The sequence below is a fragment of the Rhineura floridana genome, chromosome 1 (assembly GCF_030035675.1).
Source record: "Rhineura floridana isolate rRhiFlo1 chromosome 1, rRhiFlo1.hap2, whole genome shotgun sequence".
NCBI lineage: Eukaryota > Metazoa > Chordata > Lepidosauria > Squamata > Rhineuridae > Rhineura > Rhineura floridana.
Window position 1 is genome coordinate 37,406,440 of NC_084480.1, and position 72,089 is coordinate 37,478,528.

General features: G+C 43.1%; 1 protein-coding gene across 1 annotated transcript; it reads right to left on the reverse strand.

Annotated features, from left to right (window-relative positions):
• Nucleotides 1–26,313: 26,313 nt before the first annotated feature.
• Nucleotides 26,314–54,943, reverse strand: LOC133376439 (uncharacterized). The gene is made up of 4 exons (XM_061608573.1): nucleotides 54,856–54,943; nucleotides 46,905–47,198; nucleotides 32,163–32,330; nucleotides 26,314–31,061 (listed from the first exon to the last, which is right to left on the reverse strand). The coding sequence occupies exons 1-4, from the start codon at nucleotides 54,941–54,943 to the stop codon at nucleotides 30,817–30,819; spliced, it is 795 nt and encodes a 264-aa protein (XP_061464557.1). The 3' UTR covers nucleotides 26,314–30,816.
• Between the last annotated feature and the right edge of the window lie 17,146 nt (nucleotides 54,944–72,089).

The following is a 72,089-nucleotide window of genomic DNA, read 5'->3' on the forward strand; positions in this document are numbered from 1 at the left end:
GGTCTCAACTCAGAATCACTCAATTTTCCTCACTGAACAACCAGGGCATGGATGAGAGTAATGGGGCTTGTAGCGTTGCGAATGCTGCTGACATACCTCCAACGGAGCTGCTGAGCCTGGGTCTGGACTATACTGCTGAGCCTGATGACCTGGCTGATCTGTACGGCTCGATTTCAAGAGCTGACCTGGGCATTTCTTCCAACCAGAACTCCTGGTTTGGATACCTCCCCATTGTCGGCATGTGACGTTGGTGTGCCACAAATGCCCACACACACCCACAATTTGAGGGAGTCACCCCCTCCCACTGAAGATGAGATCTCGTCATTCCAGCTAGCACAAACCCCTGGGGACTTACAAACCACACCAGCTGTTGATTCAAATTCTTTACCCACGGGTTCTGATTGCCCCGTCTTGTTTAACACGCAACTCCACTCATCGCCCACTCACTCTACAGGTGCCATGGTTAGTTTGGAAATGGTAGAAATTGGCCAAAAGCTCTTGTTAACAGGACAACAGTGCTTGCAGTTGCAAATGGCGATTGTTGCCAAAGAGACTGAGTCTGTCAAAAACTTTATTACAGAAGCAAATGGACTGCTTAATTACCTCATTGAAGAACTCCTCAAATTGAATACGATATCAAACGCAACATAACTATCCCTAAGTCGGCCAATGCCCAGGTGGGACCCAGTGGAAGGAAATGCAAAGTTGCACCTCAAGGGAAAAAACCTAAGAACATTAAAAAGTATAAGCCCCCCAGACGCAGGAAGATGAACTTCAGTAGACTTTACAAATTACTGGATAACACACCAGCGAATGGGGATGGCAGAATGGAAAATTTCCAATCAGGGGGCAGCGATACCTACTCCACCTGCTTTGGGGACAGCGTTATCCATCTCCCCTCTCATGGAGGCAGTGCCCCCGACACAACGTGAGACGCTGCATGTCACCCTGACCCGCTCATTAACTACAGAGACATCTACCACTCTCAACCAGAGGGCTGTAAATAGGAGGGATCTACCTGGTGAGAACAACTCTTGGCGGAAGAAGGCTCTCAGAACCTGGACTTTAAAATACAGCCAAGACAAGCTGGCCCTACTAAATCTTCCCTGCCCCAGAATCAGTGAGAGAGCTGCTGCGAGGAAACTACGGGTCTGCAATGCACTTCATTTGCTGGACTTGAAAGTCTTATGGCCAGAGGACATTGTGAACATAGAGTTTCTTTATAACTCGTCCTCAAAATCATCGGTGCTACTCTCTTTTAAATCTCCAGCTGTGACATCTCGGTTACTCGCATACAGGACCGCCTTCAACCGATATGGAATTCACGTCCAGAGACATTTTACGAACCTGGCAAAACCTCAGCCATTGTTTGTGAAGCATACTGTTGCAGCACGTCCTGCCCCCACACCTGAGAGAGTGACATGCCCTCTGGATGCTTGTAATTTTGCATCAAACGCTGAATTCCGTTACTTGAGCTCAGTCAGGCCCTCCCAAGCAATCTGACTCAAACTCGCATCTCCCCACTACCTGCAGGGCCAAATGCATCAAAGTACACCCCTGGGCTTACTCACGCCTCGCCCCAGGTCGAACTAAGCCTGGAAGCATTAAACTCCATCAGTTCAGACCTTATCACAGTGGATGTGGCAAGTTCCTCTGCCCCATTAATGCTTATTATTGCATCTCCACTCCTTTCCCCCGCTCCGGCCAACATCTGCGTGAAACAGGATGCGACCTTTGACTTCTCCTGCAAGGGTGAGGAAGAACTGTTAAATTGTTTTTCCTCATTCTCTGACCATGAACAACGTGAGGTCATTGACAAACTGCAGTCTCTTCTTCAAAACCTCCGGGCCAGAAGGACAGACTCTAGATACCTGGAGGACTATGAACTGGGCACACACCCCAGTGTTCAACTATTAACTACAAAGGAACCCTCGCTTGTATTGCCACCGGATTACTCAAATGTCTGCAGGCCCAGTTTACTGTGTGAAGCGATAATCCATCAGGAGGATCCTGTATTAATCTGACAAAAAAAACCCCAGCAATTACTGCTCCGACCACTATTACTGTAATCTCCTGGAATGTGGCGGGCTGGTACTCTAAGCTGATGGATCAAGGCTTCATAGAGTTTTGCAACCATTTTCAAATTATTTGCTTGCAGGAAACCTGGATTGTGGCTCCCGACTTCCCTTCACTGCCAGGCTATAAAGCCTACCCAGTTCCGGCGATTAAATCCCAAAAGGGGGGCAGGCCGCTAGGAGGCGTGGCCATTTTAATATTGGTCGATTGGAACCCCTCAGTCACTGAGCTCGAACTGATTCCATCTAACAACATACTAATTATCAAGATTTCCTGTCCTGAGAATGTTGAATTATTTGTGATCAATGTCTATGTACCACCACTGTGTTCTAAACGGGGGGGCACCTCGGTCTGGGCGGATTTAGATCAGGTCCTGCTCACTTTAAATCAACACTACAAGGACCCCAGAATTTTGATGATGGGAGACTTTAATGCCAGACTGGGCCCCAATAATCTGGCGGTTGCTCCCCTGCTAGGATTAGATTCCGATGACCTGGTGGCCCTTCCAGACAGAAACTCAAGGGACCCTAGAGTAAATCAGGCCGGCCGAGCTTTCTTTAAGCTGCTGTTTAAATATCAATTGTTTATATGCAACGGATCGAACCTAAGCCGTGCCGCTGATACATATACCTATACGGGACCTAAGGGCAGAAGTGTCATCGATTACATGGCCCTATCACAGCCTCTTATTCCAATCATAAAATCCTTCGAGGTAATACCGCGACCCGAGAGTGACCACATGCCTTCACACGCCAGCTTCTCCCTCCCACTACATCCCCCCTATACTAACATAATTCCTCCCGAGACACTAGTGGTCCAGGGGGGAAGAAGGCTACGGTGGAATGGGAAGCTGCATGATGAAGTTGTATCTCTTTTAAATCTGCCACTGCTTCTGTCACTGAGAGCCCACCTCCTTGCTGACCTTGACCCCATTGGTTCTTATGAATCCATTGTGAGGCTGTTAAAACCCCTGCTAACTAGCTCCCAAGTAGGCAAACCGAAAAGTAGGGGCTGGTTTGACTCTGACTGTGTAAACTCGAAACGCAAACTCGGACAGTCCATTAGGGCCCTTAGAAAGGCTGATACGCACAAAAAAAATTTCTAGATTCCTGGACCAAAGACGGGCCTACAAAAAACTGTTATCCAAAAAAAACCTCGATCATACTCAACTCCTATGGAGAGAGTTGGGTCTTGCTGTTGGGGAAAAAAATACGTCCAAATTCTGGGAGCTGGGAGCCGGCGGCCTAAGGGGAGAGTGCTCTCATACTGACAACCAAATTACATCAGACCAATGGGCCGAATATTTTTCATTGCTCTATAAAAATCCCTCGCCCCTCACACAGGCCATCCCTCTAGACCTTATTGGAACCCTACAACTCTGCCCTGTGTGGAGCCCGGTCTCAAAAGAGGAGGTAGCCTCTCTGATTCAATCGCTTCCGCATAATAAGGCACCAGGCGAAGATATGCTCCCCTCAGAGCTTTTCAAGTCCAACTCTGAATGGTGGGCTCCTGTCTTAGCCAAAGTGTTTTCTCATATAAATGCTTCTGGCCAAGTTCCGAAGGGTTCGGGAACAAGCATAGTTATTCCGCTTTACAAGAGTGGAGCCAAGTCTGATCCAAAAAACTTCAGACCCATTTCATTGCTGGACATTGTATCCAAACTATACTCGAAATATCTGCTAGCAAAATTGGATAGATGGGCCAGTGAGAATGGCATAATTGTTAAGGAGCAGGCTGGATTCATTAAAGGCAAATCCACAATAGATCAATGCTTCATACTGCTGCATTTAATCCAGAAATATGCATTCTACAAAGGGAAAGAACTTTTTATCAGATTTGTAGACTTCACATCGGCTTTTGACACGGTAGATAGAGATCGACTTTGGCAGAAACTTGGAGATACCAATATCGATAAGCGTTTACTCCTTCTCCTCCAAATTTTACACTCCAACACATCACTCAGGGTGAGATTAGGGGCCAATGGCCTTCTCTCCGAGCTGATCACCACCCACCGTGGGGTCCGCCAGGGTTGCGTTCTCGCACCCTTCCTCTTCAATTATTACATAAACAATATAGTAAGGGAACTTTCGGACCTTAAATACTTTCCTCCATCAATTCAATCAGATAAACTCACAGTTCTACTCTATGCAGATGACCTGGCCATTATTTCTACAACACAGGTAGGAATGAGGAGACTCCTACACAGCCTAGGTTCATACTGTGCAAAGGAAGGCCTTCGTATCAATTTCAACAAGACCAAAGTGGTAGTGTTTGGGAAGAAACCCACCAAACATATTTGGAGACTGAATGGCAGAACCATTCTCCAGCAACAAAATTACCAATACCTGGGCCGTAACTTTGCCTCAAATTTATCATGGAAATCCCACTTGGAATCGGTTAAATTGAAAACCCTACATTCGGTTTATCAGCTTAACCGTTTCTTCACTTGCAAAGGCGGACACCTTGTTCCCCCTGCTCTGGAAATTTTCTGAAGGAAACTAGTACCTCAACTCCTCTACAGAGCGGAAATTTGGGGCAACTGTAACACCTTAGCCCTTGAGAAAGTTCAGACTGCCTTTCTCAGGTTTATTCTGGCCACCCCGCGTGATACTCCAGCTGCTCTGTTAAGACTCGAGACAGGCTCTCAGCCACTAGAATCACTGGTACATGCTGCCATGGGCTCTTATTGGCTGCGGTTGTCCGGAATGGATGATTCCTCTCTTCCTAAGAAGTGTCTCTTGGAACAGATGCAATCACCACATCAGTTCCCTTGGCTCCACCAAACCAAACATAAACTGGCTGCATATGGGATCTCTCTCTCCATTCTACCCAAGTCTGTCTCTGCAAAAGCCATTAAACTATTTAAAGGTAGGATCTATTTCTACGTGCAAAGATGGTCCTTGTACTCAGCCTCTCAATCAACCTTTTCAATATGGTATCCCTGGTATAAAACCACGTTTATCATGGAACCATATCTCTCATTCTTAACAATACCCTCCATGAGGAAATCATTCACGGCCCTTCGATTACAAACAATGGCCACTTCCTTCCTCGAAGGACGCTACGCCAATACCCCCTGTCACGCATGAGTTTGTATATGTCAGATGGGGGAGGTCGAAGACCTGGCCCATTACCTCTTGAGATGTCCCCTTTATGCGGACTTGAGATCGAAAACTATATCACCTATAATTTCCCCCATGGTGGATAGGGCCATTCCAGAACAGATTGCCATCCTCTTCGCTGGCACGGATATTTATACAACATCCAGGGTCGCCAACTTTGCATCGGCCGTGGACAAGATATGGGCCAAATGTGCTAAACTGCACAAACCAGCATAACTCTGTTTAATCTGTCCCTACCTGTAGTCCCCCAGACAAAAATGCAACCTCCCAGTTCACTCCTCATACTCTCCATTATGACCCTTTCGTAACGGTGGTCAATAATACTTCCTTGAAGTGTCCAACAGTTTTAAAAATGTTAGTTAGTTTTAAAGGACAAGACTACGCGGCACATCCGGACACCTCGTTACTAAACAGTTAGCAGGGATTTGTCATAGGGCTAGGTTCACCCCATGCACTGGAGTAACGGGTAGTGTGAATTCTATGTATATTTTTTGCGATTTTGTTATATGTGCCTTACTTGCGAATTACCCTTGCTCATGGTTTTTTATTCCAGGATTGTGATGGCCTATGGCTGTAAACAATAAAGTATTTTACCTTACCTAGATACCATGGTCAATGGTATCAAAAGCCACTGAGAGAAAGTAAGAATAACAGGGTCATGTTCTCCCTGTCCTTCTCCCAATAAAGGTGATCAAGGCTGATCCATCGGGTGATAAAGGCTGATTCAGTCCCATAACCAGGCCGGAACCCAGACTGGAATGGGTCAAGATAATCTGTTTCATCCAAGTGTACTTGCAATTGCTGCAACACAACCTCTTGATCACCTTCCCTAACAAGGGGGTATTTGAGACCAGTTGATAATTGTCGCAGATCAATCGGTCCAGGGTGGGCTTTTTCAGGAGCAGTCCAATCACAGCCTCTTTGAGGGTGGCTGGAACCACTCCCTTCCACAATGACAGGGGCATCACTATGCAGGTGCAGAGGGTGCAGACCGCACCTAGGTGACACCGAGAGGGGGGTGACACCCTAGCTCTCCTTTTGCTGGCGGTGCCCACCACCAAGGCTGGTTTTAAAGGACAGCCAGGTTGGGCACTGGCCCAAGGGCCCCGGAGCTACAGGAGCCCCTGAAGGGCCCTCTGCTCCCCTTCCACAATCCGCACACCCCCCACACCCCCGCACGCCCCCCCTACCTGTCTACAGTAGTCTTTACCATTGCCCTTAATTAAGATGGTGGCAGCAGTTTCCCTAAGGTACTGAAGCCGCTGCCGCCATCTTAGTTGATGGCAGAGAAGTGCGTGGAGCCTGGAGCCGGCCCTGGGTGACCCCATGAGTTATCGCACCGGGTGACACCAACCCTAGTGATGCCACTGCACAATGATGTGTTGACCACACCAAGGATCCACTCAGTCAACCCCCCTCGGCAAGCTTTAATAAGCCAAGGAGGGCAAGGGTCAAGAGGACACATTGCTGGCAGCAGCATCACAAGCACCTTGTCTACGTCATCAGACCACATCAACTGAAACCTTTCCCAAGGAGTTGCCACAGACATTGCACTGGACACCTCATTGGGGACTACAGGAGGTGTGGATGGGGCATCAAGACTGCTACAGAGGCAAGCAACTTTACCCTCAAAGTGCTTTGCAAACAATTCACAGTGGGTCTCCGAAGGGTCTAAAACTCCATTTCCTGGAGTTGATGTCAACAGACCCCTGACGACATGGAAAAGCTCCACTGGATGGCTACTTGAGGATGTGATGGAGGCAGAGAAGTGGCCTTCTTCACCGCCCTCATCACTGCATGGTTATCATGTTTTGCTTGTACCCAATTAGCCTCACAGTACGTCTTTCGCCACTTGCACTCTAGCCATCGTCCAGCCTGTTTCATTGCCCTTAGTTCACTGGTGTACCAAGGTGCAGAGCGGGCTCCACAATGCCGGAGGGAGTGCTCAAGGGCAACCATGTCAAGAGCCCGATGCACCTCGCTATTCCACAGCATGACAAGAGCTTCAACAGGGTCGCATGCTCTACCTACTGGGAACTCCCCCAGGGCATTCAGGAATTCTGTGGATTCCATTAGTCTCCAGGGGTGGACCATCTTAATATGTCCACCACCCCTGCAGGGAAGGATTGGAGCCATAAGTCTAAACTTCACCAGGAAGTGATCTGACCATGACAATGGGGTGACATCCACCCCCCCATCTCCAGACCACCCCTTCCTCCATCTGGAGCAAAAACCAAGTCAAGGGTGTGACCTGCCCTATGCGTCGGGCCGGTGACAACTTGAGACAGCCCCATGGTCATCATGGAGGCCATGAAGTCCCGAGCCAGAACATTAGAGGTAGCCTCAGCATTGACATTGAAATCACCCAGGACTATTGTTCTGGGCTCCTCCAACACCACAGCAGAGATGGCATCTGCCAGCTCAGTCAGAGAAGCTGCCGGGCAGCAGGGTGGATGGTGCATCAGCAGCAACCCTACTTTACTGTCTCCTTGGCCCAACACCAGGCGCAGGCCCTCACAGCCAGCTCCAAGACAGAGTGGTTTCCTGGTGACAGAGATGGAAGTTCTGTAGGCCAAGGAAAATTTCAGTTTTCCACATTTCTTAAACATTTTAGGAATGCTAAACTGCTAAATATATAAAATGTATCCTTTTTTATTTAAGAGATTTGTAATTTGCTTTTTAAACACACTACAGACAAAGTGGCCCATGATATAAAGTAAAAATACAAATCAAAATGCAAGAGAAAATCATTTGAAATATCACTCTTGTAACGTTAACCCTACAAGACAGAACAAAATAGAAAATAAAATATTACCAACAGAAAATCAACAGGCCTCAACATGGAGCCTCAGTTTATTATTATGAGGTTACCCTCATAATCACAGCTCTTAACATCATCACCCAGACATGGAAATACAACAACAGTGTATAGCTTCATAGTATTAGGAAGGCTAGTAGTTTATAAGTTTTATAAATCTAAATTTTATATTTATTTATCATTACCTTTCTTCTAAGGAGCTCAGCGTGGCATACATGGTTCTCCCCCTCCTCCTTTTATCCTTGCAACAACCCTGAGAGGTAGGTTAGTTTGAGAAGCCATGATTGGGCCAAAGCCACCCTGTGAGTTCATGGCTGAGTGAGGATTTGAACCCTAATCTTCCTGATCCTAGTCAGACCCTTTAACCACTACACCACACTGGCTCTTTATATACTACTTCTTTGTCACAAAGGTTCCTAAATTGGCTTTTTCTTGTCTGCCAATGTGGCAGGAATAGCCACATCATTTCAAGTTGTGTTTGCTGAGGTAGCAGGAAGCAGAATCTGCAGTGTTAGCCATATTAATTATTTGGCATTGCCTCTAGACATTACATTAGTATAACAACATTTTTTGCAGAGTATTGCAATCCAGTTAGCATCGATAATGTCTGCTCGCACAGTAAATATACGTACACACTTATCTGTGAGTTCCCAGAATTAGTTCCTGAGATGACCTAATCTTAGGAAATGGGAAGGAAGCATCCCTTTCCTTTCCTTTATTATGTTCACCCCACTCCCTCCACACAAATTGCTATGTACAGACTGATACAGAGAACTTATGTTTGTGCCATAAGTTCCATAGCAGTTGGCCACATTTCAGTGAAAGAACGCACTTGAGCCCAGGTCTGGCCCCGTAACTTGCCGGGGCCCTTGGGCACAAGCCTGCCCCAGCACTCCCCTTCCACGATCCGTGGCAGGATCGCTCCCGTGGATCGCATGGCAAGAGCTTGGGAGTCCCTAACATTTCCTTGCTTAACCTTGGCTCATGGCAAGGACGCGCGCATGTAGCATGCATGCGTGCCTTCAGCCAAGATGGCAGCAGAGGCTTCAGCCCCTTAGGGAAACCTCAGTCGCCATTTTCGTCAAGGGCAGTGCTGTGCATGCAACTGCAGAACAGCTGAGAAAGGTAGGTTAAGTAAGGGAATGGTGGAAAGTTCTCGCAGTGCGATCTGCGGCAACAATCCTGCCATGAATCGCGGAAGGGGAGCGGAGGGGCCCCTGTAGCCCCAGGGCCCCTCGGCCAGGGCCCCACCTGGCAGCCCTTAGGAACCAGCCCTGCTTGGGCCACATGTTTATATTACTGTCACGGCCACATGTTTACATTGCTTTCACAGCCACATGATGCATGTGGAAATCTTTTCTCTATCACCACACCTTTTCAAACTAGCAGCTAATGGAAACCATGATTTGTCATAATAACTCCGGGCTGGCCCCCCACTGGATATTCATCTTCCTTTCTGGCCTCTGTGTGTATATCTCAGGCTATTAAACAATTAGTTCATGAACCCTGAAAATAAATGTGCATAGGAATGTTCCATCTCCATTGTGATTATAAAATGCCATTCCTTCAGGCTTCCTACAGGCATCTGGTTGGCCACAGGATGCTGAACTAGATGGGCCATTGGCCTGATCCAGCAGGTGGCTTATACTCTGTGTGTGTGTGTGTGTGTGTGTGTGTGTGTGTGTGTGTGTGTGTGTGTGTGTGTGTATATATATATATGCATATGCCTACCACCCCACCAAGACCCAGTATATTCCAAACATTACTTTGATTTAAAAAGAAAACAAGTGCTCCACTCTAAACAGTTACAGCCCCTTTAAAACTCACTATCAGTTCAGCATCATAGCATCTTGCAACTATGTTCTTGAATAGAGAGCTGTACACACTGCAGTTCAGCATGCATTCAGGGTGTTCCATGTGCTGGGTGTTTTTGTAGCACTGTATACATGATATCAACCCTGATCCAGACATATCTCATTTCTTTCTAAGAATTAATGCATTTTTCCACAAATGACAAGAGATTTTAAAACTGATTAATTCACACTTCAACCCATGTTTGTGCACATGAAAGTGCATGCAAACAGTACCTTTCTTGTGGCGGTGGTTCCCCACCATGGTGAAATCTACCCCAGTTGGAGTCTACCCCAGCAGAACACCCCACTTCCTTTCTGTCCCTTGCAACAATCACTTGGATTCCGATTGTTCACTCCCTCCACCTTAACTTTAGCTTCTGCTTGACCAGTGGGCTACTGATGGATCTGGGCACAACACACTTTCTTTAAAAAATTAACCTGCTCTTTTGTGACAGTCTATTATATTGGAAAACTTGTGTCTTAAAAAGTAATAGCTGCATGGCACAGGTAAACTGGTACCTGCGTCCATCCTCACAGAGATACTGGGCCACCATCAGAAAAATTCTAGTCCTAGTTGCCACCCATCATATCTTGGATGGCAGGAGAATACTCAGCAGTGCCTGCTCAGATGATCCCATCATGTGTATGCATGCATGCATGCACACGCACACACAAACGCACACACAAACACCAGAAAGACAGTGTGAATGAGTGAATGAAAATGCTATTTAAGATAGCTAAGACTGAGGCCATTTTTTCCATTAGTCCTTATGATAGGGTTCCATATCAGCCTCCTTGGTCTTAGCGTTGGGGGAAAAATTTTATTTACATTGAATTTGGAGTCGAATCTATCAAATCTGCATTTTCCAAAACAATATGAAAACCGAAACACAGCCATCCTTCGAGATTCACACTTATTCTAATTTTGTGATGTAGTTCTCCAACCAATGTTTACAAAAATGCATATATTAGGGGGAATGTACATGAAATTCATAAAATTAGTGAAACTAACATATAAAAATACATTATAGTAAGAGATATTGCTTGCAAAAATGTGTACTTTAGTCAAAACTGCATTCAAAACTGTTTATTATAAGAAATTCACACTAAAATACTGAAGAATTGTAATGAGGATTTTAAAAAAAATTGCTGCAGAAATGTGGAGAATTGAATTTAAGATTGGAAAAAGGAGAAAATGAGATAACTGAAATTGACAGATCTTTCCATCCTTCTACAAGACAGAGGTCATTTTTTTCATTAGTCCTTGTGATATGGTTCAGTATTAGCCTACCATATCTTTAAGATCTTCTACAGAGACCCTTTTCCATATCCCTCTTTCATCAGAGGTACAAACACCCATCTACAAGGGAGAAGGCTTTCTGAAAAATGGTGCTCCAGTTATGGAACAGCTTCCCAAAAGAAGTTCATATGGCACTAACACAGCTATCATTTTATATATAAGCATAAAAATAAAACATCTGTTATTTACCCAGGCATCTTAGTAGAGGTTTACGGATTTAATTGTGCAAACGTTTTAGTCTGTTGCTTTATCTCTTATCTTTTAATATGTTTTGAGTTTGTTGTATGCTGTACACAGCCCTGAAATCTGATATAACAAAGGGCTGTATAAAACCAGTTAACTAAAATGAAGGAATAAAATATATTTTTAAAAACAAGTTATTTATATGAGAGACATTAAAGTCCTTTTCACTGCAACAGAGAAAGCTATCATTCTCTGGCTCACAACACATCTCTCTTAGTTTTGTTAGCTACAAGATTAAGTACTTTCTACTGATATGAATTTTCATAGCAGTCTCTGGGTTCTTGAACATCTTGTATGGCATTGTCTTAAAAAAGCATAAAAGTCTTGACAAAGGTTAAAGAATGTGAGCAAATAATGCAAAAGATTGAAAATGTCACTGTAATGAAATCATATTAGTTCAACACTAGCATAAATATATTTATTTATTAATAAATTGATATCCTGCCCCTCTTTGCAATGAGAGCCCAGGGCTTCCATTGACCTGAGCAAAGAAGCAAACTGAACAATAGAATACTTGCCAGAGTGACTCAGTCAGTGGTCTGTCTGCTTTGGTATCCTGTCTATTGACAATAGGTAGACATGTTAATGGATACAAGAATCAAGCAGGACCAGATTAAGCATTATGCTAACTACATTTTAGAGCAGGGCCCATGCTAAATAATAATTACATAATCATAATGGCATCATGACCTGGATGTTTTCTGCGATTGTGCCAGTTGTGCTCCTCATAATGAGCACCCATAAGATGGCCTCCATCTCAGGACATGGTGGTTTTCTCCTTCCCCCAAGACATGGAAGCGGTGGTCATATTCCCAGTGACCAGAAAATGGACAATACAAGTATTGTGACCAATGCTTAATTACATAAGGGAAGTGTTGGCAGACAAGTCTGTGAAAGTCATGACTTCTCTCGTGAAAGTCTTTCCCATAATCCCAGAAAAGTGTAGGCTGGTTGTGATTACTGAGTGTATGATAGATACCTGTCCCATCTCATAGGCCTTTTCTGATTTGTACCTCAAGGAATTGCATACACAGCTTAAAATACAAATGGAGGGAGGCATGCAAATAGTAACCCAGCAAGTCATATCCAACTCAATAAAAGCTGAGTCACTGTAATACAGCCTCTACATTCCTTTGAATAATCAGGACACAAACCAGGAGGAGAGCACCCTAATATTCCACTCACGTGCACTGGCTTCTCCACAGTTTCTGCTGTGGCCCAGGAAGTGGGAAATGAAGGATTTACATCCCTAAACATGGCTCATGGTTGTAAATCACAACACTTGTGAAGATGCCTTATACTAGGGATTGGAAACTGGACAGCAGGCAAGATTGTTTTCTCCACCCCCGGGTCATGTTTGATGGGCCATCTGTCAATCACTTGATGTCCTAATGATGTCAGATGACCATTTTTTTGCCTCCACAGGTTGAAATCAAATCACATGAGCAAAAGCAGAGCCTACAAAGCAGCAATTATCAGCTGATTGTTGAGTCTTGCAGAGCATAAGATCATAAGAGTCTGCTGGATCAGGCCAATGGTCCATCTTGTTCTCACAGTGGCCAACCAGATGTCTATGGGATACCTGCAAGCAGGACCTGAGTGCAACAGCACTTTCCCTTCCTGCAGTTTCCAGCAGTGGGCATAGCAATTTGCAAAGGATTTCCTAAGATCCTTATTTATTTACTTATTTATGTATTTATTACATTTATACCCCACCTTTCTTTTTCATGAAACCTAAGGCAGCTTTCATATGGTTCCCAGGTGGTCTCCCATCCAGGCACTGACCAGACCTGATCCTGCTTAGCTTTAGCAGGGAGCTAGCCTTATGTTCATGGAAATCCCTGAGCACAGGGCTTTTCCCAGGTTTTTCAGGCACTGCCAATTAGCTTATTGGTGCTGCCTGAAAAAAACCCTTTCAGCTGAGCCAAGTGTTTACCTTCCCCATATATGGTGTAGGGCAAGTGGATGTGGCTTGGCCAAAATGGCCTAGTGAACAAAATGGGGAGGCCTAGCAGGCCTAATTAGGCCCATGGGATGGAGATTCCCTACCCCTGCCTTATACCAGAATATGGTCTGAAGGCACATGAGGCCCCATCTTACTGAATCTAAGCAGGTCTGGGTCTGGTCAGTGCCTGAATGGGAGACCACCTTGGAACCACATGTATACCACCTTAGGTTCTATGAGGAAAGAAAGGTGGGATATAAATGTAATAAATAAATAAATACAGCAGCCTTTCCCAACCAGTGTGTCTCCAGATGTTGTTGGACCACAATTCCCATCTTTCCTGACCATTGGCAATGCTGGCTGAGGCTGATGGGAATTGTGGTCCAACAACATCTGGAGGCATACTGGTTGGGAAAAGCTGAAATACAGAGATCAGTACGTCTAGGCAAGTACATCCAGCCATGACTCTCCAGGTTCTTTTTCCTAATGGCAAAGTATTGGTTGGGTTGACTTGCCATTAGGAAAAAGAACTTGGAGACGCTGGGTTGACTTGGATAGTACAGGCACCAAGATTGCGGTCTTCCCCACTAGGGTGAGATGTATTATAGAGGCATTATGCCTTGAGAAGGAAGACTGAGGGCAGATATGATAGCATTCTTCTACTTGAAAGGTTGTCACACAGAGGGGGGCCAAGATCTCTTCTCAATCATCCCAGAGTGCATGGCATGAAATAATGGGCTCAAGTTACAGGAAGCCAGATTTCTACTGAACATCAGGAAAAACTTCCTAACTATTAGAGCAGTATGACAGTGGAACCAATTACCTAGGGAGGTGGTGGGCTCTCCAACACTGGAGGCATTAAAGAAGCAGCTGGACAGCCACCTGTCGGGAATGCATTAACTTGGATTCCTGCATTGAGCAGGGAGTTGGACTCGATGGCCTTATAGGCCCCTTCCAACTCCACTATTCTATGATTCTATTCCTATATTTTCTTCTGTATGTATGAATTAGCATATGCAAATATTATGCTAATCTGTGCCCTCTTTTGTCCTCTTTTTTGGCAGTACCTAAGCAGTCACTTTACTTTGATATTTCCACACACGAGCAAAGACAATCTTAGCATTTTATACCATTCTTTCTAATATAAGTTTTAAAAGTGAGATACTATCTGAAACAACAGAGTATTTAATCTTTTTAGTTGGCAGCAGTTTCAATTGTCTTAAAATGTTTTTAATTACTTGTTTTTAAGCATTTTATTTATTGTTTTAATGTTTTTAATAAACTGCTTAGAGGTCTACATTCAAGAGGTATATAAATATTGTTAAAATATAAATAAATACATTGTGGCACCTTAAAGACTGACTCTTAACCTTTACAAGTTCCACAAGGCATTTTGTCATTTTTGCTACAATAGTCTAACATGGCTACCCCCTCTAGAAGTCATAAAGGACCAAGTATTTGGTAAAACAGCTATTCCATGTCTTCCCCAGACTAAGCACATTTTCTAGCAAAGGAGGAAAGCTGGCGGTGTTTGCAAACGGAGGTCTTCTCATATTTATGATAATACAGCTTTGGCTGCACCAGTGTCTCCTATTAAATCTATTAGTATTCTTTATCCTTTGGACAGGCTTAATGCATAAAGCCTGCAAATTTCTTGCTTCACTAAACTCCAGTGCTGAAAAATCAGGCAAGGTGCTACCCTTGGGTATGAATTTTTTTTAAAGTGTGTGTTGCCATAGAAACAGCAGGTCTGGTTTTTTAAGGCAAATAAAAATCTCAGTTATTGAATGCTCCAGTGTAGAGTTTTGAGCAAATCCCTGTGACAGATTTCATTGCTCCCTTATACTTTGTAGTCAACTGCCATCTGGAAAACTTCTTGAAACTGTCTAAAAATGAAGTTTAATACATCATAAAAAAACCTTCCACAATCACAGAGTGGAAGACACACATACTAATAGGCCTACTCCCACATTCCATCACCAGACCTTGGTTATGTTCACATGTGTCTCTGCCTTCCTTCTCATCTAGTTTGCAACCTCCTGTTCTCCCACTACCTGTCTGTGAGAGCTTCCTTTCCTTAAAGTGACAAACACACTTTCTAGAACATGAATTTAAAATGTGAAATAGCAAATGAATACACTTGCACCTGGGGGATGCCTTTTTCTTGCAAGATGTTGTCATTTGTGCTGGGGGTACATTTTCTCTGTCTATTCTTTCTTCTCTGTCCGCAAGTTCTGTTGGATTGTTATACTTTTTTATAACATTCATTGCAGTGACTACTTCGAAACCTGTGAGCTTGAATTCCCTTCTCCTATTAATGCTGTTTTTCAACCTTGGGCCCCCAGATGTTGTTGGACTGCAACTCCCATCAACCCCAGCCAGCTTAGCCAATGGCCAAAGATGATGGGAGTTGTAGTCATCAATATGTGGGGAGCCAAGGTTGAAGAACCGTGACCTATAATATTCTTTATATTTTTAGATTTGTCCCAGGGCATGGTCTGAGAGCATATGATGCAGCCACCTTGTTGAAATTAAGCAGGCCTACAGTCTTACCAGGGTCTGGATGGGAAACTGTCTGGAAACCCCCATGTATGCTGCCTTGAGTTCCCACATGGAAGGAAAGTGGGGTAAAAACATATTCAACAAATGAATAGTAGTGAATTTGTCTTTAATTTGTACCTTCTCCTTAGAACCATATTCATATACTGCAGGGAATGTGCACTCAAGAGCTGGACCTTCCTGCATAGGATGCTTCATTTAGAATGCTGATAATTGCTCCTGCATCCTCAAGTGATTGTATTTCAGTGTCTCCTACAGGTGCTTTGAGTTCTCTTTTCTGAAAGAAAGCAACTAAATAATAATATTAATAGGTGGTATTCAATGCTGTTCCTACTCAGAGTGGATCCATTGAAGTTAATTGACATGACTAACTTAGGTTTATTAATTTCATGGGACTACTCTGAGTAGGACTTACTTGAATACAACCCAATTATAATAAAGTTGTTTGAGGTTACTATCTGCATGTTTTGAAGTATGTTTCCATTTTTGTCTTTATTCCAGAACAGTCTCCTTCATTGATCAGTTCTGGCCTGTTTGATTTACCAAGGGCTCTGACTGATTTGTCCCCTTTTGCTACTTTTGCTTCAGTCAGCACTTTTTAGCAAAATTATTATTTTCCTTTCATAAATTGCAGCCTTTTTGTTTTGGAGGGCATGCATTTTTATGGAGATAGCTGCCACTGCAAAATAAGCTGATTCAGCTGTAGCGTTATCATGGGTTCTAGATCTTCCTCTGAATGTGCGGAGACTACATTATCATAGGCATATTGAAGTTCTACAACAGAGGTTGTAATTACCTTACTTTTTGCTTTCAGCCTACTGAGATTTAAAAGCTTTCCATCTGTTCGATATGTGATTTCCACACCAGTGAGAAGTTTCTCCTCAACAAGGTGTAGAATCATGGTGATGAAAGTAGCAAATAAGGTCGGAGCAATGACACATCCCTGTTTGATGCCTGCTCCCACTTTGAATGGATCACTTTGAGAGCCGTTGTTATCCAAAATTGTCATTGTCATGGAGGAGTCGCAAAATATTCACAAATTTATCATGGCATCCAATTTTCAGAAGGATGGTCCAGAGAGCAGTTCGATTCACAGTATCAAAGGCTTTAGTCAGATCAATAATCGCCACATATAGAGGTCGGTTTTGCTCCCTGCATTTTTCTTGAAGCTGTCGTGCAATGAAGATCATGTCCACTGTCCCCCTGGAAGGGTGGAAACCATTTTGGGATTCAGGGAGGATGTCTTCTGAGATAGGTAGGAGGCTATTTGCAAGGATCCTTGCAAGGATTTTACCTGCGGTAGCTAGAAGAGAGATGCCTTGGTAGTTCCCACAGTCTGTTCTATCACCCTTCTTTAAAAGAGTGATAATTATGATGTCCCTAAATTCTTCCAGGATCTCCTCCCTCATCCAGATTTTTTCGATGAGCTTATGAAGTTGTTGTGTAAGTTCAGGCCCACCTTCTTTAAAGACATCAGCAGAAATCCCATCAGGTCCACTAGCTTTGTTATTCTTCATTTGATTAATGGCTTTACTGACTTCATCCAAATTAAGAGATACTGCAAGCTGATCTCTAATGTTGCAGGATTTGCGAGAAGACCTCATCAGCCACAATTGAGTTACAATTAAGGAGGTCGTGGTAATGCTCTTTCCAACGCAGTTCATCAACCAACCAACATTTACAAAAATGCCTATTACATTAGGGGAAAGTGTGCAGAAAAATGAAAATATGAGTGAAAATAACATGCAAAAATGCATCATATAATGAGAAATAGCTTGCAAAAATGTGTACAAAACTGCATACAGAAATGTGTTTATTAGGAGAAATTTGTAATAAAATGCTGGAGAATTGTCATGAGGATTTTTTTTTAAAAAAAATGCAAACTGCTACAGAAATGTGGGGAACTAAATTTAAGATGGGAAAAAATAGAAATGGAGAGAATAGAAACTAACATATCTTTCCATCCCTAGTGTGTATACAATACATCTAGACTATTTTTAGATAGAATAAGATACACTTTTTGCACCAGATATATATCTATTAAGATGATTTTTGAGTTCCTAAATCCTGTGTCATACCCTGAATACAGCCTACATACTATTCTCAGTCCTCCTTTCAGCTACCAGACTTTGTTATCAGAGCCCCAGATATACAAACTCATCTACTGACTCTACTATTTCTCTTCCTTTATTATTTTCATTGTGTTTGCTGGACACCATTAAAAATTGTTCCCGTTGCCTGTTAAGAAGCTAGAAACAGGCCCTACCTGCACTATACATCTATGGCAGTATCAAACCACTTTAAGCAGTCATGGCTGTCCCCAAGAATTCTGGGAACTGTAGTTTGTTTAGTTTACTGAGGGTTGTTAGGAGACCCCTATCCTCCTCATAGAGCTACAACACTCAGAGTTCCCTGGGAAGAGGGATTGATGGTTAAACCATGCTGAGAATTGTAGCTCTCCGAAGGGAATAGGGGTCTCCTAAGAAGTCTCAGCATACTTAACAAACTACAGTTCCCAGGATTCTTTGAGGGAAGCCATAACTCTTTAAAATGGCATGGTATTGTTTTAAATGTAAGATGCAGATATGGTGGGTAACAGCCCTCCAGGCTCTCAAGTGGAGGTCTTATCAAGCCCTTGTGCCTATGATTCTTTTCTAACTGGAAATACCAGAAATTACACCTGACACTTTGGGCATACAAAGCATGTGTTCATACACTCAGCCACATTGCCTCCCTGTAAACCCTCCCACCCTGACACTTAAGAATGACCTTACAATGAAGTAACATGAAACAGTCTACTTTGGACAGCAAATCCCTGGAGCAGGGAGAGCTAATGTGGTGCCCCCCCAGATGTTGTTGGGACTTCCACTCCAACCTTCCCCAGCCAGCATGGCCAGTGGTCAGGGATTATGGGAGTTGTAGTCCAGCTACATCTGGAGGGCATCACGCTGGCCACCCCTGCCCAGAGGACCCCCTATTTTCCTGCGTCCATCAGTAGCCCTATGCAGCCACTCTAAGCATGTATGGGGGAGGAACAGAATCATGGTGTGTAGATACAGATACAGATATAGATTTGTCATTCGTATAGGCTGGTAAACACAGTTGAAGAGCCTGATTTTTGCAGTAGTCTCAGCTGTATATATACCACTCTTGTGCTTACAGTTTGTACAAACTTAGATAATGTCTGCACTCATAGGGAACACATTAGGTTGTATTCAACTCACTTCTACTTAGAGTAAACCCATTGAAATTAATAGCCATGGCTAACTTAGGTCCATTATTTTCAGTGGGTCTACTGTGAGTCAAACTGAGTTTGCTACAACCCATTGTTATGAGTAGGACATGCTGCTACACTCTGCCCCCCATGTGTTCATTCTGTGCATTTAGAGTGTCTGTGTGGAGCTTCTGAGTATCATTTTTTAAATAAAAAAAATCGATTCCAATCCAGAGCAGGGGTGTCGTGATGGTTGTTCACTTCTGTTGCAATCAGATTGATTTTTCTTATTTCTTCTCTCCAGAAGAAATATATTATGCAATTATATTTGCACATCCTAAAACCCCCATTTCTTGCCAGACAAATCATTAGAACTGGTAATATGCATGTTCATACACTCCCTACTCTACTGTTTCCCCTCTATGACCTTTCAAGATGGGCCTTTCGGATTGTAAAGCTGAGGGCACTGCATGTCTGTATTTTATATTCAGTGCCTTCACTGTAGGTGCCCTAGAAAGCAATCAGCCAACCAACTAAAGAAACAAACAAATAAATTCAAGAGACCACTTCTGATTACCCAAACTGTTACCCAAGGACCTAGCCTGAATATAGGAAGGAGAAACATCCCATGGCACGTAAATGGCCTGGAATGGAAATTACATTTCACATCTTCTCAGCATACTGGCAAGGCTTTTATCAGGAATAATTCAGCCTCCTCCATCCTTTGAATAAAAATAAACCAGACGTGGAACAGGAGAGGGACAACTTTGCTGTTGGGATTCTTGTAACACTTCTAAACGGGTTTCCATAGCAATGGGGCTATTTGAGACACATTTAAACACACATGCAAGAGAGAGAGAGAGAGAGTAGGTAAAGGAGGATGAGCAACTAATGGATAACAGAGCTGAGAGGAAAGTCCCCACTTTGCTTTAAGCTTAGCTTGAGTGTGAAAAGGGATTTTATAAAATCTCTGCTCCTTCGTACTCAAATGTTTGGCTGCACAGGAAATTCCAGAATCTTTTTTTTAAAAGATTTTTTTTTTTGCTTGAAAAACCAGTTATGTTTGCTGAATGACAGCAGCATACTTACCTCTCACATAATTTGCAAAGCCATTATGCTTAATAATGAGGGCATTGTGTGGCTCATTACTGATGGTGTCTCCTGTACAAATTCCTCCATTCCTTTCTAGATTTTTAGCATGGAACGTTTCTATAATTAGTACCTACACTGAAAGGGATACCAAGGTAGGAAAACTTGATTCCTCATAGGGCAAGATGACATGTTACAAGAAACACAGGACTAGAAATGGAAGGATCTGTCAATTTTTGTATTCTCAGTTCCTCATTTTTTCCATCTTATATTCAGTTCGCCACATTTCTGCAGCAATTGGTGAATTTCTTTTTTTAAACTCAAGAAAATTCTTCAGCATATTAGTGTGAATTTCTCCAAATAAGCACGTCTCCTGTTTTGACTAATGTACACATTTTTGCAAGCAATTCTTCCAAACATAATACATTGTTATTTTTCCATGAATGTATTCATTTTTATGCACACTTTTACCTAATATATGCATTTTTGTATACATTGTTTGGCTGTAAACATTGTTTGGTCTGTTGGAGAACTGCATCACAAAATTCAGATACGTGCAAATTTTGAAGAATTGCTGTGCTTCAGTTCTCATATTGTTCAGGAAAGTGCAAATTTAATACATTGGGCTTTAAATGTAAACTGAATTGAATTTCTCCCCCAATGCTACCCATAGGGCAAAATTGTATGCTAGAAGAAACTCAGGATTAACACCAAATATGGCAGCCCTGTGACAACCCCCCCAACACACTTTCCTTCTGTCCACTCTGTTTCTTGACACCATTATGCTGTACATTTCCTGATCCCCATGCAGCACAACCAATGATGAAGAGCCAGGGAGTGGAGGAAAAAAACCCATCAGGACAAGGAGTAGGTTATACTATACATTGCAAAGGGGGGGAGAGATTGACACTGGGCAGCCATTTTCATTGGCAGCCAGGTGATTGTCGTAACATGCAGGCTTGCCTCTGGTGCTAGCAATGGACAAAATGTTTTGTAATTTCTGCCTTTTTCTGCTATATCTTTCACCATTGATTATGTGCACTGTTTAACGTGCTGACCTCAGATATAGGAAAACCAAATCTCTTTACAGCAGAAGTTGTTAATGGGTTGCCCTTCAAATGTTGGATCCCAACTTCCATTAGCCCAAACCATCATGGCCAATAGTCAGGGATAACAGGAGATGTAGTTCAATATTCTCTGGAGGGCACCATATTGGCTACCCCGGTGTGCAGCAACGAAGCCCACTGGGATGGCCTTACACACTTGTTGTGAAGCTAAACTGTTCAGATAGAGGTCCTTGGAGCAAGGGTGCCAGACAGATAAGTAAAAAGACATCTGTTTTCAGCATTTATGTTTCCCCCCTCTTATTATCATAAACCTGCCTATTTGGCAATTCTGTGCAGAGAGATGTTTTCAAGTTCCTCCCTTAACTTTTTATTTAAAAAAAAAATGCACACATTTTGTTTGGATCTATGGTGACTTAAGGGTGTGAAGCAATTGGGAGACTGCCTAACACAAATTTCAACCCATATTTAGAATGCTGCTACAAAACTGGTGAAAGTGACTGAGCATTAGAAAGACTGTAAGACTCCCATATAGAGTGGAGCAGAATGACATCATGATGACATCACAGTTCTGGTGATGCAGACAACACCATCAACACGCACCTAGGCAGCACTCCTTTCTGCAGGGAAGATGGGGTGGTGGACAACAACATTAGCAATGTATAAAAAGGTGCTTTTCTGGCTATGTCCAATTTTGGCATGATTTTAAATGCAGAGCATGAAAGATGCCCCAAAATGTACAGAGCTATTGACTATCATGGGAAGAAATGCACATACACTGTGTGTGTGTGTAAATTAGTGTGACTCTGTTATTGTTATTGTTGTTGTTATAATAAATAAATAAATTTATATCCGGCCCTTCCTCCCAGTAGGCTCTGTTGCAGGGATGGGGAACCTGAGGTCTTCCAGAAGTTGGAATAATTTATTATCGGAATAATAATTTTATTTATTTATTTATTTATTTATTTATTAAATTTATATCCCATCCTTTCTCCCAGCAGGAGCCCATCAGCCTTCTTGGGATGGGGGAGAAATTCAGTTCTCTTCACATTTTAATGCAAATCTACCTAATTTGCACAACACACGAACCAGAACACAGCTATCCTTTGAATTTTGCACCACAACATGTGCCCAGACATTGCATATATTGGGCAGAGGTGTGCATAACAATGCTTGCAAAAAATCTGTAGATTTAGGCAAAATTGCATGCAAAAATGTGTATGTTAGGAAGAATGTGCATTACAATGGTGATCCTTTTTTGTGAGGATTTTTTAAAAAAAGAATTGTGATGTAGTAATGTACTTAAGACTGAAAAAAATGAAAAACTTGCAAGGAACCAACACGGATAGATTGGTCCATTCCAATGGAAAAGTACATATGTAGTACAGTGGTACAGGTTGCATCCATGAAGAGGTAATGAAAATAAAAAAGATATAAATCAGGAAGAAACAGGAAACATTTGATATATTTTCTGTGCTCAGCACTTCTAAGACTTGTCAGAAATGTTAATCACTGCTCTGGGGGCAGAGCTGCCACAAGTGGTGCAGTCAGTTGGCTAGCCCTTCAGCACACCACCTAAAAGCTGGAGAAACAGACCTCAGCAGTGCTTCTTCATTAATGTTGGCTGCATTGACAATGACAAATCTGTAGTGACGCCAAAGCAACACATCCTAAAAAGCAAGACGGCTGCCCTCCTCTGAAAATTTGCAACAAATTGCCCAGATGTCAGTGGGGATTCCTTTAGCTTGAAGAACTTTTATTTATCAGCCATGAGGTAGAGAGGAGTGAACATCTTGACTCTGAGAGCTCAGCCTGAGCGTGCAGAATTGCTGGCTTGCCAGGCAGCTGAGGACTATTAGAGCATTATTTCCTGGCTAAATGGAACATTTGTGAGTACCTCTCAAAAGCCTATTTAGAAAACACAATTTTAAAGAACTGAACTGCATTAGCTGGCTGCCATTCCCTTTCAGGGTTCAGCTACAGCATTACACAGTGTTATGTTTTTAAAAACATAAGGAGTGCATGCACACATGCACATACACAGTCCCAAACAAGGGGAAAATGCATGCAGTTGCATGGAAGAAAGGAGAGGAGGAAGGAACAGGAAGCGCCTCCTTGCTTGCAAGGTGCAGATCAGGCCTGCTCTCACCCAGCCCAATCTGTGATTTCAAGGGCTCTTCTCCTCTTCCCCTCTCCATACATGTACCAAAGCAACATTTTATTACAGGGCCTCCCTTGTTTTCCTTTTTTTTTTTTATGGCCACCACCACTACACTGTGTCACGCCCTGAGTCCTCTCCCACAATAGTTTTGAGCTGACAAGCTTCTTTGTTGAATACTGTAAATAGCTGACACTTAATTATCTGAAAATCCATCAGCTTTGCAATGGAATTCCCTTTGCTCTCTCCGCTGCCAAAGTGTGCTTCACAAAGATAAAGCAGACCTTCTCTGAGCAGCCTCCTAGCGGTTGCTTACAGATGGGGGAGGAATCTGCAAGACTCGTATTCCAAAGTGGACCTACCTGATTTCATCCAGGAGGCCCACAAGCCAGATCAGATCATGAGTCCGCTTTAGAATCCTCAGGCCACTGGATTCCTTTACAAGGTGTTCCAAGGTCTTCAGTGCTGCCTGTGTCCCTGATTTATTTTTGTTCCTTTTAAAAAGCTCCTGTTTCCAGACATTTTCCAGCTCTGCACAGCCTAGTAGTGGCTAGTGCATGGGGGCTTCTTCCCACCACACACTTTGAACAGAGTAGGGGTGAAAGAGCCTTGAGGAGGGAAGGGACTAGATGATGCTCCCAGGCTGTCTTCTGGAAACTGGAGCTTTTGAAAATGAAAAAGCAAAAAACAAAACAGGGACAGAGGCAGCACTGAAGCCCTTGGAACACACTGGAAGTACTTTTAGGCTATGCACACACCATACATTCAAAACACATACCGCTTATCCCTCACAGAGCTATGATTCCCATCCTGCTTAACATGGCAATTCCCAGGATTCTTTGTGTGGGGATGCGTGGGGGGAAATGTGCTTTAAATGTATCATGTGTGAGTACACAGCCATATTCTATTTTTTATATATATACACTTGTATTGCCAAGCAGATTTTAAAGGATTTTCCTACTACAACAGACTGGACTGGACCCTAGCAGTCAGTATAGTTCTGTCTCCTTTTTAAAACAGCTGTATGGATGGAAAGCGCCAACCATGGCTTGGCATGATGTCTCCACTGGCCCTTTGTCGGAGGAGCAGCAACGTACTGACATGTGTCAGAGCCCAGGGCTAAAACCTACTAACAGCATCCGATGAGGCTTCTGCTGGTCTTTGCCGAGCAATTTGTTAAGCAACTCCACCAAGCTTCCTCTGCGTCATTCTTAAAGTCTGTTTCCTGATCACCTTGGCCTCTTGGCTGTAACTTGGCTAGGTTTTCATTCGTGTATTTGCTTGGGTCTCATAACCACTTCCTCTCATCAGCCACCCTTACACTTTCACTTATCAAATGTGCTAAGGTGACCTCTGTTTTATCCCCTATAGAATGAACAACAACAAAAAATCTGGCAGTAGCCTGCAAATGGAAATGGATCAGTCTGCATTTCTTTCCTAGTAACTTGAGGAGTATAGCCTTTGCCCTACTTAATCCTTTGCTGCTCTCCATCAAAAGACACTTTTTTATCATACAGTTTATGGTAAATGAAGGAAAGCCACTTGCAAAGCAGCACCGTGCAGGATCACTGCCTCAGCTCATCAGCTGTTGAGTGGAGGGAGCAATCCTGCAGGGTGTGAGCGTTGCTTTGCAAGCAGCGTTTGCTGAAGGGAAACTCTGCAGAATTGACTCTTCCTCTCAGCTTAGGGGGGGGGGAAGGAAAACACAACATCTCGTTCCCTTGAGCCCCCAGTCATATATTTAATTAGAGGTTTTGAAACCCAAATTAAACATTAGCCCCACCCTTCAAACTTAATCGGGACTGGCTCCAATGTGGCCCAGGTGGTCCCCTGGTCAACCCAGGATGGGTTGGCCTGATCCCCCCCCAACGGAGCCATGGGATGGATGGGGGGGGGGCTGTAGAAAGCCCTATTGATCTCCCATAACTAATATTTAAATAGTGACCTTCTGCTAACTTCATCAATTTCTACTTCTGTTTCTGATGGAATTTTACCACATCCCTAGTGGTCAGTCATGTTTAGAAAAAGGGACTGAATTACATGACTTTTTGGGCCCTTCCACAATTGAGTGTGTGTGATGAGAGAGAAAGAGAGATAGAATGTGCATGTGCCTATACTTCCAATCTTCTGTGCAATTATGCAATTACAAAAGATATAGATATCAGCAAAACTCTATTACTCTTAGCAAATGGTGCAGTAAATATTGCCATAATATGGAGAAGTTCTTTCTCTTACTCTCCAGTTTGATTTCCAAGCTTGGTTTCTGATCTTGTCCAAACCCTTGAAAACCTGTAACATTCAGATGAATATTCCCATCAGATTATATATGCAAATTAATTTGTTTGTTTAGACTCATTAATTGTAATGCCTTTGCTGGTATTTCTGCTGATTTCTTGCATTTATTTAAATTATTTCTTTGGAGACTCAGTGCTTTGCCTACAGCTGTTCTGTCATGGAAGCTGCAATATCCTATCCCAGGGTATCTTTTGATCCATATGATGCTCAGTAGCAGATTTATTATTCTGTTTGCAGACATTCAATTCTCCCATCCCCACCTTCCCCAAAGAGTAGAACCGATGCCTAGAAAAAAAACATAATCTGAGCAGCATGTTTTCAGGCTATTTAGCAGCATGGTTCCCACTCCCTACCCTCATACAATGCCACACCCACCACCTTTGAGATTCTAATTGTATTAAAAAACGTATTAATTTAAAGCAGACCTTTAGTGTAGTGGCACCTACCTTTTGAAATTCCCTCTCCTTAAATAGGAGCCATCTCTGTTATCTTTCCAGCACCTACTGAAGATTTATTTATTTATTTATTTATTTAATTTCATTTATAAACCGCCCTTAGCCAATGGCTCCCTGGGCGGTGTACAACATACAATAATAACAATAATCAACAAAAATCGCAAGATATAAAATACAGATACATAATAAGACTACCTAATGTTAAGGTAATTAAAACATTAAAATACATACAAATGAATTAAAATGCCTGGGAGAATAGGAAGGTTTTGGCCTGGCGCCGAAAGGATAACAGCGTAGGCGCCAGGCGTACCTCCTCGGGGAGACTATTCCATAATTCGGGGGCCACCACCGAAAAGGCCCTAGATCTTGTCATTACCCTCTGAGCTTCTCGATGAGTCGGTACTCGGAGGAGGGCCTTAGATGTCGAACGAAGTGCACGGGTAGGTTCATAGCGGGAGAGGCGTTCCATCAGGTATTGCGGACCCACACCATGTAAGGCTTTATAGGTCAATACCAGCACCTTGAATCTGGCCCGGAAACAAATCGGCAACCAGTGCAAACGGGCCAGAACAGGTGTAATATGTGAGGACCGATTGGTCCTCGTCAACAGTCTGGCTGCTGCGTTTTGCACTAGTTGGAGTTTCCGAACCGTCTTCAAGGGCAGCCCCACGTAGAGTGCATTACAGTAATCCAATCTAGAGGTCACTAGAGCATGAACAACTGAGGCGAGGTTGTCACCGCAGAGATAGGGGCGTAGTTGGGCTACCAATCGAAGATGGTAGAACGCATTCCGAGCCACCGAGGCTACCTGAGCCTCAGTGACAAGGAAGGATCGAAAAGAACCCCCAAACTACGAACCTGTTTCTTCAGGGGGAGTGTAACCCCATCCAGAACAGGATGAACATCCTCCATCTGTGCGGAAAAGGCATTCACCAATTTAGAAGGATGGGGTTGATTCAGATTAACAACAGCACAATAGTGTTGATAAGGCATGCTTTACTGGAAATATAAAGCAAGCCTGAAGCATCTCTCAGAAGATAAACTTGGCCTGCAAGAGGTGGCGGAGATACTCATGTCACCTGCCAGACAGTAGTGAGCAAGGATATATATACAGTCACTGCTCTGTCAGTCCCTCTCTCTTCTGAAAATGGGGGCAGACAATGCTAGTCAAGCCCCACCCCTTTTTATTATAAAACCTGGTGGAAGCAGCTTGAGTGTTGTTTTTTTTTAAAAAACAGCTTCAAAGATATGTTTTCAACTGATTGGCAGATCAGCCATATTCTCCCTCCAGGTGTGGCTAATGGAAACATTTTGTTCTAGGGACTAGTGCATTTATAGCCCTAGATGGACCAATGGGTCTGACACAGTATAAGGCAGCTACCTATGTTCCTAACTGTGGAATGCTGCTGCTGAAGTCACAAGAAAATCTAAGTTCTCCTGGCTAGATATTGATTTAGTAAGGATAGAGTGATATAGGTTTCATACCTCCAGAAACATGCTTGATCATATGATGGGGCAACCAACAGCATACTTCATTCTGGCATCTGAGATGGCATGAATACAGTTTTTATTTTGTTCTTGAAATAGGATTTTGCTACTCATGAATCAAGAGTCCCCACACAAACAACACCAGGCCCTGTGGAAGGTGCATCACCGCCCTGATTGTTAGCGTTGTTGTCACAGCAACCTATGTGGGCAGAAATCTTGTGTTGCCAGTGTGGAAGCAACAATGGGAGGAAAAGCACTGGTAACAGAGTTATCTATAAAGATGTTCTAAGATACTAAACCAAAAGCACAAAGGAAAAAGTTGATTTTTAGGAAAGATTGAAAGAAAGTCATCCACAACCTCTTCCCGATTTTATTCCAGGGATGCAAAATCCTTCCTCAAACATGCATGTTTGAGAGCCATCTTTATGCCATTTACAGAGCTTTGTTTGACAGTGACATGGGGGAGAGCCTTCCCAGTTGCGGCACCACAGCTTCAGAATGCCAACCCCTCTGGGATTCAGCTGGTGCCAACACTGCAGAGCTGTCAGCGCCAGCTAAAGTTTAGCTTTTTGCTCAGGTCTTTTGCTGGAGTTTAATGCCAGATTGATCGTTATTCTGGTTGCATTTTACTTGCCTCTTCCTTTTATATTGTTGTTTATGCAGATGTATTATGTTTCAGCTGCTCTGAAATTGCGTGTAATGAAAGAGCAGGATGGAAATGTTTTCAATGCACAAAATAAATGAATGAATATGTTTAATTAAATAAATAAATAAAAACGCAGGCAATTGCTTTATACTGGGTCAAACCATTGGTCCATCTAGTTCAGTATTGTCTAAAATGAGTGGTAGCAGTTTTCCAGGGTTTCAGGCAGGGACTTTCCCAGTCTTACCTGCATATATGGGGACTGACCCAGGGAACATCTGCATGCAAAGCACATGCTCTACCACTGATTTATGGCTCTTTCCCAAGAAGCCATGCCTACAATGTATGTGGATATGTAAGGAGGGCTTCTCCTTCCTAAACCCTGTGCTAGAAGAATCACTGCGGCCACATTCGGCTCTTGCAAGATTGTGGCTGCTTTCACACTGCACTTAATTCCGTTATTCTAATGATTTCTTACCTGGTAATTTGCGCATTATATTTGATCTTACGCACGACGCACAAACTAGCTCCAGAATTCTAGTGGTATGTAGTGGAAGTTTAGCGCTAATTTCCATGATAAATGATACCAGAAATAATCTGTTAGCAAGGCTGGGAACCCGGAAGATTGCAGGAGTTTATTGCTAGCTGCAGCCGCTCATGTGGCAGGCATCCCAGCATGCAGTGCGTTCCTGCCCTTTAGTCGCGCAGGTTTGTTTTTTTTTGCCTGATGAACATTGTACCGGTATTCCAGCATCGGTGCAGATAGCAGCAGCATTTCCCACACATACCCCTGTCTTGATACAACTAAAACAATTTTAAAAGTCAGATCCTAAAGAGAGAGGTCTTTCATGGTGACGGGATGAGATCTTAGACCTCCTACACAGTGAGGAACAGTGTGCATGGGTGAAGGACAAAAACAAGCCGTGTGAAAGACTGTTGCGTGAAATGCCGGTACATTGGCTGAAAAAGCTGCTGTTCCTTAATGCAACAGGTACTGCAGTGTGAAAGGGATTTTAGAAATCGGGACAGAAGCGCTACCTTTTTAATCTGTTAAACTAACGCAATCAGCCCCATGTGTGAAAGCAGCCCTGTGTTTCTCATGGCTAAGAGTGATAGGTTGATTCAAAGGGTGGTTCAAGACAGGGTCTTAATATTGTAAACAGTTTATTCAGATATTGCAAACGAGTCACTGGCAACAACTCTTTAAAACATCAAATCTCCCCCAGGACAGGGAAATTGGGATAAATGGGGTCATTTTGATGCCAACGACATCAGATGCATGCTGTGAAAAATTCACATGCATAAGGAGCACCCATCCCACAATAAACACCTGCCTGGGACCTCCCCTTCTTGACACACACAAGGCTTCCCTTATGACTTGTGTGTACAAGGAACGTTTCTTTCTTTCTTTTTTAAATAAAAAGCCAGATCAAAGTTTGAAGGAAGAGCCAAAATACATGTAAACTATTTATTTTCTGGCAGCTACAAAAGTTTATAAAGAGGCAGTACAGCTGATTTCTGCCAGCAACATCTGCCCAGGCCTAGCACTGGGATAGCTAAGATTATTGTCAGCCTTCCTAACGGAATTCCTGTTTCTCTTCCTTTCACACACAGATACAGAACTACTTATCAGGCCATCTAGAAGAACACAGAGATCTGTGCAGTTGGTGGGAAGGGAGGGGAGGCTTTTCATTTGGCATATCCTTCAACCTAAGCAAAGAGGACATTCATTTCCACATGCTTTGTAAAAAGCATTGAAACCAAACAATGGCAACTGCACAGCTGGCTTTAGAAATCTGATGTCAACAAGGCACAAGGCGTGTGTTTTATCTCAGGATAGATTTGGCAAAACAGTGTGTGCTTGATTAAAAATGCCTGGCAAAAGACACAAGCAGCCAATAACTCAGAGAGCGAAAGGCAAGGGATGCCAAGGCTTCTTTCCAGGTCAGTCCAACCAAAGAGGTGATAAGGCAACCACTTTGATGTGACAAAATTCTAAGGACACCTGCCTAGGTATTTTGGTCATGTAGGTATTTTACAGAGACAGCCACAATCAGAACTTTTGGAGGAGGCACACAGAGATCACTCATCAGTCAGGTGATGTCTCCTGCAACTTAATGGATTTAGAGAGGTGTGCCCATTAGTCTTTTGCAGCAAAACCAATACTGTATTTTTCATTCATTCATTCATTGGCATTCACTCATGGCCGAGTAAGATTGTCTTCCAGGGTAAGGTCTTTAACAGTGGGTCCGTAAGTGACTGTGGAGGCCAATTCTGGATCCACACAGCCTCCCTCAATAAGGACATAGGTTTCCAGATGGAAGATGGTCACGATGAGGATTTGCTTGACGTGCCTTCCGCTTAGCTCGTTTGTCCCTTTCGCCCTGTACTCGTGCTTCTTCAAAGTCCATACCACCTTTGATAATGGCTGACCTCCAATTGGAACACTCATGGGCCAAGGCTTCCCAGTTCTCAATGCCCATATTACATTGTTTTAGATTAGCTTTGACAGCATCTTTAAACCTCTTTTGCTGTCCACCAATATTCCATTTTCCATCCTTAAGTCGGGAGGATTGCCCAGGCCCAGCCTCCAAGAGGTCTTCTGTATCTTTAAAAGTTGTGCAGGGGGAAGGGAGAATTCCACCTTGTGGTTTTCCCCATTACAGTGTTGCAAGAACACCTGCACTTGGCTGACTTTCTCTTCTCCTAAAGATATAGGATCAGTCTCAGGCCCTGAACCTGGCAACCCGAAACAAAAGAGATCACTTGTATGTTGAAATACATACAATTATTTTACATATATTTATAAACAACACATGTCAGTAATGGTTGTAACTCACAATAATTTTTCTAAAAAATATTTATTTCTTAAACAAACAACATAAAAATAGGGATAGGCAGGAACATAAAGTGACATGACAAACAGTCCAAAAGCAAATTATGATTCCCAGATTTCTCAAAAGGCTGATGACAGGTGCTGCTGCATACTTGTTAACTATTTGTTTGCTATTGCTTTATAGCATGGGAGGGGAACCTATGACTCTCCATATGCTGTTGGATTCCTGCTCCTATCATCCCAAACTTGCTGGCAGGGCTAATGGGAGTTAGTATCTGAAGGGCCATAGGTTTGCCATCACTGAAACAAACTCATTCTCAATGTTAGACATTACATTTATATTTAGCACCCATAGGATGTGCAGAATAACAAAGAAACAGTCTAACTGATATTGGTCACAATCCTTTGTACTTGGTGTCCTTTGAAGAATGCAGAGTCTTCTTTCCTTTGTGCTCAAGTCCTGGAAATAGTCAAAATCTTCTAGGTTTGTGCTTTTCCAAGGGATCTGGATAAAAGTTGGATCCAGTAGAATTAATCTGAGCTTTAAAAAGAGCTCAAAGAGAAAGAGGGAATTGTGCCACTCTTTCAACTTCCTCCTTCAGTCATATGCACTGAAGGGAGAAAAGGGTAACCACCTCACCACCTAATGGCCAAGAGGGCAGAGGGGACTCAAAAGGCTTTGGGGGCACTAAGAGAAGACCTAAATAGCATCATCATGTCCATGCATGCCACATTGTTAAATTATATCCAGGACTGCTAAACTCTGCAAATTTTTTCAATCTCTCTGGAGCAGCTTCTCCCTTCCTGGGCTTGGCTGGACTCTTCTCTTAATATATACAGTTCAAAACATATCACACTCTCTGTCTCTACACACACCCCCGACAACAGCTTTGCTATTAAGGCCCATATTAATTCAATCAAAACAATAACCATTCCTGAAGCGATTAACTTTCTTCCATCTCTTATAGAGAACTCTTAATTTATATTTTGATCCCAGCACATACCTCCGTATAGTCCAAAGCAAGTCTGTACATTAACACAATCTGCAGGACTTCTCAATCCCTTTGGAACAGTTTCTTTTTTTCCTGAACCAGGCTGGATCTTTGGGCTCTTTTGAAAGCGGTCAACCCACACTGAAAGGCCACCTAGTGAGCATGCTCCAACAGCTAGCTCTAGGAAGAGAAGATGAAAGGGTGATTCCACATCTTATGCTGGTAAATAAAAGCATGCTGGATTATTGCTACTAATACAAGGAATGATAACTGTAGTGAAATGTGTCTTTAAGGTGATTTAGTTAGTCAGTGCTGTGTGTGCTGGGCGAGGCCTAACAGAACAAACTCAGATGTTTTACTGTTTAAGAATTATTAAATAAAGAAGCTTTATTTTATCCTTGGTCTCATCCTGATCAATATAACATGGTGTCAGAAGTTAAGAAATCCTCACAGTGTCTCCAGAGTAGTAGAGCTCCTGAGACACCTGGAAAAAAACCCAAAGGAAAGCAATGGCAAAATTTTTCACACCAGAGGCCTTTGATTTCATCAGGCCTGCAGCATGGCCAGATTGGAAGCAGAGGTTTTCCAGATACCACATTGCTACAAAATTGAATGAAGAGAAGGAAGAAATTCAGGTATGCTCCTTGATTTATGCCATGGGTCAGCAAGCAGAGCATATATTTAAATCATTTGAGTTTGCTGCTACAGAGGACCAGGATGACTATCTCCTAGACCTGGGGAAATTTGATGAATATTTTGTGCCACAGAAAAATCTCATCAGAAACCAGGGGAATGTGCAGAGGCATACATAAGATGGCTGCATGAGAAAGCTGATGAATGTGCTTTTGGGGACACCAGGAGTGAAATGCTCAGAGACCGATTGGTAGTGGGAATTTTGGATAAAGACCTGTCCCAGAAGCTGCAGATGGAATCCGATCTCACTTTGGAGACAGCTGTGGAGATAAGAAACTCAGAGCTTATAAAAGGCCAGGTCCAAGACCAGGGTGCTTTAAAAGGGCTACAAGAAATAGCCAAGAAACCCCTGCAGAAATGGAAACCCCAAACTCCAATATACCAGAAACAAATATACAGCCAAACATCTAATACTCAAATAAAAGCCCCAGATACACAAGATGTGGGAAAGGGCATACACAAAGAGCAGTCTGTCCTGCTAAGGCTGCAGAATGCCACAAATGTAAGAAGATAGGTCATTTTGCCGCTGTGTGCCACACTAGAATGGTGAGTGAAACTGTGGAGCAGCAGAAAAGTCAAGAACAATTTTTTCTGGGTCCAGCCACATGAGTGGAAAATTCCACAGATCCTTGGGAAGTATCACTACAAATCAGTGGGCTCTCGATAAAGTTTAAAATAGACATTGGTGCAGATGTCAGCATAATTTCTGAGTCTGTTTACAAGTCTTTTTCTAACTCGCCTAGTCTCCACCAAACAACAGCAGTTTTAACTGGTCCTGGAGGACAGAATCTAAATTGCATGGGATACTTCATAGCAAGAACCTGCTATAGAGATAATGACTATGACTTTAAGGTCTATGTGATCTCTGCAAAGACCAATAACTTCCTAAGCTGAAATGTTGCAACTATGATGGGGTTGGTGCAACGTTTAGATGAGCTTTCCACAGAAATTCCCTGACACAGTTGGAACTTTGAAGACACCACCAGTACAGTCAAAGCTCAAAGAAGGGGCTGTACCTATGCTATTCACACTGCCAGAACAATATCAGTTCCACTGCTACCCAAAATAAAGGCAGAACCAGAGCTTGGAAAAGTTACTTTTTTGAACTACAGCTCCCATCAGCCTAATCCAGTGGCCATGTTGCCTAGGGCTAATGGGAGTTGTAGTTCAAAAAAGTAACTTTTCCAAGCTCTGAGCAGAACTGGATAGAATGGTTCACTGTGTAGTCATAGAACCTATCACAGCACCTACTGATTGGTGTGTGCCAATGGTTCCAGTACCAAGAAAGGACAGACAGTACACATATGTGTGGATCTAAAACCACTAAATAAAGCTGTCAAGCAGGAAAAGTACATTCTTCCTACTATGGATGATATCCTGCCACAGTTAGCTGGTGCCCATGTATTTTCATTGCTTGATACAGCAAGTGGATTCTGGCAGATCCACCTAGCTGCCAACACTGCTAAATTGGTTACATTCATCACTCTGTTTTGGAGATACTTCTTCAAGAGATTGCCATTTGGAATTTCAAGTGCACCTGAGCTGTTTCAGAGAGAAATGGCGGAACTGTTACAACACTTCAAAGGCCTTTCAGTGTTCATGGACAATGTGTTGGTTTATGGTGCCACAATGGCAGAACATAATGAAAGATTGGCCAAGGTCTTAGCCACAGTAAGGGCAGCAGGGTTAAGACTCAACAAGAGCAAATGCATCTTATGCCAGGAAGACCTTACATATCATGGACACTGCATAAATGAGCATGGTGTGAGTCTAGATCCTAAGAAAGTAGAAGCCATTTCTACAATCAAACCTCCAGACTCCATCACAGGACTGAAAAGATTTTGGGGAATGGTACATTATTTAGGATGCTTCTTGCCAAATTTGGCAGAGAAACTACACCCATTAAATATACTTTTGAAAGCAGACAGCACATGGTGCTGGGGTCCAAGCCAAGAAAAGGCCTTCTCAACAGTGAAAAATCTCTTAACAGAGGCTCCAGTACTTGCTTACTATGAAGTTAACTGGCAGACCGTAGTGAGTGCTGATGCCAGCAGTTATGGTCTGGGAGAAGTACTACTCCAAAATCATGATGGAGAGTTGAAACCAGTGGCCAATCACTCAAGAACACTAACAGAAGCTGAGACCTGATATGCTCAGATAGAAAAATAATATCTGGCTGCTGTTTGGGCTTGTGAAAAATTCTCAAAATATCTCTATGGGCTACACTCTGTACAGACCCTTGGTACCGCTGATAAATTGCAATCAATTGAGTAACAATACGATGTCAGTGATTCCTTTTATACATGATGAGGTACAATCCTCAAGCAGAATACAGACAAGGCAAGACTCTTGTTGTAGCAGACACACTGTCAAGAAATCCACTGGAAACTCCAGACCCTGAAACAACCCAGTTAGTTGAAGAAATCAAAGTCTATGTAAATCTTCTACAAGCTTCTAAGCCGATATCTACCACACTCCTTCAACACATTCAAGCAGCTACCAGCACTGACCCAGACCTTTCAACAGTGCTGAAATTTGTCAGAACTGGTTGGCCATTGTACATGTCTAAAGTGACAACTAACCTTAAACCTTTCTTTGCAGAAAAGGGAAATTTTACAGAGTTGGAGGAAACAGTCTTATTTAGTGATAGAATTGTCATTCTTGCTACAATGTGACAGGAAATGTTGGAAAAACTCCATGAAGGTCATCAAAGAATCACTAAGTGCAGAGAACGTGCAAGAATGACCGTTTGGTGGCCACGAATAGGGCAAGACCTCAAGGCAATAATAACAAACTGAGTTTTGCCAGACAAATAAACCTTCACAACTGTCGAGACCCTGGATCAGGATCTTGAATGGGATGTACCGGAGTGTGGGGAGGGGGATCCGGGATTTCAAGAGTTACAGAGCGGGGATGAGGAGGAAGGGAGTTTGAGAGAGAGGCCAGTAAGAGACCTTGAGATTCCAACGGCCGGAGACGCAACCCAGCCAATTCTCACGCCTCCTTTCACGCTGCAGAGAGAGGAGGGGGAGGGAGAAAGAGGCATTCTAACCCCACCCCAACATGGTAGTCCGGGAAAGAAGCCAGTGCCCAGCTCCCCCCCTCTCCCTCCTCCCAGCTGGCTCAAAGATGTCAGTACTTCGGGCGAAGAAGGGGGGGAGCCACTCTCTCCGCGCGCCCACCGCAAGCAGAGGAGGGCCGAGCAAAGGCGGGAGGAGGGGGGAGGATCACTCAGGAGAAGCGCTCGGCTTAGAGAACGCCTACCTCCTACTTAAGCAAGGAAGAGGCGGGAAAGCTTTGCTCTGTCAACTTTCTTACAACGCTGCAGGATAAGTAAGTTAGGGATGAGAGTGAGTTAGAGTAGTCGTGTGCATGAAGCGTCGTACTTTTAATGTGGAAATCTCCTTAATAAAGAAAGAATTGCTTTCACCCTTGAGTCTCGTTCTTGAACCCCATCCTGGGCCTGACAGATTGACAGAGCCACCTTTACCTCCCGCAAACTTCCCGCAACTTGCCCCGTACAAGATGGACGTGGGAGCAGCAGGAGGGATCACCTTAGAGTCGCTGCAGGCAGACTTTCAAGCGCTGCAGCTGAATTTTATCACCTTGCAAGCCGAGAATCAGAACCTGCGAGCCGCAACGCAGGCTCTGCAGGTAGACAACCAAGCTCTGAGGGCGGCAATCGCCTAGATCCAGGCAGCGCCTCCTGGTGCAGCTGCAGCCCCCGCCAAGACTCCAGTTGGACTGCCCGCCAGGTATGCAGGGCAGAGCGATCAATTTGCCACGTTCCTGGCCCAATGCGAGCTCTACATGCAAGTATGCAGGGCAGAATTTCCAACGGACGATGCAAAAGTGGCATTCGTAGTAAGCCTCCTTGGAGAAGCGGCGAAGTGGGCCACCCCTTACCTGATCCGTGCAGACCCGTTGTTGAGTGTTTACGCTGGGTTCAAGACGGCCATGGGGGAAATGTTCCAAGACCCCCAGAGGAAAGAGACAGTGGCAAGAAAACTCAGCGCCCTTCAACAGGGGAGGGGGACAGTGGCGAGTTACACCAACACATTCAAACTCCTAGCTCAAGAGACTGATTATAATGATCCAGCGCTCATGTATTTGTACCAAAGTGGATTGGGTTCAGAGATCCTGGATGAACTGGCCCGGATGTCAGCCCCAGGCACGTTGAGGGATCTGATCCGTGTGTGTCTGCAGGTAGACCATCGACTGGAAGGCCGCCGACTGGAGAAAAGACAGGAGACAACACGATACCCTGCTCCCACACCCCTGCCCCGAACCCGTCTCCCCCCAAGTTCGACACCTTCCACTAGCAGTGGTGAGGAACCCATGCAGTTGAGGGGCATCAGACGGACGAGGAGAAGGAGAGGCGGCGGAGGGAGAACCTCTGCCTGTACTGCGCCAAACCTGGCCACCTCGCGAGAAATTGTGGAGCTAAGGCAGGGAAGCCCGAGCTGTCGGGAAACTAGATGGCCCAGCTCTCGTAGAGGCCAGAGGGCTGAGGGCCGTTCTAAATAAAGGGCCTGCAGAGACACAACCCCAGTCGCGGGGAGTTCTAGTATTACCGGTCCGGATTACAATGACGGGGGGACAGAGCTTCGAGACAGAGGCAATGATAGACAGCGGAGCCTCCACTTCCTTCATGGATGCAAAGTTAGTGGACCGCTATGCCGTTCCCACATGGAAGTTGGAAAAGCCTCTAGCCGTGGAGACCATCAACGGACGGCCTTTGAAGTCTGGAGGTGTAACTAGAGCGACTCAAGAAATGGAGATGGAAATCTGGGGCCACTCAGAGAATATTTCCTTCTACGTCTCACAACTCTCCAGCTTCTCGGTGATCCTGGGAATGCCATGGCTAGCGAAGCATGGGCCACGGATTCACTGGGGAGAGGCGATAGTGGTGTTCACCTCCAAATACTGCCATGAGAACTGTCGACCCTCGGAGACAGGGGCCATTCTGGCCGGGACCGAGCCAGGAGCGGAGGAAGTGACACTGCCCGACAAGTATAGAGAGTTTCAGGATGTGTTCGATGAGAAGGAGGCAGAGACCCTACCCCCACATCGACCGTATGACTGCGCCATCTGGTCCCTGGAGCCAGCATCCCAGCGGGGAAAATTTACTCACTCACGGAACAGGAGCGAGAAGCGCAGAGGGAGTTCTTGGAGAAGAATTTGAAAAGGGGGTTTATTCAACCATCACAGTCTCCAGCGGCAGCTCCCTTGCTATTCGTCAAGAAAAAAGGGGGAGAGTTGCGCCTGTGCCATGACTACCGTGCGCTGAACCAGATTATTATACCGAACAGCTACCCCCTGCCCCTCATAAAGGAGCTGCTGGATCGGTTGCGTTCAGCCAAAGTTTTTTAAAAGCTGGACTTGAGGGGGGCGTACAACCTGGTACGAATGAGGGAGGGGGACGAGTGGAAAACGGCTTTTTTGATCCCTCAAAGTCAATTTGAGTACCTCGTAATGCCTTTTGGGTTGTCCATCTGTCCAGGAGTGTTCCAGAATTTCATGAACCAGGTGTTTAGAGACCTCCTAGACTCTTACGTTATTATTTATCTGGATGATATCCTGGTTTTCTCAGAGAATCCACAGGATCATGAGCAGCACGTGAAGACAGTGCTGCAGAGACTGAGGGAGAATCGGCTGTATGCGAAGTTGGAAAAGTGTGGTTTTGACCTGACTTCCCTGGATTTCTTAGGGTATAGGATCTCTCCAGAGGGAATAGAGATGGACCCGGGCAAAGTGAACTGTGTATTAGAATGCAATCAGCCCAAGAACAAGAAGGATATCCAGCGCTTCTTGCGGTTCGCTAACTACTACCGGAAATTCATTCCGTGCTTTTCCAAGCTGACGGCCCCCCTGACGGAATGCCTACGGGGAAAAGAAGCCTTCCGGTGGACCGAAGAGGCAAGGAGAGCCTTCGAGGAGCTAAAGGAGTGTTTCTCAGGGGAGCCGATCTTGAAGTTTGCTGATCCTAGTCTACCCTACATCGTGGAGACAGATGCCTCTGACCTGGCCATTGCAGGGGTTTTGTTACAACCGGGAAAAGAAGGGGAAGGACTGTACCCCTGCGCATACTTTTCGAGGAAGCTGACGGACCCCGAGCGCAATTACACTGTCTTGGAGAAGGAACTCCTTGCGATTAAAGAATCCTTCTCACACTGGCGACAGTACCTGGAAGGGACTCAGCACCAGATTGAGGTTAGGTCAGATCATAAGAATCTCGAGAGTTTAAAGACTGCCAAGAAACTGAACCAAAGGCAGATACGGTGGGCTCAGTTCTTCACTAGGTTTAACTTCCGGATAACTTACTACCCACAAGTAAAAAACCAGAGGGCAGATGCCCTGTCCCGAAAGCCGGAGTACAGAGAAGGGCTCCCACCAGCCACACTTCAACACATCATCCCCCCAGAGAGGATAGTGGCGGGTGCGTGTCAAGAGTCCTGGGAAAAAGAGCTTAAGGAAGCCCAGGCACAAGACCCTTACGCGCTGCAATGCCGGGCAGAATTAGACACCCCAGCCATGAAAGAAAGCGGGTTCCACGAAAGTAAAGGCCTGCTGTGCCGCAGGTCAGCGAGGTATGTGCCCCCGGGGGAGATGAGGACCCGAGTGTTAAAACAGTGCCATGACTCCCCGGCGGCAGGACACTTCGGCATTTTCAAGACTATCCAAACAACCTCCAGAGACTTTTGGTGGCCTCAGATGAGGAGGGAGATAGAGACCTATGTACAGACCTGTCCGGTCTGTTTAAGAGCAAAACATGCGCCGGGAAAGCCAGTGGGGCTACTCAAGACTTTACCCACACCGGAGGGCCCTTGGAAGGAACTCTCGATGGACTTTATAACAGATCTCCCTGAATCACAAGGGAAGACAGCCATCCTGGTAGTTGTCGACACCCTGACTAAGATGGCTCATTTCCTGCCGTGTGCAGGGATACTCAACGCGGAGGAGACAGCCAAACTGTTCGTGAGGGAAATATATCGCCTGCATGGACTGCCAGACAGCCTGGTCTCGGACCGAGGAACCCAATTCACCGCCAGATTCTGGAGGTCTCTGTGGAGACTACTAGGCACAGAATTAAAAATGTCATCGGCGCATCATCCCCAGACGGACGGGCAGACAGAGCGCATTAATGCAGTGGTAGGGGGCTATCTACGCTGTTACATCTCGTACCAGCAGAGTGATTGGATGTCTTACCTGCACCTAGCGGAGTTCGCCTATAATAATGCCCTGCACACCAGCACACGGCAGACTTCGGGGTATCCGGGGAGGGTTAATCGATATAATTGTAATGCCTCCTACCCAGTTTTAATATTGTTGTTGTAGATCTATTGTTTTTATTGTATTACTGTATTTTATTAATTGTATTTTAATAATTTTGTAAGTCGCCTAGAGTGGCCATTGGCCAGATAGGCGACAAAGAAATTAAATTTATTATTATTATTATTATTATTATAACTCCCTTCTTTGCAAATTATGGCTTTCATCCCAAGGCTTTTCCTAGCTCCCGAGAGGCACCCACGGTGCCAGCGGCCGAGGAATTCGCCCAAGAACTCCAGGCAATGCAACAACTTTTACGCATACAGTTAGATGAAGCCAAAGAAAATTACAAACGTGTGGCGGATCGGCACCGCCAAGAGGGAACACCAATCCGAGTGGGAGACCAAGTCTGGATTTCCACCCGGTTTCTGCCCATGCTGGGTAAGTCTAAGAAACTGCAGGACCGGAGGATGGGCCCGTTCGAGGTGGAGGCGCAACTCAATCCTGTAGCTTACCGGTTGAAACTACCACCCACGTTTAAGATGCATCCCGTATTTCGGGACTTCCGAGAAGGGTGACTTCGCTTCTGCCTGCTTTTGAGACGGGCTCCCGCCTCAAAAGAAGCTTATTCAGATATAAATCAGTCAGAACATTTTTTTTTTGACTGATGAAATTTCTCCCGGGCAGGGAGAAACGTAGAGATCAACCTCAAAAGCCTGTTTTTGTTGGGAGGACTGGATTTCATTAATTTATGAGAAAAGGTCCAGCCAGCAATGCCGGACGGACTTCCGAACAAGCTCTATCTGATTAATGCGATACGTTTATCTTTTCTTCAAAGAGAAAACGGACTAACAGGCAAGCACCCTTCTTTCTATTATTTTTTTTACTTGGTTTAAATTGTTGCAGCAAAAAGAGATTTGTCAAATGAATCAGCTTTAAAGAACTTCTGGGTGAGCTATAACTCTTCTCTGTTATTCACGAAATTAACAGCTTATCTCTGTTTCTATTGCAAAAAGCTGTCCTGGAAGTGCATTCTAAAGATATAAACAGAAGAGGGATTTCTATTCCGAGGAACATTATATTGTCTGGGACTATTCTCTTTTTGGTCTATTTTATTTTGACGAATCTGCTTCTTCACGACGCCACTAACTGTTTTGATGCTGGGAACTAAATTTGTTTTGTATTCTTGAACATAGAGAGATAAGGCAGGCTGCTCTGTTTATACTGTGATGTCATCAAGCCTGGAATATTAACCCAATTGTTGCTGAAATAAGAAGTGGTTCTTCTTTATTTTTGTTTTGTTTTGTTTTCGTGGTTTTAAAAATGGCAATCAAGAAAGTGGCTGAGAATCTGGAAGTAATTATGTTTCAGAAAATAATGGATGAGATTGAGATAACGAAACAAACCCTGCGACAGGGCAGTAAGGAGCTGAAAATTGAACTGAGCAAAATGACGCAGGAGCTTAAAGAAATAGGGGATCCTGTGAGAGAGGAGAATGAGATCAGAGATGAGAAAAGAAAAAATAAAGGGAAGATACAAGCCCTGGAGATTGGAACAAATGTGGAATTGGAAAAAGATCTGGAGTTTATGGATATTAGAAATAAAATCTACTGTTTGGAATTTAACGTTATCTCTGAAGAAATTAATGAAGATATTAGAGATAAAGTTATCAATGGCTTGGATAATCTTCTGGACTGGAATGACGTGATGGAGCTTGATATAGAGAAAATCTATGGAATTAACTGCAGCCATGTGACAATGGAAAAACTCTCAAGAGATGAGCCAGTGCATTTTGTAAAAAAGAAGAACACAGATATGACTTTACAACAATATTTCAGCAACTTATTCAGAATTGATGGCAAGAAAATATTTGGGATAGAGGAAATTCCCATCAGACTCTTATTATATGACTATGGCTATGACAGCAAGATTATTATGGAATACTGATAATGGAAGATTGGACACTGAAATTACTGGACTTAACAGGACTATTGAAGATGGAAGATGGAATTAATAGGAATAATGGCTATTGAAATTATTGGACCTAACAGATTTTGATGAGATGGATTAATCGATATGTTTATTTGGACTATGGTTATGACAATAAGATTATTATTATTATTAACGAGATGGATTAATCGACATGTTTATTTGGAGAAAAATTGATAGATATATTTCTTAAAGAATTGAAACCTCTCTTTGACTTTTTCTGGAAAGAATAAAGTAATGTTTATGAGATTTGATGATAAATTAAGATAACTACTGGAGGAAAGTGATTTTATAATATAATTTAAGAGACAAGATTGTTATATATTGTAGACCTATAACTGATTTGATCTGCGACAAATGGGAAGTCAACATTTTATTTTTTTGTTTAATCATTTTTGTTTTGTTTTGTTTTTTGTCTTTGAATGTTTTGTGATTTTGTTTTGTATGTTTTATGAAAATTTGAATAAAAATTATTGTAAAAAAAAAAAAGATGCATCCCGTATTTCACCGCTCCCTGCTCACCAAAGAACACCCCCCGAGCCCTCTCCGGCCAGAGATACCACCAGGACCCCCTATAGTGATAGATGGGCAAACGGAGTTTGAAGCCGAGAGGATTTTAGACTCCAGGAGGAGAAGGAATCAGCTGCAATATCTGATCCATTGGTTGGGCTATGGCCCAGCGGAAAGGTCGTGGGAAAATGCAGAGGATGTTCACGTGCCAGAACTGGTGAGGGACTTCCACCAGAAATTTCCTCAACGCCCTAGACCCGAGGGTTGGAGGGAGGAAGAACTTGGGGAGGGGGATACTGTCGAGACCCTGGATCAGGATCTTGAATGGGATGTACCGGAGTGTGGGGAGGGGGATCCGGGATTTGAAGAGTTACAGAGCGGGGATGAGGAGGAAGGGAGTTTGAGAGAGAGGCCAGTAAGAGACCTTGAGATTCCAACGGCTGGAGATGCAACCCAGCCAATTCTCATGCCTCCTTTCGCGCTGCAGAGAGAGGAGGGGGAGGGAGAAAGAGGCACTCTAACCCCACCCCAACATGGTAGTCCGGGAAAGAAGTCAGTGCCCAGCTCTCCCCCTCTCCCTCCTCCCAGCCGGCTCAAAGATGTCAGTACTTCGGGCAAAGAAGGGGGGAGCTGCTCTCTCTGCGCGCCCACCGCAAGCAGAGGAGGGCCGAGCAAAGGCGGGAGGAGGGGGGAGGATCGCTCAGGAGAAGCGCTCGGCTTAGAGAACGCCTACCTCCTACTTAAGCAAGGAAGAGGTGGGAAAGCTTTGCTCTGTCAACTTTCTTACAACGCTGCAGGAAAAGTAAGTTAGGGATGTGAGTTAGAGTAGTTGTGTGCATGAAGCGTCGTACTTTTAATGTGGAAATCTCCTTAATAAAGAAAGAATTGCTTTCACCCTCGAGTCTCGTTCTTGAACCCCATCCTGGGCCTGACAACAACAGAAGGAACCACTCATTGCTACTCCATTGCCAGATAGACCATGGAAGAGAGTAGGCGTAGACATCTGTGAGTTACAAGGACAAAAGTACTTAGTTGCAATAGACTATTTCTCCAGATACATAGAGATTGCATATGTGCTTGATTCAACAAGCTCTACTGTTATCAGTTGTCTGAAGAACATCTTTGCCAGATGGGGATGCCCAAATGAACTAGTAACAGATAATGGACCGCAATGTGCAGGGAAAGAGTTTACTTTGTTTGCAAAGAAATTTGACTTTTGTCACATTACAGCCAGTCCCCATTACCCACAAGCCAATGGGGAAGAAGAGAGAGCAGTACAAACAGCAAATTGAAACTTATGTCAGGAAGATCCCTTCCTAGCACTGCTAAGCTACAGAGCAACAACTATCAAAATTACAACCTGGTTCACAAGTAAGACTGAAACTGGACAACCAGAAAGGATGGTCTGAACCAGCAACAGTCCACAGCCAAAGTCAAACTCCAAGATATTATGTTGTCATTACTAACAATGGAACATTCTGAAGGAACAGGAGACATCTATAGCTGGTTCCCAAACCACAACGAATTTCACAACAAAGTGAGAATTCAGAGGCAGAAATACCAGAAGAGCAGAATTTATTGCCAGAACAATCTCAAAAGACTGAGGACAAAGAACTGACAAATTCTCGTGAGCAAGCATCACCTGCCAAAGACAGCCTATCTCTTGAGAGTCTGAAGAGAGTGACATCCAGAGGAAGAGTAATTCGAAAACCAGAACGTTATAGAGACTAAATGTTATTCTATACAATGTTTGCTGATAGAAAGAGGGGGGAAATCCACAAAATAAGTTAGAACTCAAAGAAAGGGAAATGTAGTGAAATGTGTCTTTAAGGTAGATGCACAGCAAAGAAAGAGTTAACTTTCTCTAGAGAATATTACACACTCTAGGGGGAGCAAGACTGATTTAGTTACTGGAGTTAGTCAGTCAGTGTTGTGTGTGCTGGGTCAGGCCAACACAAAACAAGCTCATAAGAAGAACATAAGAAGAGCCTGCTGGATCAGGCCAGTGGCCCATCTAGTCTAGCATCCTGTTCTCACAGTGGCCAACCAGGGGCCTGGGGGAACCCCGCAAGCAGGACCCGAGTGCAAGAACACTCTCCCCTCCTGAGGCTTCCGGCAACTGGTTTTCAGAAGCATGCTGCCTCTGACTAGGGTGGCAGAGCACAGCCATCATGGCTAGTAGCCATTGATAGCCCTGTCCTCCATGAATTTGTCTAATCTTCTTTTAAAGCCGTCCAAGCTGGTGGCCATTACTGCATCTTGTGGGAGCAAATTCCATAGTTTAACTATGCGCTGAGTAAAGAAGTACTTCCTTTTGTCTGTCCTGAATCTTCCAACATTCAGCTTCTTTGAATGTCCACAAGTTCTAGTATTATGAGAGAGGGAGAAGAACTTTTCTCTATCCACTTTCTCAATGCCATGCATAATTTTATACACTTCTATCATGTCTCCTCTGACCCACCTTTTCTCTAAACTAAAAAGCCCCAAATGCTGCAACCTTTCCTCGTAAGGGAGTCGCTCCATCCCCTTGATCATTCTGGTTGCCCTCTTCTGAACCTTTTCCAACTCTATAACATCCTTTTTCAGATGAGGCGACCAGAACTGTACACAGTATTCCAAATGTGGCCGCACCATAGATTTATACAACGGCATTATGATATCGGCTGTTTTATTTTCAATAGATTTCCTAATTATCCCTAGCATGGAATTTGCCTTTTTCACAGCTGCCGCACACTGGGTCGACATTTTCATCGTGCTGTCCACTACAACCCTGAGGTCTCTCTCCTGGTCGGTCACCGCCAGTTCAGACCCCATGAGCGTATATGTGAAATTAAGATTTTTTGCTCCAATATGCATAATTTTACACTTGTTTATATTGAATTGCATTGCATTGCAATGTTTTACTATTTAAAAATTATTAAATTATTAAATTAAATTATTAAATATTAAATAAAGAAGCTTTATTTTATCCTTCGTCTCATCCTAATCAATATAACAACAACAACCAAGAGAGTGGGTGGCTGGGGTCTCATTAGTATGGCATTGTGCAGCACACCCAGTCACCATATAAGCAAAATTTAAGGTAAGATAAGATGAGAGAGGGAGAGAGATGAGAGAGAGATTTGCGGCCTGTTACAAAAGTTCCAGGGAACCCAAACCATCTAGCAATACAATACATGTTAATACCCAACTTGCCTAGGCCAGCAAAGTGCTAGGGATTGCTCTAGTTTTCTTCCTACACTTGGCATTATTCACTAACATCAGCTCATTAACAAAACACCGCATATACACTGTTGATGGTATCAGTTTTTGTCTCCTTTCAGCTAGAATTATAAGCATAATGGATTTCCCCAAAAGCTCTTTAATCTTGTGCCCAGGGTGTGCCTTTCCATTTATAGCTTAAGCACCTCAAGACTCCATTTCTCTTAGCGATGTAAACAATATTTATTTCTTTTTTCCTCGGGAACAGTACATCTATCTGTATGTCTTTCTTAGGCCACCCTAACGTTTCCTTAAGAAATTCACTGGTGATCAAATGCTTTCAATGTGGTTCAGAGCCATGTGTGAGAAACATCAAAATAAAGGGTGGGGGGACAGGAAGAGGAAAAGCCAGGCTTGCTTTGTAGCAGTTAGCATCATCTAAGGGGATTTTTATTCTGTAGAGATGGAATCTTCCTGTTTTCTTTTGCTCCCACACTGCATTTCCTCATCTGATGTAAAATGTCCAGATGGTTGAAATCAAGAGCCGCCCATGTTGCTCATGTTCTAAATTAGAACTCACACTCCTGGAACGGAATAAGGAAGTGTTGGACGTTAAGGGTCTCCTTCATTTGTAAAAAATGATTAAGCACTCTCCATTTCTCCAAGCAGTGAGAGGTCCAGCACAAGGGAGGAATAAGTTTTGGTTTCCTTTGGATGAGAGAGAATATGGAGATCTTTATAATATCTATTTATAACTATACAAGAAGAGCATGGTGGAAGCAATCAGACTCGTATATCAGGCAAGATATCCACTGATCCTGTATCAGTTCACCAAATCAGTAGCATTGATATATGCACAAATACTCTCCCTTCAGCTGCTTCCAGTCTAGCTAAGCTTACAGCTCTAAACTCTCAGCATTCATTGCCTTTGTCTGATACCAAATCCTGTCTTTCTATAAACTGTTTTTCTGCCCCATATATATCACTAGTGTGCTTTTTTGTCATACTGGGCTCTTAGTCAGAAGCAGCCTAACCAGTGGGTCAGATCCACAACGCAAGCTTCCTGGCCGCAGGGTCAGTGCTACTTACCTAGAGAGAGGGGCAAGTTGGCAAGATGGATTCCACAATGCAGGAGCAATCTGGTGCTCTCACTGGTGGGCCCACACTGCTTTGACCTTTGTGCCACCTTGCCCCTGATCCTTTCCCTCCTAGGAAATGGCAGTGACCCTTCTGCCAGGAAACAAGCATCATGGCTCCACACAACCAGGCAAGCCACTTTCTTCTGTAGGGCACATCCAAAAGGAAGTTCAGAGTGACAAGGATCCGGTGATAGTGGTTGGTAATAATCAATGGGTCTCAGTGGCTCATTTGGCTCCTCCCTCCCTTTTGTAGAGTCATATCACAGCTGCTATCATTAAAACAAATGGTGGTACCACTGGTGGACATTTGCTGCCCTGGGCTCCTACTGGGAGGAAGGACAGGATATAAATCAAATAAATAAATGAATAATAAAGTAATCATTTCAATAAATGAAAATTAAACCAAATGGATCCCATTTCACCATTCTTTCATTTCTTCTGAAATAAATGTAAACTCACAAAATTCTGTGATTCCCCTCAATGAGAGAGACTAACAGAGTTGCAATCGGGGCAGTTATGTGGTGGAAGCAAGACCTTCTCCTGTCTCTGGGTGTGTTGCACCTTATTAATATTCATCCCATGCTTCCATCATCCCTGCTCACTGGCCATGCTGGTTTGGGCTAATGGGAGTTGGAGTCCAACAACAGCTATAGGTTACCACGTTGGCTACCTCTGACCTACAAGATGCTATTCAAATGATAAAACAATAAGCTAGGCAGGAGCAGCTGGTGCGGCGATGTGGTGCTGTGCCACCACCCTTCCAAATGTAGCATTGCTGCAATGTACTTGGATGGTACATAGGAAGGAATACTGAGTCAGACCATTGGTCCATTTAGTTCAGTATCATTTACACTGACTGGCAGTGGCTCTCCAGGGTTTCAGGCAAGGGTTTCTCCCAGCCCTACCTGGAGATACCAGGGGTTGAACCTGGGACCTTCTCCATGCAAAGCAGGTGCTCCACCCCGAGCCCCAACCCTTCACTGGTACAGGATGGTAGTGAGGTTGGGGCTCTGGTAGTGCACCTGCACAGCCCAAACCCCACTGCTACCCTCCCCTGTCCCTGCCCTTTCCAGCTAAGCAGCTGTAATGCTATTGCCGGGAGGCTGGCGATGCAGCATTGTCCCATCATGCTGGCTTCTCCTGAAGCTAGGCCATGCCCGCAGGCTCATACAGGATACAAAACAAAACAGTGCAATTGTAGGAATGGGATGACAGCAGTGAGGAATAAGGAGACAGTGCAAGCTGAGTGGAGAAAAGAGGAGGATGCATGGAAGTTGAACATTTACTTTATGTTATTTGATTAAAATACTAACTTTAAAGCTGCCTTGACATGTCTCTAATGCAGCTGTTGAAGAAAGCCCCCTTGGAAACCTTGCTGTGAGCCCTTGGTCTTTCCTAGCACTGACAGGAAACTGCACTTGTCCAACAGACAGAAGTTAAGTTGAAAGCAGCAGGGCTTTAATCCAAGGGATAAAGTGAAAGTGAGAGAAAATGAGAAGCAATTAGGTTTCAGCTGATCGCCTTCCCTCTGGGAAATTAACAAAAAGTCCTTCCACTGGGATCTTGTTGAAGTTCTATTCTCTAGTGATAAGCTTTTTTTACTTGTTCTTCAACACCACAGCACAGAACATTTCATTCTGGCTCAAGACAAAGAATTTACAAACATGCCCCTGCATGTTTAAGAGGATGCCCACAGCGTAGTAGTTCAATACCTCTAGCAGATTCATTTTTGACTTGAAATGCAATGAATTCCACACCCCAATTTGGATGTTCCAACTTTCTTTCTGTACCAAAGAATAATCTTCCACTTTCTGGTTATGGTTATGCATTTGTTGACAGTTAGCAACCTAATTTTTAAAAGAACACATAAGCATGCAAAGTGAAGAGAGATAAAATGAATGAGACCTTTACACTGTTGGTCAATGATTTTCAAGCCAATGATGGGATGAACTGCAATACCCTGTGATGTGAATCAGTAACCAAATAAGCTTTTGAAAGGTAAAAGTGGAAGCAAGTGTACAGATAGAGGACATCCAGTCAGCCTATCGTCTCATGGAACATCAACAAACAGTATTTATTCTCCAGAGAACTGCTGCATTCCTGGAACAGCGTGATGATCTTATGATCTTATCATGACGGTGCAGTTTAAGGATTACTTCATCATGACAATGCACATTCATGTCTCCTAAAATTGAAATGGTAACTACCACATGGGTAGCTACTGTTTGGCACTGACAGCTACCAAGCTAAAATGGGTCAAAGAACCAAACTTCTCCACACAATAGGCCACACCCATAATATTTCCACAAATTCTATCCACATTTGAAACCAAGCCATTGGCTTCACCTCAGTTAGACACAGGGCTTTCCAGATGACCTGTTTATTTAGAATTCAACTTGAGGTGCTTGCTCAAAATGTATTCTGTAGTTAGACTAAGTATGCCCAGTCTGTATTCAGCATTTGTTCTGATTTGTTTACAGGGTGATTATATATGACAATGAGCATTCAGCCTGACTTGTTGGTGGGGTGTTCCCATTAATCACGAATTCATCACACACTTTTCAATGCATTTCTCCATCACTTTCAAACAAAAAAAGTCCAGTGATTTGTTCTTCATATCTCTGGCATGAAGGTTGTGGCACACTTAATATGGAATCTGGAATGTGATTCCAAATTCCAAGCCCTGCCATCTAAGGCCCCCTTCCCACATACCACAACTTGCCCAGCAAAATCTACCTGTTCATCAAATAGCTTCCCCAGTGCTGTCCACAAAAATATTCCCTCTTACCTATGCAAAACATCAGCTTCCAAACTCTGAATACAAGTAATTAATTTGTTTGGGGCATGGCTGGGTTGCCACGCATTGCACCAGAGACCTCTGGAGGGTTTGATAAGATGCCTGAGCCTCATGTTGGCCCCTTTCCTCCCTTCCTACTAAATTTAAACAACAAGGAACTGCTCAGGGCTACTTCATGCATTACACTTCTAGTAGACACACATTCATAATTACCATGTGCCCTCTTGTACCCCATAATGTGCAAGATTAAGACAGATGTTTGACTGGTGAAGAAAGATGTTATTGGCCCCCATCATCCTGCCTCTTGTGTTCATAAGCATTATTATCCAATTAATCACTGGATTCAGTGTGCATTCACATTACATTTTTAATACACACCTATCAGTGGTGGCCAGCAAGGGTGTGTGGCAGAAGGAAAAGCTCTCATGCCCTACTGGCAGGATCAGGGGCGAGGGTAACTAGCGCAGTACATAAGAAGAGCCTGCTAGATCAGGCCAATGGCCCATCTGGTCCAGCATCCTGTTCTCATAGTGGCCAACTAGTTGCAGATGGGAAACCTGCAAGCAGGACCTGAATGTAAAGAGCACTCTCCACTCTTGCAATTTCCAGCAACTGGTATTTGGAAGCATACTGCCTCTACCTATGGAGACAAGAGCATAGCTATCATGGCTAGTAGCCTCTGATAGCCTTTCCCCCATGAATTTGTCTATTCCTTTTTGAAAGCCATCCAAGTAGGTGGCCATCACTGCCTCCTGTGGGAGCGAATTCCATAGTTTAACTATGCCTGTGTACTTTCTCTTGTCTGTCCTGAATCTTCCAACATTCAGCTTCATTGGCTGTCCACAAGTTCTAGTGTTATCAGAGAGGGAGGAAAGCCGTTCTCTGTCCCTTTCTCCATGCCATGCATAATTTTATACACTTCTGTCATGTCACCTCAGACTCACCTTTTCTCCAAACTAAAATGCTCCAAATGCTGCAACATTTTCTCATAGGGGAGTTGCTCCATCCCCTTGATCATTTTAGTCACATTTTCTGAAACATTTCCAGCTGTACAATATGCTTTTATTTATTATTTATTTATTACATTTATACCCCGCTTTTCTTTTCATGATAGAAACCCAAGGTGGCTTACATATGGTTCCCAGGTGGTCTCCCATCCAGGCACTGACCAGACTTGACCCTGCTTAGTTTCAGCCAGGAGCTGGCCTCATGTGCCTTCAGACCATAGCCTGGGAGGTGACCAGAACTGTACACAGTTCCAAATACTGTGCTCTTTTCTGCCGGCTCAGTACACTACAGGACAATTGAGCAAAAAACTACAGACCTCAGGATTTTTGGAGTTTCTCTGCCCTGGATTAACATGATTGGTAGGTAGTAGCTTGGCTCATTTCTTTGAATGGTATGATTTGCTGCCTATCCCTTGGACTGGAAACTGGTTTAGCAATGTTCAGCAGTTTCATATGGCTCTTTGAAACTTTTTCTGCTGTATTTTGGTGTTGAGCAAAAATGGTCTCCAAAAGTTCTCCATGCTATTTGTGGGCAACAAAATTGGAGAGCGGGAGTGGAATTCTCTGGTTGGTGGGATGAAAAAGGAAGTCACAAAGAATTTCTCAGAAAACTGTCTTCTGAAAAAATTGGCTCATTTAATGTTGATTGACATGCAATGGTTAGTTCATAATGGTGGCGGAAGGATGCAATGGGTTGAGAGAGAAAGACTTCCTTCAACAATATTAAAACGTATTGAGTTGCGTGTACTTGTAATTTCGCATTCTGTGTACAGGTGGAGAAGGTGGAAGGGTACTGATCCAGGGGATCATGAAATTCTCCTATAGCTTAGGGGGGGGTGAACACCAATAAAGGGAATTCTCAGAGAATTTCTCAGTATATTCTTTTCTGAGAAATTTTGGGTCAGTCCAACTTTACTCAGCTTTAAAGTCAGTGTTCTGAAATCATACTGTTCCATCCCATGTGAATGGGCAAGTTGCATTATGGGAAGCATAGTTTCATGTTGAAAATGAAAAAAGCCATATCCCCCAGAACTATCTTTCCTTCTGTCTTAAGAATCACAATGAATCTCAAAAATACAGAAAATGGCACCAGACACTCCTGAAGCCACCCATTTGGCAGCAATGATGTTCAACACTGGGGAAGGATTAATCTCATATTAGAATTAAAAAGGCATTCCAGAACAGGGATGAAAACATCTGCCAGTTTCGGTTCTCTCAGCTTATTTCTCCAGTCTTGAATTCATTTCTCCACATTTTGCAGCAATTTGCGATTTTTTCCTCATGAAAATTCTACAGCATTTTAGTGAGAATTTCTCCTACTAAACACATTTTCGATGCAGTTTTGACTAATGTACACATTTTTGCAAGCAGTTACATCTAATATAATGCATTTTGTATGTTAGTTTTAAAGGTAAAGGTGTCCCCGCACTTGTAGTGAGAGTCGTTTCCGACTCTTAGGATGACGTCTTGCGACACTTACTACGCAGACCGTATATATGGGGTGGGATTGCCAGTTCCTTCCCCGGCCTTTCTTTACCCCCTAGCATATGCCAGGTACTCATTTTACCGACCACGGATGGATGGAAGGCTGAGTGGACCTCGACCCCTTTTCCCGGAGATTTGACTTCCTCCTTCCATTGGAATCGAACTCCGGCCATGAGCAGAGCTTCAGCTGTGTTACCGCCGCTTACCACTCTGCGCCACGGAGGATCTTATGTTAGTTTTACTAACATATTAATGTTTATGCACACTTTCTGCTAATATATGCATTTTTGCAAACACTGCTTTAGTTGGAGAACTGCATCACAACATTCGGATATGTGTGAATTTTGAAGGATGGCTGTGTTTCAGTTCTCATGTTGTTTCGGAAAGTGCGAATTTGATAAATTCAGCTTGAAATGCGAACTGAATTGAATTTCTCCCCCATTCCTATTACAGAATATATTTCAGAGCATCTTCTACTACCTTTTACCTTGCAAAGCTTTAATCACATTTCCTCTTACAACAAGCCTTCAATCCAGAAAACGTACTTTGTTCTTTATTATCACAGTGGGACTTTCCCGCCTGCAGCATAAGCAGGCAATGGCATCTCAAGGGCTGTCTGTTTATTGATTTTCTGAGATAGCACACATTATTGCAAAATGTACTAACAAATGCCTTCAACTATCAACATGCAAGTAAAGCCCTACTATATAGATAAAAGCTTTCTCTGCATCTTCTGCCATTTTTTCAAAATAATTGGTTTCCAGATGAAAGAAATGGAATATTGATGAATTCTGACACATCTATTCAAATGCCTTAAAGGTAAAATGAGTTTAATTTTGTTTCCTGTTTAAGAGCAGACCTGATGCAGCCCCGTGAGAAAATTAGCATAGTAGTTTTTCAGGTAGTGTTAAAAATATATTCTGCATTGTTTTTCTACCATTCTCCCATCAACTAATGAGGAAAGAAATTGCATTCAAAATGAGTCCAGCAGATCAAAAATTCTCATGAAATTCTCATGGGTGGGGTGCAGGTTTTGTTGCTGAGCTTAGCTTGCTTTCAAGGTGCCCAGAGGGTGTTTGTGAGTGTCCTTTCTATCACTCTACAAAATACCTCTTTGGTGGTTTGCACTCTGCTGCTTTATGGGGTGCCTGAAGCTAATAGGCATCCAGTGAGGAACTGCTTCAGAGCTTGTGTTATATGCATTCACACAGCCATCCCCACCAATAACTTGGCTGCTGCATTCAGCACCAGCTGCAGCTTCTGGACCAATATTCAAGAGCAGCCCCATGTAAAGCTCAATGCAATAATCTGGAAATTACCAGAACCTGGAATACAGTGGTCAATCATTTCTGTCCAAAAGGCCATAGCCAACAAACTAGCTGTAGCTGGAAATAGCCCTACTAGACACAGAGGCGACCTGAGCCTCCAGTGATAATGTGGGATCCAGGAGTATCCCCAAGCTATGCACCTCCTCCTCTATGGGGATGCAACCCCATTCATAGCATGCCACCTCCACACCGCTCAAATCCAAGAACGTATAATACCTTATAATACCTTTCACTTGGTTGGCCCAAATCTAGCCCTTCGCTGTCTCAAGGCAGAAATCTCGCACCGGGACCACTTCTCCTGATTCAGATGACATAGTGAGATAGAACTGGGTGTTATCTACATATTAGTGACACCTCACTCTAAATCTCCTGATGACACCTCCCAGTGGCTTCACATACAGATGTTAAACAGAATAGACAACAAGAAGATGGATCCCTGCAGAATGTCGCAAGATAATTCCCATGGATTATTCTGCACTCTAATGCAATATTCCTGCAAACAGAGCAACATCCGAGGGTGGGGAGAGGATCCCACACAACAAATAAATAAATGTGCATTTGTTTATTTATTGTTGAGGTGGAGAACCCTTTTCCTCCCAAGGGCTGCATTGTCTCATGGGCAACCTTTCAGAGGCTTCATGCCAGTGGGGGGCAGAATCAGAGGTAAAAGTGGGCACACCTCTCTCCATCAAGAGGCATTACCAAAGTTAGGATAGAAGGATCAGTCAATTTTGATTCTCTCATTTTCTCAGTCTTAAATTCAGTTCTCCACATCTCAGCACGTTTATTTTTAAAATTCCTTATGAAAAATCTTTAGCATTTTAGTGCTATTTTCTCCTAATAAACATATTTGTATGCAGTGTTGACTAATGTGCATTTTGGTAAGTTATTCTCACTAATATATTCATTTTTATGTATTTCCTACTGTTTCAAAAACTGTGGATTTGATAGATTCAGCTTTAAATGTGAACTGAATCAAATTTCTTCTCCATTCCTAATCACAGTTTAAGGGCACATTCCAGTCAGGCAAAAGCACTCAAGGAGGATATGCAGGAGGGATGGTGAGGAATATGACCATGGGAGAGGGGGCATGACATAGGAAGGGATCATAGCATAGGGAGGAGCTGGATATAAAGCCCATGGGCCTGAGGCTCTCCACCCCTGAATTAAAGGGTCATCTGGAAAAATCTCTTTTGCATCACAGGAAGTGGCAACATGGGGCACATGAATGGCTTGTACTTCCTCTTTTCACATTTCTATGCTAATATGTAAAGGAGAACTTACATAACTCCTCTGTGACAGAAAATGTTTCGAGCTCCAGGGGTCTACAGAGAGGGAGGTGCACAATTTCCACAGCTCCCTGAGCTGCCATCTAGCAGCAGCATGAGGTCATAGCATGGGGAGAGATGGGACTGCTGGGCCCCTCCTTGGGCTAGGCTGAGAGACTAGGGATGTTCGGCTCCTCCTTTCATCTTTACCATTCCAGCTGGTTGTTTCAAGAAGAACTCTAAGAACTAGTGTCTGCATTTGTATTTCCCTCCTTCTTCACAAACCCAATTTTCTTTTGTGTCATAGCTTTTGGATTGCAGTCCTACAGGGCAGATATTTGTAAGCTATTCTTAGAGTCCCCCCCCCCCAGGGCAAAGTCTTCAAGTAAATAAATAAATAATTCTGCTGTGATGTGCAAAAATGATGTAGTGAGGAAGAAACATTGGTCCCATTAAGCTGCCCCATAGTGTAAGACTGAGCCAGGGTCCTGACATCAGAAGAGAACTCATACGACCTGTGGAACTAGGGTCAAATAATTTTACCCCCTTCCCTTGTAAAACAAAGAGACATGATTATTTGAGAAGGAGAAACTCAACACCCTCTCTTCCTACAGCCCACTGGGGCAAGTTGGAAAGGAGACCTATTGATTTTTACTTTCCATTTTCTCCCTGTCCTTTTGTCCTTATTGATTCAGCCCTATATTGATTCAGCCCTTTCATTTCATCCTTCCCCGGCTTATGACTAGGTTGTTAAAATCAGCCATTATTATTGCCACAGATGCTACATTTCAGAAATCTGGCTTCCATTTAGAGAACATTCCTGCTTCCAACTAATTATATTAGGTCTAAATATAAACCACTGGGACTCTCCTACCAGTTATCTCCTCCAGATACTTTGATTCACAAGTTACCATCAGTACTGGTATATCTACACGTAGGTGCAACATCATGTTTCCTGACACTGGCAAAGTTGTTGACATGCCCCACAATTTCACACTGACACAAAATTGCACTGTAAATCTCCTTTTCCTCATATCCTAGCAACAGGTATGGGAGTCTCAGATAGTCTCCCATCCAGGCATCAGCAAGACCCAGGCCTGTTTAGTGTCAGTTGGCTTAAGACCATTCCTTGGATTTACTTTTATTGCTACATTACTAACTATCCTATCCATGCAGCAGCTACATAGCTTACTCCAAGGGTGGAGGCCGGTGGCCCTTGAGATGTTCTTGAACTCCAGCTACCATCAGTAGTGATGGAAGAAGAAGCTGTGATTCTGACGCAGACACACCTGGCCTGATCTGCCCAGACCCATGTAGGGATCAGGGCAGGGAATTACTGCAGAATCTGTGCATTCCCAGATTCCCACTCTGTTATGGATTTGCATATGAGGTGGACCAAGGCCTGCCTGTCTTCTTTAAAAAGTAATTTCAACTACCTAAGAGCAGTGTTTGCGGTTTCTACCATTGTACGCACTGAAATCAATGTAGCAAGTCCTGCTGGGAGCAACAGGTCTTGATTGTGCCATCAATCTCAGGGGGAAATTTTTACATATCAGGAAATTTTTATAGATGCTACATACATTTGTACCTATTTTACATTCAATTCCTCTAAGACTCTAGGGTGGATTGAACATAAAGTACATAACATGGATGTAAAATATATAAAATTCCCTTTAAGAGTGATAGCATGTCATTAAGTCCTGCCACTCTCAGCAGGACTTGCTACCTTTAATTCAATGCACTACTACCCGCTCTTAGGTGGCTGGAATTATTTTTAAAAAAACAGCAAAAGCAAGGCAGGCAGCCCTTTGACTATCTTTCAAATATTCACAACTCGGACCACCTTGTGTTTTCTTTCTTAATTTCTGCATCACAAATTCCATGTGCATGTTAAAGGATATATACAGATTTGTCCTTAAAAACCTGTGTGGAAACAGAATGAAGCGGAACTTAGTCTCATCCTATGATGAACTAGTTTGATACAGATTTTGTCCTTGGACTCATCTCTCACCATAGGTTCCCCACCTCTGGCTTCCTCCATGCTTAAACCCCTAGAGAAATATTCAAAAAAGGATCCAGAGGTGATCCCGGAAATTACAGGCCAGTTAGCTTAACTTCTGTCCCTGGAAAACTGGTAGAAAGTATTATTAAAGCTAGATTAACTAAGCACATAGAAGAACAAGCTTTGCTGAAGCAGAGCCAGCATGGCTTCTGCAAGGGAAAGTCCTGTCTCAGTAACCTATTAGAATTCTTTGAGAGTGTCAACAAGCATATAGATAGCGGTGATCCAGTGGACATAGTGTACTTAGACTTTCAAAAAGTGTTTGACAAGGTACTTCACCAAAGACTTCTGAGGAAGCTTAGCAGTCATGGAATAAGAGGAGAGGTCCTCTTGTGGATAAGGAATTGGTTAAGAAGCAGAAAGCAGAGAGTAGGAATAAACGGACAGTTCTCCCAATGGACGGCTGTAGAAAGAGTCCCTCAAGGATCAGTATTGGGACCTGTACTTTTCAACTTGTTCATTAATGACCTAGAATTAGGAGTGAGCAGTGAAGTGGCCAAGTTTGCTGATGACACTGAATTGTTCAGGGTTGTTAAAACAAAGAGGGATTGCGAAGAGCTCCAAAAAGACCTCTCCAAACTGAGTGAATGGGCGGAAAAATGGCAAATGCAATTCAATATAAACAAGTGTAAAATTATGCATATTGGAGCAAAAAATCTGAATTTCACATATACGCTCATGGGGTCTGAACTGGTGGTGACCGACCAGGAGAGAGACCTCGGGGTTGTAGTGGACAGCATGATAAAAATGTCAACCCAGCGTGCAGCAGCTGTGAAAAAGGCAAATTCCATGCTAGCGATAATTAGGAAAGGTATTGAAAATAAAACAGCCAATATCATAATGCCATTGTATAAATCTATGGTGCGGCCGCATTTGGAATACTGTGTACAGTTCTGGTCACCTCATCTCAAAAAGGATATTATAGAGTTGGAAAAGGTTCAGAAGAGGGCAACCAGAATGATCAAGGGGATGGAGCGACTCCCTTACGAGGAAAGGTTGCAGCATTTGGGGCTTTTTAGTTTAGAGAAAAGGCGGGTCAGAGGAGACATGATAGAAGTGTATAAAATTATGCATGGCATTGAGAAAGTGGATAGAGAAAAGTTTTTCTTCCTCTCTCATAATACTAGAACTCGTGGACATTCAAAGAAGCTGAATGTTGGAAGATTCAGGACAGACAAAAGGAAGTACTTCTTTACTCAGCACATAGTTAAACTATGGAATTTGCTCCCACAAGATGCAGTAATGGCCACCAGCTTGGACGGCTTTAAAAGAAGATTAGACAAATTCATGGAGGACAGGGCTATCAATGGCTACTAGCCATGATGGCTGTGCTGTGCCACCCTAGTCAGAGGCAGCATGCTTCTGAAAACCAGTTGCCGGAAGCCTCAGGAGGAGAGAGTGTTCTTGCACTCGGGTCCTGCTTGCGGGCTTCCCCCAGGCCCCTGGTTGGCCACTGTGAGAACAGGATGCTGGATTAGATGGGCCACTGGGCCTGATCCAGCAGGCTTTTCTTATGTTCTTATGTTCTTATGGTGGTGGCTCCCTGGTTGTGGAAAACCCTCTTCAGACAGATTTGCCTGCCACATTCTTTGTGCTCTTCTTTGCGCCAGGTGAAGGTCTTTTTTATTTTCCTAGCCTTTTAAATTCACTAAATTGATCTTACTGTTAGGCCATGTTATTCTCTATGCAGTTTTACTCTCTGCAGCTGAATTTTTTATGCTGTTTGCTGTTTTTATTGTTCTGTGATTATTGCATTTTGCTTTCCTTTTCTTTCTGCCCACTGTGATTAGGTGGCATATAACTGTTAATAAAGAAACAAACAAATAATAGGCTCCGCAGGCAGATCTGGAAAAAATATTTAAATTGCCAAGGAAACAACACTGTATTTTTTATGTGGGCATGCTGGTGGCTGGTGATAAAGACCCAGTTGACTAGCCACCTCCAGTCACCTTTGTCTACCTATATTCACAGATGCAACATCCAAGGATGTTCCTGGATGTGTGTGTGATTCTGCTATCTAAGTTCCAGGGAGAATGTCTTGAAAAGATTGGTGGAAAAGAATCAGCTGGCTGGGGTTGTGGAGCATGGAGCAGAGTCAATAGGTAAAACCATATGGGGCCTATTTTGCAAAACAAGAGTTTTGGGGAAGGGCTGTAGCTCAGTGGAAGAGCATCAGCCTTGCATGCAGAAGTTCAATCCTGGGCATATCCAGGTAGGGCTGAGACAAACGTCTGCCTTAAACCCTGGAGAGCCACTGTCAGTTAGCTAAGACCACACTCAGGCAAATGGACCAATAATCTGAATCAGTAGTACAAGGCAGCTTTCTATGTTCTTATGTTCCTTTTTTTTTTTACAATAATTTTTATTCAAATGTTCATAAAACATAGAAAACAAAATCATAAAACATTCAAAGACAAAAAACAAAACAAAACAAAAATGATTAAACAATAAAATAAAATAAAATAAAATGTTGACTTCCCATTTGTCACATATCAAATCAGTTATAGGTCTACAATATATAACAATCCTGTCTCTTAAATCATATTATAAAATCACTTTCCTCCAGTAGTTATCTTAATTAATCATCAAATCTCATAAACATTACTTTATTCTTTCCACAAAAAGTCAAAGAGAGGTTTCAATTCTTTAAGAAATATATCTATCAATTTTTCTCCAAATACACATGTCAATTAATCCATCTCGTTAATAATTATAATAATCTTATTGTCATAACCATAGTCCAAATAAACATTTCGATTAATCCATCTCATCAGAATCTGTTAGGTCCAATAATTTCAATAGCCATTATTCCATTATCCCTATTAGTTCCATCTTCAATAGTCCTGTTAAGTCCAGTAATTTCAGTGTCCAATCTTCCATTATCAGTATTCCATAATAATCTTGCTGTTGTAGCCATAGTCATATAATAAGAGTCTGATGGGAATTTCCTCTATCCCAAATATTTTCTTGCCATCCATTCTGAATAAGTTGCTGAAATATTGTTGTAAAGTCATATCTGTGTTCTTCTTTTTTACAAAATGCACTGGCTCATCTCTTAAGAGTTTTTCCATTGTCACATGGCTGCAGTTAATTCCATAGATTTTCTCTATATCAAGCTCCATCACATCATTCCAGTCCAGAAGATTATCCAAGCCATTGATAACTTTATCTCTAATATCTTCATTAATTTCTTCAGAGATAACGTTAAATTCCAAACAGTAGATTTTATTTCTAAAATCCATAAACTCCAGATCTTTTTCCAATTCCACATTTGTTCCAATCTCCAGGGCTTGTATCTTCCCTTTATTTTTTCTTTTCTCATCTCTGATCTCATTCTCCTCTCTCACAGGGTCCCCTATTTCTTTAAGCTCCTGCGTCATTTTGCTCAGTTCAATTTTCAGCTCCTTACTACCCTGTCGCAGGGTTTGTTTCGTTATCTCAATCTCATCCATTATTTTCTGAAACATAATTACTTCCAGATTCTCAGCCACTTTCTTGATTGCCATTTTTAAAACCACGAAAACAAAGCAAAACAAAAATAAAGAAGAACCACTTCTTATTTCAGCAACAATTGGGTTAATATTCCAGGCTTGATGACATCACAGTATAAACAGAGCAACCTGCCTTATCTCTCTTGTGCAAGAATGCAAAACAAATTTAGTTCCCAGCATCAAAACAGTTAGTGGCGTCGTGAAGAAGCAGATTCGTCAAAATAAAATAGACCAAAAAAAAGAATAGTCCCAGACAATATAATATTCCTCGGAATAGAAATCAGGAATAGAAATCCCTCTTCTGTTTATTATCTTTAGAATGCACTTCCAGGACAGCTTTTTGCGACAGAAACAGAGATAAGCTGTTAATTTCGTGAATAACAGAGAAGAGCTATATCTCACCCAGAAGTTGTCCAAAGCCGATCAATCTGACAAATCTCCTTTTGCTGCAACAATTTAAACCAAGTAAAAAAAATAATAGAAAGAAGGGTGCTTGCCTGTTAGTCCGTTCTCTCTTTGAAGAAAAGATAAACGTATCGCTTAAGCAGATAGAGCTTGTTAGAAAGTCAGTCCGGCATTGTTGGCTGGACCTTATCTCATAAATTAATGAAATCCAGTCCTCCCAACAAAAACAGGCTTTGAGGTTGATCTCTACGTTTCTCCCTGCCCGGGAGAAATTTCATCAGTCAAAAAAAAAAAATGTTCTGACTGATTTATATCTGAATAAGCTTCTTTTGAGGCGGGAGCCCGTCCCAAAAGCAGGCACAAGCGAAGTCACCCTTCCCGGAAGTCTCTATGTTCTTATGTTCCTAAAGCCAAGGTGAAATTTCTCCGACCGGTTTGTAGAATTCCTCCTGAATATTCTCCAGCATTTTTGTGTGTGTGTGTGATGGTTACCATTTAAGCCCTGGAAGGACTCTGGGGCATTGTGGAGGATGCAGAATAGCAGCCACTTGCAGCAGCAGTAAAAAACAAAAAAGGAAAAAAGAGAGAATCTGTGCTATTGGTCTGCCGAATGGTGAGCCCCATCCCCTAGAAAGACTTTGAGAATTTCTCCTCCCGCTGGAATTGGCAAAATGGTTTCCCTGATTTATCTGCCCACAAATAGAATGGAAAATATTGAGAAGCTCTTTGCCCACAGCTCTGTGCAGAACTACTGAAGCAAAATGTCTGCAAATACTATGTAGCAGGAGTGGAGAACCACTAGCCCATAAGCCAATATTGGCCCACCAGGGGGTCCAAGCTGGGCTGCAGGGACATTTACCCCAAACCATGCCCACCTGTCCATCTGGGGTAATGCAAGCTGATGGGTTGGGTTCAGTCCTGCCCTGTGGGGAATGTGCAGTCAGCAGGACTGAACCCTCAGCTCATCCTGCTGCGTGTATAGTATACAGGGATGAATTCCCAGACTGTTCTACCACACCTTCATTTTTGTTTGAGGCCCAAAACACATGTGTTGCTCTGTGTCACCAGCAGTTATCTTCCAGTAACGTGGATATTCTATTCTCTAAGACAGGCATATGACTGATTTTCTACTAAAGCTCCACAGACACAAATAAGGCATGACACTGGATTCTGTGTCTTCTAGGGTATTTCTCATTGAACATATCAAAAGCACTCTTTCAAATGTGGGCAGATCCCATTAGGCCTATGACCACTGACCCAAGAGGCCTTTGATCTGTCTCCCCCCCAAAAGAAAAAAGGCAGCTCTACGTGTTGCATTGAGACAGCAGTCAGACCAACCTGAATCTCAGATACCCTCAAATCAATATATAGATTATATGAGAAGACAATATTGAATTGCCCTTTCTGTGTTCTGCAAGTGATGCAGCCAGAGAATAGATTTGCAGAGCAATGAAGTATATACTTACAATTCAAGATCAATTATGGCTTTGACTACAGGATGCAGTGAGTTTAAATGCAATTACCATTTATATTGCTTTGCACTCAGCGTAGGGTTAAATAGAGCAGAATGGCTGGTATAGACAACTTTGCTGGGTATGGAATAGTTTTATTCAGTGCATCACTATTTAAAAGAAGGTGCACACTAAGGATTTAGTACTAATATTATTAGAGCAGGCCCATTGGCCCCTATCTGAAACCCTGGAGAGCTGCTGCAAGTCAACTGCAGACAATACCAGGACAGTTTGACTAATCGTCTGATTCACTATAAGGTAGCTTCCTATGTTGGCAAAATCCCAGTAGCAAGTGATATTACTTTCTTTCTTTTAAAAAGACGTTTTTAGCAGCCAGTTCCAAGAGGAAGACTGATGGCTGCTTCTGTTTACAGTTGTTGCTTTTGGTGGCATTTAAATTGTGAAAGGGAGAGCAGTAATAGTGAAATCACACATGTATGCTCAAAAATATTATGAGCTGAGTCCACAACTTCAGTGCAGTTCAGAGCCAGCTTGTAATGGTCTCATGGGTGACCATTTAGGGGGCCTGATTCTTGAAAAGGATGTGCATGTGTAGTGCTAAATGTCTCTGGGAAGTTGGCCCTCTAAGATGGGGTGAAGAATATGTGGTCTCCAGATGTTGCTAGACTGCAACTCCCATCAGCTCCAGCCAGGATGGCCAATGGTCAGGGATTACGGTAGTTGTAGTCCAACAACACCTGAAGGGACACAGGTTCTGTATCCCTGCTGTAAGACTTTAAGGCTGCAATCCTAGACCCACTTGAGAAAGCCTCAATGAAATCAAGGGGACTTACTTCTGAGTAGACGAGTATAGGATTGTGCTATAAGATTCACCTCCAGGCTGTGCTTCACACTGGCATTCTTTCCTGAAGAGGACACCAATTTGCCTTACATATGCATATTTATACAAATATAGAAATAATTTCAATTATAATAAAGATTTCTAAATTTGCCTTTATACATATGCATATGCAAATCTAATGCAATTCTGTGGCCCTTTTAGTAAGATTAAATTGAAATGCATGTCACCATAGTAGGGAAGACGATGAACAGGTGACCTGGGTGCCTGACCAGTCTGCTGCCCAGGTACTAGCTGTTGATGGGCAACTTCAAGACCCCTGCTGCTTACTTTTTTTAAAAAAATCTTTAAACCATCCATAGACCTGATAGCCCTTTAAACAGAGGAGTCCTTCAAATACAGGACTGTCCTCTTAAAGTAGGACACAAGACCACCCTACATTGACACTTTGCTGTGTGGTAAAACCCTGTAATGTTTTAATTGGGAGGTCTTTTAGAACAATACAATATGCTGATGTTATCTTTTGGAATGCCTCCTTAAAGCGTCTTCCCATGGAAAGCTGTTATAATATAACAGATGGATAAGCACCAAGGAAGCAGGGTTATTATTAGTCAAGCAGTCATCGTGCAATTGCTAACCACATTCTTGTGAATTTCCAAAATGTGAAGGACATCACTCGCTGCATCCTCAAGCAAGACCTGTCACTTGGGCAGAGCTTATATTTCTCAAGCCCCTAGGCTGGGGATTTGTCTTCCTCTGGCTCAATAGCTGGTGCAGTCATGGGAAGAGGATGCTTTATGCTTTGTGACTGGAATCACAGGGTGGGTAGTTGTGCCCAGGAAGGCATATGCAATTGTTCATCTGCACCTGGATATGCAAGGACTCAGCAAAACCACTCACATTTTTATAACTTCAAGGATCACCTACCTTATAGGGTGGGGGCAGGGGATGTCCTTGAGAACTTATTGAATTTATTTTCATGCAGAATGCAGTGGCCCATTGTCTGCCAAAAGCAGGCTAGCATAACTACACAAGAGCTTTCTTATTATATCTGCATTGCAAGTTTGTTCGCTTTCAGGCAAAATTCAAGGTGCTGCTGTGGACCTATAATAAGTCCTTTAATAGCCTAGGGCCTGCATAGCTTAAGTAGCATCTCTTCCCACATGGACATGCATGTCCATGAAGATCTTGAAAGGTATCCTCCATTGGAGATGAGATTTAGCAAAGCATGGGGCAAAGTCTTCTCTGGTACTCCCTATATTGTGGAACACTCTCCTAAAAGAGGTCCAGCAGAGCCTTATATTACATGACTTGGGAAAGCAATGCTAGACTTGTCTTTAAAATAGATTGTAGCTGATTTGGTACTGACTCAACTGTGGAATTCACTACCACAAGATGGAGTCATGGCCACCAACTCGGGTGGCTTTGAAAGAGTTATTTATTAAACTTCTTACCCATTTATCACCATGGTCCCTGGGAAGGTTACAACATCAAAAGCAATGCAGTTGCAAGCAGAATGAAACCAACCACCCATACAAAACAATCATCAAAATAAATGGCAATTTCAGGTAGGTCACAAGAAGGTACAAATTCATGGAGAATAAACCTATCAATGGCTAGTAGTTATAATTTGTGCTGTGCCAAAAATATATCCTCTGTTGCACCACCCCCATCACTCTCAGTCAGTTAATGATAAAAGAAACTGCGTTCAAAAATAATCAAAAGGAGAGAAAATTACAGTGACATTCTTCTGGGTGGGTGGGTGGAGGATTTCGATATGCTTACCTTACTTTCATGATAGCCAAGAGGAGTTTGTGAGTGCTCTTTCTTTCATTCTACAATCGTCTCTCTGGTGGTCTGCACTCTGGGTTCTCACCTTTCCTGAAAACATCATAATATCCATAGGTGGGATTTTCTATAAGCACTGGAAAGCAGAGAAGCTGCCTACTGTGCACCTGACAGCATTTCATTTTTTTTTTTAAGTGAAGTATTTTTCCTTTTAAAGAAATCAGTGTGGAAAGTTTGTTTAAAAAAAGGTAAAAAGGACTTTCCTTAAAAACAAAATCAGCAAGTGCACAGATCTCAGGCATTTGGTCGCCAGTCTCCCTGGCCTTCCATGCTTCAACTAAAGCTCAGGGGAGGACTGTGACGCCCTTCCCTAGCTCTCCCTGTCAGGTTCCTACCTGCGCGTGGCTACTGCCTGTCACTAGGCACCACCAGGGACTCCACCAGTCCGGACTGTCCTTTTTTATTTTTTCTCTCCCCGCTCTAGCACAGATCTCAACAGATCCCCCTGCTAGGCAACCACCAGTCACGTCCTAATACTAGTATTCCCAGAGACTCTGAATACTGGTATTGTTATTCTCTTCACCGCTGCCACCATTTGTTACAGTTTCCCTTCAGCCTTGGTCATTACCTTACCCTCCCTTCTGGTCTGTGAAACCCCAGCCAAGGATCAGGCCTTTGGGAAACCAAATTAAGTATTTATTAAAGATAACAAAGCTAACAAGATTAACAAGATTTCTTCTTAAGGCACATAAGCATATGGTTTTACTCAATACTAATCCAAACTCCACCCCCCTCCTTCTCCACTCTCTCCTGGCAAACAACTCTCTCAAACCCCACCAAGCAACCCACTCTTTCTCTTCTCCCCCCAGATTCCACTCTCACTCTTCCTTTTATACATTCAGCCATTTTAAACACTCAGCCAATCATCTAGCATTCTACTGCCCATTCACTCCCCCTCCTCTTTCACTCCACTTACCATGTATCTTCTAAACAACCAACACTTACCATATATACATTAATATAGCAACATCACAAGGACATTGAAGATAGCTCCTTCCGTGGGGCTTTTTCAGATCAGGAAGTGTGAGTGGGCCAGGAAGCTGCAGGGTGCTGGAGAAATGTTTAATGGAAACAAACACGCACGCCACCTATTACCATCTTGCAACAATAAAGTATGCTCGACCCTGCACCCACCAAAATTCTGAAGAAATTAAAAATATTCTAAAGCACCCCGAAAATGAAGCAGAAAAGTAGAAGCCTCTTTTGCATGGAAAGAAATCATTCGAGAAATTGGAGGTTTCAGCAACGCATTAGTCGTGATGGCTGTATATTATCCCCCAGGATCAGAAGCAACATGCCTCTAAACTTCATTAACCAGGAAACAAGAGTTAGAGAAGTCTAGTGTCCTCACGTCCTACTTGTGGGTTTCCCATAGGCACCTGTTTGGCAACTATGGGAAACAGGATGCTAAACTAGACAGTTACTTCATCAGATCCAGCAAGGCTCTTCTTATGTTCTTATACAATTGCAACAGGATGAGCTGCTTTATCTTGGATATTTATAATTTTAATCAATACCTTGTATTTTATACTTCTAGTAGGTAGCCATCATCTTGGTTGAAAAAGGGCAGAAGGGAAGGAGGTAGAAACAAAGTGCTCCTGGGAATGTGCTAGCTAGGAGATGAACAGCATTTCTCCAGCAACAACAAATTGTGGTTTGTATGCTGGGGAAAGCTACGAATCAAGCATAGGAAGTAGTAGCTTTGAGAAAGACATGTAGGCAATCCCCACTCCTGCCACCAATAGTTCTGCTACTTGGGAAAATATGAGTTAATTTTGTATTCTAACTTTTCCCTAAGGAGCTCAGCTTCGTGGTGTTTATCTTAACGTCAAAAAGTCACAGAGTCACACAAGCTGGATCAGATGTTAATATAACCACTTAACAAACCATAGAACCATAGAATTGTAGAGTTGGAAGGGACCTATAAGGTCATTGAGTCCAACTGCCTGCTCAATGCAGGAAACCAAATTAAAGCATACCCAACAGGTGGCTGTCCAGCTGCCTCTTGAAGGCTCCCAGTGTTGGAGAGCCCACCACCTCCCTAGATAATTGGTTCCATTGGCTTACCTCTCTAACAGGAAATTTTCCCTGATGTTCAGTCGAAATCTGGCTTCCTGCAACTTGATCCCATTATTCCATGTTATGCACTCTGGGACGATTGAGAAGAACTTTCAAGGAGCTGAACAAGGTGCTTCAGCACCTTGGACAGCTCCTTGAAAATGTGGATTAAAATCCAGAGCAGATTCCACTGCCCCATTGACATGGAGCCACCAGCTGCCACTGAGCTGCACAGCAAAAAGTCTAGAAACTGCCCATGCCCCCCATTATGAAATCCACTTCCTGCAATTATAAGAGGCCCCCATCGGCATTTTGCTGCCTTTGAAGATGTACCTGTTTATACAGATATTCCCATCATCTCTCAGCCTGAGTCTCCCCTTCTAATTATTATGTTTTAATGAGGTTGTTCATACTTTAGTTATGGATGTTTATATTTTAATGCTTTGTAATTGGTTTTATACTTGTGAATCTCTTAGAAGCATATTTTGGCATTCATTGGTATATAAATGAAATTGATTAACTTACTATTCATAATAAAAAGAGCCTAAATTTTTTCCCCATCTTGCCTGTCCATTCCATGAAATGTTCAAGTTTGTCAACAGTGCAAATGTTCTTCAAAAAAACTGTAAACCTCTCCAAATTGGGCTTGGTTCTAATTATCAGATGAAATAATGTTCCTATCAAAAAAAGGCTGTGACAGATATCACACACACACACTTCAGGGTAGAAATTATACAAGAGGCTGGAGGGGGGCCAACACAAATTTGGCTATCCAGATCACCTGGGATCATAGTGTCATCTAGGTCACGGCAAGGAGTAACGTTTGTACCAGCCAAAACACATTTCCGTTTATTTTGACTGTTTTTCATTTCCTCCTTTGATAGCTGAATGTTTCTGAATAGTTTCAGTGTGGTGTTACAACCAGGTCACAGATTCAGAATGAATCATTTACTCAGTCTCCTATCATCTTCCTATGCTTCTGTTAACTGCAGGCTGTTCTATATCTAAAGAAAATAAGCGTAATTTATCACATATTGACATTCAAATTTTTTTTCCCCCTTGAATGAAGGAAACTCAGAACCATTGAGATCACAACCATTTTGGTATGCTCTTTTCCTGCCACAAATTATCTAGAAAGGTAAACAATACAAAACTCAAAAGTCTGTGTTATCAAGGAATGTTTGCAATAACTTAAGGTCTCATGTTCCTACTCTGCAACATTTCACAAGTGAAAACCTGGATTAGTTCTTACAAACAAAAAATGAATGGTACACCAGTATCTGGACCACTCCAGACTGCAAGAGTTCCTCCATTTTAAAAATCCTTGGACAGAGTTAGGAATAACTGAAGATGGAGGAGATTCATATTTGCTTATGTAACAGTCAATTTAATAATAGAATTTTAGGAGAGTGGTATTTATGAAAAATGAATTATTTAACATTTATTCAGTTATTTATAAAGTTGCTATTATATGAATATTAGTTGTTCATTCATGTATTATATATTCATATTTTTTGTGAGAATTTTTTTTTCTTCTGTAAAAGTAAAGGGTGATATTCAGTGCTAGTCCTACTCACAGCAGACTCTGAAGTTAATGGACATGACTAACTTAGGTTCATTAATTTCATTGGGTCTACTACTCTGAGTAGGACTTAGTTGAATACAACCCAATATCTTACTATATAATATTTTTCTAAGTGTTCACAATGGTGGAGGCAGCACATAAGGTGCCCAGTGGTGGCAGTGAAGGAGGCACCCGGAGGTGAGTAGGAGAGTGAGCAAGCGAGAGGGGTGGTGGTGAATGAGGCACCTGATGGTGGCAGCTGTGTTGGCTGGCACTGGCCCTTGGTCATTTGGTTATTCAGTAGGCTTGGGAGAGAGGGAGACCCATTGGTGGATTTGAGGAGGGAGACCTGTTGGTGGGTTCAGGAAGGAGGAAGATCTGGAGACCCATGGGTGGATGGGGATGGGAGGCTGGTGACCCATGAGGAGATGGAGGCTAGTGACCAGGAGGGGGAGGAGTGGTGACCCATGAGGGGAGGAGCACTAGTGACCCATGTGCCGGGGGATAGAGGGAGACTACTGGTGACCCTTAGGGGGGAGAGAGAGGGAGCAGTGCCGGCAACAGTAGGCCGGGTTGGTGAGTAAAACCCCTAGTATTTGATAAAAAGAAAATGAACAAAGAACTAATTTTATAAAAATGTATTTTTAAAAAATAATTGGACATAAAAAATTAAGTGTCACAGACAAGGGTCCTAGCCTACCCCTTTCCCTGATGCACAAGTGACTCCAGGAGGAGGCAAGGGGAGCATTCCCCTCTTCCCCAATAAGCCCTAAACCACAGATTCCCATCTTTTTTAAAAAAAGAAGAGCATGAATTTCTAGCATTTGTGGAACCTGAGATAGGCAGCAAAATATATAGACACTTGTCCATATTTTGTGAGAAACTAGCCTACTCCCCACTTTCACTCCCTGCCCCCCTGAAATATTACTGTGGAGACCTCTACCCTGTTGTACTTGTTTTCTAGTTTAAGATTAGAGTGAAATGGTCCTCTCTGCTACACAAACCTATTTGGAGTGAGGAGAAGCAGGGTGGCCATTTGTCTTAGGGCACAGGGACAGAAATATCCAAAATATTTTGGGAAAGTGCTTAACCTTTACCTTGGCCTTCCAAGTTTAAAAGTGCTCTTTCACTCCCAGAACTCTTGGCCACCCTTATTTCCCTCCCAGAAAATGTCATCTCCAACAGAGCTCCAACACATATTTTTTCCAACCAGAGAATAATGGATACCCATTGCTGCCTAGCCAAGGAACTCTTTCTTTCTGCAAGAAAGAGAAAGCGGTTTTAAAACTGGGGAGTCCAGGTAAAGGCAAGTGCCCCTCTGAAACATTTTGGGGTATATTTCCACCACCACCCCTGAAAACATGGGAATAACAACTCGAGCCATTGTTCCATCTAGTTTAGTACTGCCAACACTGACTGGCAGTGGTTCTCCAGAGTTTCACAGAGGAGTCTCTCCCAGTCCTACCTGGAGATGTAGATTGTATTGTTTTATCACTTGTTGTTTGCCACCCCGGGCACCTTTTTGTAGGAAGGGCAGGATATAAATTTAATAACAAAATACTTATATAATAAATAAATGTTCGGGATTGAATGTGAGACCTTTTGTACAAAAAGTATGTGCTTTGGGACTATTTAGGCCCACCCTTAGTAAGAATGCCAGTGGTTTGGGGGGAGGGGTTGGGGGGAACATTTCATTCTGGGACACCCTACTTAACCCATCCCTTGCTACCAAGTCCACCTTTGCCAAGGGCTTTTCTTCACACGCTGCACATAATATTGTGTTGTGTATTATCTAAGTCAGAGGGACCACCACAGTTCAGTAGCACCTGCTTTGCTAAAAGATGGCCCCAGTCTCACTCTCTAGCATCTCCATGTAAACGGATCAGGGAGTGATGGGTACAATATCCGCCTGAGAATATAGAGAGCCAATGCAAGGCAGGGCAGAAAATACTGAGCTAGGCGGACCAATACTTTGGGCTGGTCTACGGCCACTTCCTATATTCACTAATATATATTCAGCTCAACCTGCAGAGGCTTCAGAAGTAGCTATATGAGGGCCAAATGGTATGGAGTTCTGTGGTTCTTTTAACCAGCTGGATTCTCTGCCCCCAAGAAGTAACTAAGGAAGCTGGAATCTTGGACCCGCAGTAGAAGAGGCTTCTCAACCTTTTCCCTGCTAACACATTTTTAGCCCCCAGGTGCTTTTCTCCCTCCAGGAGAAGAGCAACAGGGATCCATATCTGGGGATTGAAGACCAGGCTCCCCTGACACCCGGTCTCAAAGTGTTCTGTCAGCAAAAGTAGTGTCTGACCATAGCATTCTGCAAATATGACTTGGCTATTGTGGAGTTTAACACTAATTAAGACACACTTGTTTGTCTGTTTAGAATTATGTTATTGCTTTATCTAAAAGTTCATCTACTGATCTATCCATCATATCTGTGATCAGAATGTCCCTGCTTGTGCTAGCCTTCATTGTCAGCTCAATGGTAGTAATTGTACAAGAATTTGGAATTCATGAGGAGGGAATTAAGGAGATTGATGGGGATTAGCCCAATTCTGAGCGAACAGGTCAACTGTGCTTGTTATGCCCATTGAGTCTGTGCTATGGAGGTTGTGATTAAGGGCTTTATTAATAGTACATGAAAAAGTCAGGAAAAAATGAGTAGGAAAACCATCTCAAGTGCATTTGGGGCTTCTTGTTTCAGAAAATGTGGATCCAGTTATTTTATGGTGTGGTTCTTGTTATTCATTCTAAGGCTCATCCACCAGTTTTTCTGAGTCCTAATGTAGTGCCAATCCCTGACAAATCTGGGGGGATACACATCCAGTGTATTTTCCCTTCACATGATAGACCACAATTGCAAATAGGCCACAGTCTGCCAGTTAATCATGTACCTTGAAGAGGCTAGTTCCCTGGTGGTGTATCTCCTCTCAGCAGGAAAGTGGAAATGGTCTTTACGCTCCTTAGTGCTATATGAGCCACTAGATGCTTCCGCAAAAGCTTGAATGGGGCAGATTGGGCATTTCTATCTCCGCAGTCAGTTTTACTCCACCTGGAGAACTTTTCATAGAGGAAGGGGTGCAATGACTGTGCCCTCGTCTTCTTAATAGTACACGCCTCTTCAGATCAAACAGCATATCATATTAAGCACACATTTAGTGTGCTTAGATGTGGCCTCTCTCTTTTTCCAGAAAAAGCAGAGGTCCACAATCCACACTGGGAATCCACAGTTCTTCAATTCATTATTAGATAACCCCCAAAATGCTACGGCAGACCGATTCTTTTGAACGACCTTGAAGGCCTATTTGTTTTTTGGTGGCCTATGCTAAAATGACATCATTCTTGGCTTGGATGTTCTTCTCTTAACTGATACTTTTGAGGAAAGTTTATTTTTTATTATAGTCTGGGTGTTTTATTTTGTTTTGATCACTGCTGGTTTACTGAACTTGGGGGTCATTTGTAGAAGTTAGACTGTATTTCTACATTTTGTATCACTGATATGGTTTAAA

Excerpts from the sequence above, each read along its gene's own strand:
- LOC133376439 (XM_061608573.1), bottom strand. The coding sequence starts at position 54,943 with ATGGCAGCTCAGGGAGCTGTGGAAATTGTGCACCTCCCTCTCTGTAGA. Across the intron at positions 47,199-54,855 it reads TTCTGTCACAGAGGAGTTAT|GGAGGGAGGAGCCAAATGAG; the intron begins GTAAGTTCTCCT and ends ACTCTACAAAAG. Across the intron at positions 31,062-32,162 it reads TTGCTTTGGACTATACGGAG|GTTCAGGGCCTGAGACTGAT; the intron begins GTATGTGCTGGG and ends TCGGGTTGCCAG.